The sequence below is a fragment of the Spermophilus citellus genome, assembly GCF_964194105.1.
Source record: "Spermophilus citellus genome assembly, chromosome: 2".
NCBI classification, from domain to species: Eukaryota; Metazoa; Chordata; class Mammalia; order Rodentia; family Sciuridae; genus Spermophilus; species Spermophilus citellus.
Genome location: NC_138183.1, coordinates 85,850,764 through 85,922,852, shown reverse-complemented (window position 1 = coordinate 85,922,852; position 72,089 = coordinate 85,850,764). Strand labels below are relative to the sequence as shown.

At 38.8% G+C, this 72,089-nt stretch overlaps 2 protein-coding genes across 2 annotated transcripts; one reads left to right on the top strand and one right to left on the bottom strand.

Moving 5' to 3' along the window:
• Nucleotides 1-25,099: 25,099 nt before the first annotated feature.
• Nucleotides 25,100-31,503, bottom strand: LOC308642551 (spermatogenesis-associated protein 31D1-like; the record flags this gene model as incomplete). The annotated part of the gene is made up of 4 exons (XM_081281649.1): nt 25,100-29,656; nt 29,925-29,985; nt 30,592-30,631; nt 31,360-31,503. The coding sequence occupies 4 exons, from the start codon at nt 31,501-31,503 to the stop codon at nt 25,405-25,407; spliced, it is 4,497 nt and encodes a 1,498-aa protein (XP_081137775.1). The 3' UTR covers nt 25,100-25,404.
• Nucleotides 31,504-38,281: 6,778 nt separating this feature from the next.
• On the top strand, nt 38,282-50,774 carry LOC308641544 (schwannomin-interacting protein 1-like; the record flags this gene model as incomplete). Its single annotated transcript, XM_081280218.1, has 2 exons — nt 38,282-38,405; nt 49,647-50,774. 2 exons carry the CDS (start codon nt 38,282-38,284, stop codon nt 50,330-50,332), a joined length of 810 nt encoding a protein of 269 aa, XP_081136344.1. The 3' UTR covers nt 50,333-50,774.
• Nucleotides 50,775-72,089: the final 21,315 nt, after the last annotated feature.

The following is a 72,089-nucleotide window of genomic DNA, read 5'->3' as shown; positions in this document are numbered from 1 at the left end:
ATAGAATCATGTCATCTGCAAATAGTGATAACTTAAGTTCTTCTTTTCCTATTTTTATGCCTTTAATTTCTTTCGTCTGTCTAATTGCTCTGGCCAATGTTTTGAGGACTATGTTGAACAGAAGTGGTGAGAGAGGGCATCCCTGTCTTGTACCAGATCTTAGAGGGAATGCCTTCAATTTTTCTCCATTCAGAATGATGCTGGCCTGTGGCTTATCATAGATTGCTTTTACAATGTTGAGGTATGATCCTGTTATCCCTAATTTTTCTAGAGTTTTGAACATAAAGGGATGCTGTACTTTGTCGAATGCTTTTTCTGCATCTATCGAGATGAACATATGGTTCTTATTTTTAAGTCTATTGATGTGGTGAATAACATTTATTGATTTCCGTATATTGAACCAGCCTTGCATCCCAGGGATGAAACCTACTTGATCATGGTGTATAATTTTTTTGATATGCTTTTGAATCCGATTCGCCAGAATTTTATTGAGGATTTTTGCATCTAGGTTCATTAGAGATATTGGTCTGTAGTTTTCTTTCTTTGAAGTGTCTTTGTCTGATTTAGGCATCAGGGTGATGTTGGCCTCGTAGAATGTATTTGGAAGTTCTCCCTCTTTTTCTATTTCCTGAAATAGCTTGAAAAGTATTGGTGCTAGTTCCTCTCTAAAGGTTTTGTAAAACTCTGTTGTATACACATCCAGTCCTGGGCTTTTCTTAGTTGGTAGTCTTTTGATGGTTTCTTCTATTTCCTCTATTGTTATTGGTCTGTTTAGGTTGTCTATATCCTCCTGACTCAATCTGGGCAGATCATATGACTTAAGAAATTTATCTATGCCTTCACTATCTTCTATTTTATTGGAGTATAAGGATTCAAAATAATTTCTGATTATCTTCTGTATTTCTGAAGTGTCTGTTGTGATATTGCCTTTTTCATCCCGTATGCTAGTAATTTGGGTTCTCTCTCTTCTTCTCTTCGTTAGCATGGCTAAGGGTCTGTCGATTTTATTTATTTTTTCAAAGAACCAACTTTTGGTTTTGTCAATTTTTTCAATTGTTTCTTTTGTTTCGATTTTATTAATTTCAGCTCTGATTTTAATTATTTCTTGCCTTCTACTTCTTTTGCTGTTGTTTTGCTCTTCTTTTTCTAGGATTTTGAGATGATATATGAGATCGTTTATTTGTTGTTTTTTTCTTTTTTTAAGGAATGAACTCCAAGCAATGAATTTTCCTCTTAAAACTGCTTTCAGTGTGTCCCATAGATTCCGATATATTGTGTCTGTGTTTTCATTTAACTCGAAGAAGTTATTCATTTCCTCCTTAATGTCTTCTAAAACCCATTGATCATTCAGTAACCTATTGTTCATTCTCCAAGTGATGCATGATTTTTCCTTCCTTCTTTTATCGTTGATTTTCAGTTTCATTCCATTATGATCAGATAAGTTGCATGGTATTATCTCTACTCTTTTATATTGTCTAAGAGTTGCCCTGTGACATAATATATGATCTATTTTTGAGAAGGATCCATGTGCTGCTGAGAAAAAAGTGTAACTACTAGATGTTGGGTGGTATATTCTATATATGTCAATTAAGTCTAGGTTGTTAATTGTGTTATTGAGTTCTATAGTTTCCTTATTTAACTTTTGTTTGGAAGATCTGTCCAGTGGTGAGAGAGGTGTGTTGAAGTCTCCCATGATTATTGTATGGTGGTCTATTAGACTCTTGAACTTGAGAAGAGTTTGCTTGATGAACATAGCTGCACCATTGTTTGGGGCATATATATTTATGATTGTTATGTCTTGTTGGTATATGGTTCCCTTGAGCAGTATGTAGTGTCCCTCTTTATCCCTTTTGATTAACTTTGGCTTGAAATCTATTTTATTAGATGTGAGTATGGACACTCCTGCTTGTTTCCGTAGTCCATATGAGTGGTATGATTTTTCCCAACCTTTCACCTTCAGTCTATGTATATCTTTTCCTATCAAATGCGTCTCCTGTAGGCAGCATATTGTTGGGTCTTGTTTTGTGATCCATTCAATTAGCCTGTGTCTCTTAATTGGTGAGTTTAAGCCATTAACATTTAGGGTTATTATTGAGATATGGTTTGTTCTTCCAGCCATATTTGTTTATTAATGTTACTAAACCTGATTTGTTTTCCTCTTTGATTACTTTCCCCCCTTTACTGTCCTACCTCCTACTGTTGGTTTTCAATGTTATTTTCCATTTCCTCTTCCTGTAATGTTTTGCCAAGGATTTTTTGAAGAGATGGTTTTCTAGCTGCGAATTCTTTTAACTTTTGTTTATCGTGGAAGGTTTTAATTTCATCTTCCATCCTGAAGCTTAATTTCACCGGATACACGATTCTTGGTTGGAACCCATTTTCTTTCAGTGTTTGAAATATGTTATTCCAGGATCTTCTAGCTTTCAGAGTCTGTGTTGAGAGATCAGCTGTTATCCTGATTGGTTTACCCCTAAATGTAATCTGCTTCCTTTCTCTTGTAGCTTTTAAAATTCTCTCCTTATTCTATATGTTGGGCATCTTCATTATAATGTGTCTAGGTGTGGATCTCTTATGATTTTGCACATTCGGTGTCCTGTAGGCTTCTAGGATTTGGGATTCTGTCTCATTCTTCAAGTCTGGGAAGTTTTCTCGTATTATTTCATTGAATAGATTGCTTATTCCTTTGGTTTGTTGCTCTGTGCCTTCCTGTATCCCAATGACTCTTAAGTTTGGTTTTTTAATGTTATCCCATATTTCTTGGATGTTCTGCTCATGGTTTCTTAGCAGACTTGCTGAGCTGTCTATGTTCTTTTCAAGTTGAAATACTTTGTCTTCATTGTCTGATGTTCTATCTTCTAAGTGATCTACTCTGCTAGTAGTATTCTCAATTGAGTTTTTAAGTTGGTTTATTGCTTCCTGCATTTCTAGGATTTCTATTTGTTTGTTTTTTATTACCTCTATCTCCCTGTGAAATTGATCTTTTACTTCCTGGATTTGTTTATGTAGTTCCTTGTCAAAGTGATCTTTCATTGTCTGGTTTTGCTGTCTCATGTCTTCCTTGAGACTCCAGATCATCTGAAGCATGTATATCCTGAACTCTTTATCTGACATTCCATCTGTTGCAGCTATAACCTCTTCTAAAGTTGAGTTGACCTGCATTGCTTGTGGTCCTTTCTTTCCTTGTCTTTTCATACTGCTCGCATTTCTTTCTGTTTGGTGAAACTGTTGTGTTTTTGAAATTTTCCCTCTATTTATTTATATTGCTCTTGTATAGTTGGAAAATCTCCCTTGCAGGATGGGTAGTGGCTGTGCTCCTCCTCTAATTAGGGTGATCTGTCTACCACGCTGGTCGGTCACAGGTCTGCCCACCCTGCGGGTGCGGGTAGCGGCTCTGCTCTGCCCCCACTCCAATTGTGGTGACGTAACTACCACGCCCTCGGGTCGTTGGTCCTGATTCGGATGTGGGCGGTGGCTCTGCTCGGCCCCTACTCCAATTGGTGTGATGTGTCTACCACACTGGCAGGCCTCTAGGCCTGTTCCGCCGGTGGGTCGCAGGTCTGCCTACCTTGCGGGCTCGGGCAGCAGTTCTGCTCAGCCCCCACTCCCAATGAGGGTACCTGACTGCCTCTCCAATGGGTCGCTGGGCCTTTTCCAGACACGGGCGGCGGCTCTGCTCCACCCCCACTCCAACCAGTGTGACGTGACTGCCTCGGTGCTACGTGTCCACCACGCTGGCAGGCTACTGGGCCTGTCCTGCCAGTGGGTCCCAGGTCTGCCTACCTTGCAGGCTCAGACGGCGGCTCTGCACAGCCCCTACTCCAAAGGGGGTGACTTGGCTACAGTGCCTTCGGGTCGCTGGACCTGTTCTAGGCGTGGGCGGCTACTCTCTTCGGCCCCAGCTGCAGTTGGGGTGTCGTGATACCACGCCGGTGGGTCACTTGGCCTGCTCTGGGCGCAGGTGGCAGCTCCACTCTGCCCCCCTGGCCCCCACAGCACCCAGCAGGACCCGGACCGAGAAGCAGTCACCACAGGTTCCCCAACCCTGGGCCAAAGCAGCCAGAACCCGGTAGCCAGAACCCGGCCTCTCCGATCCCGGCGCACACTCTGCTAGGAGCAGATTCCAAGGAGCGACCCCCGCGGGTTCCCTAGCCCCAGGCCAAGGCAGCTCTGGAAGCCAGAGCCCGACCACTCCAAGCTCTCTGAGCTCAGTGCACGCTCCGCTGGGGGCAGGCTCAAAGACACAGTCCCCGCGGGCTCTCCAGCCCCGGGCCAAAACTGTTCAGGGAGTCAGAACCCAGCCGCCCTGAGCTCAGCGCACACTCCACTTGGAGCTGGCCTCACCCGCAGTCTCCGCAGGTTCCCCAGCCCTGGGCCAAAGCAGCCCTGGGAACCAGAATCCAGCCGCTCAGAGCCCGGCGCACGCCTTGCCAGTAGCGAGCCCCAAGGAGTATTCTCCACAGGTTCTCCAGCCCTGAGCCTGAGCAATCTGTCTGCGAGACGCAGGCAAATACCAGCCTGAAATCACCTGTTCCGTAGCTGAATGAGCTGAGATCAGTAGAAAACAGGGATGATTACATCAGCTCTCCAAGATGGTGGCTGCTGTCCTCCTCCGTGGTCTGACCGGTGTCGAGAACCGAACTGGACCACTTCTCTCCTCTGTCTCTAAGCCGGAACTCAGCACTAAGCACGGCCATTGCACCACTGGCAGGAGCCCCCAGAATCTGCATCGCTGTACTCCCGCTCCGGCACCTCACCGCTTCCCAGCGCATGCCGCAGACTCCAGCTCACGTGATGGAAATCCATCCACTAGATTCTGGAGCACCTCAATTTCACTGGAAATTCCCAACAAGATAGCCTTCAGCTGTTTCACCTCGTCTTTCTCCTGCACAGTGACGTGGCACACTGGGGTGATGCACTCCCTTCGCCGTCATCTTCCCTTCATTTATCTTTATGGCTGAGAAAAACTCCATTGTGTATAGATACTACATTTTCTTTATCTGTTCATTGGTTGATGGACACCTAGATTTTTGGTTCAATATTTTTATTATTGTGACTTGGGCTGCCATGAACTTGTGTATGAACGTAATGCTGTACTACGATGACTTAAATTCTTTAGGATAAATACCAGGGAGTAATATAGCTGGGTCACATGGTGGTTCCCTTCCTAGTCTTTTGAGAAAACTTCATACTAACTTCCAGAGTCATTGTGTTATTTTACAATCCCACCAACAGTGTGAAAATGTTTCATTTTCTTCATATTCTCTCTAGCATTTATTATTTTTTGTATTCTTGATGGTTGCCATTCTCTTGGAGTGAGATGAAATCTCAGTGTAATTTTTATTTGCACTTCCCTAATTGCTAATAATGTTAAACATTTGTTTGTATATTTTTGGCTATTTGTATTTCTTCTTTCGAGAAACGAACATTTAGTTCATTTCCCCATTTATTATTTGGATTATTTGCTTTTGCAGGGCAAACATTTTTAGTTCTTTAGTTTTCTTAGAACAAGCTTCAAAGTATGTAACATATTTTGTAATTTGTACACCAGAAGGAGAAGAAAGTTTCAAGCTAAAGAAATATTTGAAGGAATAATTGATAAAATTCTAGATATAATCCTCTGGATATAATTCTCTATCTGAAGAGTAGCTAGCAACAATTGTCTTCCATTCTCTACATTCTATCTTCACATTCTTAATTGTTTTATTTGCTGTGAAGAAACTTTTTAATTTGATGCCATTTGGTTTATTAAATTCTGGCCTTATTTCCTGAGCCTTTAGGGATACTATTGAGAAAATCATTGTCTGTAAGTTGCATGGTTGAACCTATATTTTCTTCAAGGAGTTGCATAGTTTCTGGTCTAGTTGTGAGGTCTTTCATCTATTTTGAGTTAACTTCTGTGCAGGGCAAGAGATAAGGATCTAATCTCATTCATCCATATGTATATAACCAGTTTTCCCAGCACTATTTGTTTAAAAAGCTGTCTTTCCTTCAATGAATGTTTTTGGCACCATTGTCAAGGATCAGATGACTGTAGATTGTGGATTTGTCTCTGTGTCTTCTATTCTGTCCCATTGGTTTGTGTATCTATTTTTATGCCAGTACCATGAAGTTTTGGTTACTATAACTCTGTAGTATAATTTGAAATCAGGCATTGTAATGCATTCAGCATTGCTTTTTCTGGCTTAGAGTTGCTTTGGATATTCTGGGTCTTTTATTCTTCCACATGAATTTTAGGACTACTTTTCCTAGTTCTGTGAAGAATGTCATTTATATTTTGATGGGGATTGCATTGAACCTGGATATTTATTTGGGTTGCATGCCCATGTTAACAGTACTAATTCTGCCTATCCACTAATGTGGGAGATCTTTCTATCTTCTGTGTCTTCTTCAATTTCTTTTTTCAATGTTTTATAGTTTGCATTATAGTGATCTGTCACCTCCTCGGTTATATTAATTCCTGGGACTTTGTGTGAGGAGGTATGGGGGTTATTTTTATAGGACTAGTTTCATAATTTCTTTCTCAACAGGTTTTTTTTTTTGGGGGGGGCAGGTAGGGGAGGTAACAGGGATTGAACTCAGGGGCACTTAACCACTGATCCACATCCCCAGCACCTTTTTTATTTTTATTCTTTTGTATCTGTATTTTAGAGACAGATTCTCACTGAGTTGCTTAGGGCATCACTAAGTTGCTGAGGCTGGGTTTGAATTTGCAATCCTCCTGCCTGAGCATTTGAGCATCCTGACCTTCTGGGATTACAGGCATGAACCACTGCATCTAGCTAGCAGATTCATTATTGGTGTATAAGAAGGCTATTAACTTTTGTATATTGATTTTGGAGCCTGTTGCTTTGTGAAATTTGTTTATTAGCTCTAAAAGTCTTCTGTTGGAGCTTTATAGATCTTGTAAGTATAGGATCATATCTTCAAACAGTGATAATTTGAGTTCTTCCTTTCCTATTTTTAGCCCTCTTATTTCCTTCCCTTGCCTAATTGCTCTGAACAGAACTTAGCACTATAATGAATAGGAGTAGTGAGATATCTTTAAGGAAATCCTTTCAGTTTTTCCCCATTCACTATGACATTGACTTTGATTTTTCATATATAGCCTTTATAATGTTGAGGTGAGTTCCTTCCAGCTTCATTTCTTCAGTGTTTTTATCATGAATGGGTGCTGAATTTTGTCAAAAGCTCTCTCTGTGTTGACATCTTACTTAGCTACTCTCAATAACTAGAGCTATTGAGATGACTTTTGCTTTAATTCTATTTAGGTGAGGAATTACAATGATCAATTTGCATATGTTAAGCCATCCTTGCAACCCTGGAATAAAACCAAGTTTGTCATTATGTACAATCTTTCTAATATGTTTTTGAGTGCTATTTAAAATATATAAAATATATACAATATATAAAATACATAACTATATAAAATATTTGCTAATATTTTATTGAGGATTTTTGCATATAATATCATCAGTGATATTAGTCTGTGGTTTTCTTTACTTGATGCATCTGCCTCTGGTTTTGGTATAAGTGTGAACTGGCTTTTTAGAATAAATTTGAAAGTATTTCATCATTTCCTATTTCATGGAATAATTTCAGGACCATGGGCACTAGTTTTTCTTTAAAAGTCCGGTAAAATTCAGTTAAGAATCCATATGGTCCTGGACTTTCTTTATTGGAAGGTTTTTATTAATGCTTCTATCTCATTTCTAGTTGTAGGTTGGAATAGGTTTTCTATGTCTTCTTGATTCAATTCTGGCAGGCCATATGTATCTAGAAATGTATCCATTTCTTACAGGTTTTTCAATTTATTGAAATAAAAGTTTTCAAAGTAGTCTCTAATAATCCTCCAAATTTCTGTAATGTCTGTAGTGATTTCTCCTTTTTCATCTCTCATTTGTTTTCTTTTGGATCTTCTGTTTTTTTTTTTTTTTCTTTTGGTTAGTTTGGCTAAGGGATTATCAATGTTGCTTATCTTTTTTTTAAGAGAGAGAGAGAGAGAGAGAAGAGAGAGAGAATTTTTAATATTTATTTTTCAGTTTTGGTGGACACAGCATCTCTATTTTATTTTATGTGGTGCTGAGGATCGAACCCAGCACCCTGCACATGTCAGGCAAGCGCATTAGCGCTTGAGCCACATCCCCAGCCCAATGTTGCTTATTTTCACAGAACAAGCTCTTCATTTCATTGATCCTTTATATTTTTTTAATTCTCAATTTCATTGATTTTTGGCTCTGATTTTAATTATTTACTTTCTTCTACTGGCTTTAGAATTTGTTTTAGTCAGCTTATTTTTGTTTAGTCACCACTGTGACCAAAAGACCTGTAAAGAACAATTTTAGAACTTCAGAAAAACTTTATTTGGCATCCATGATTTCAAGGTCTCAGTCCATAGATGGTCAACTCCATAATTCTAGACCCAAGGTGAGGCAGAAAATTATGATTGTGGCAGAGGAAAGCAGCTTATACAGGGCACCAGGAAATAGAGAGAGCTTCACTAACCAGGAACAAAATATATACCCCAAAGGCATGACCCAAGGACCTACCTATTCCAATTACACTTTACCTGCCAAAATTTACCACCCAGTCAATCCATCCAAGAGGATTAATGCACTGATTAGATTAAGACTCTCATAACCCATTTCAGCTCTAAAATTTCTTGCATTGTCTCACACATGAGCTTTTGGGGTAACTTCTCATAGTAGAATTTGGTTTTTCTACATTTTTCAAGCGTTTTGTGATGCATCATTAGTCATACATTTAGGGTCTTCCTGATTTTCTTATGTAGGCACTCATAGTTATAAACTCTCTTTTTACAACTGCCTTCACGGTGCCCCAAGCGTTCTTGTATTTTGTATAATTATTCTCATTTGAACTTAAGAATTTTTAAATTTCTCCCCTGAATTCTTCTTTCACCCATTCATCATTCAAAAGTGTGTCATTCAATCTCCATGAGTTTATATAGTTTCTGAAATTTTTTTGGTGTTGATTTCTAATTTAATTCCATTATGATCTAAATAGGTGCAAGGAATTATAACAATTGTTTTTGTATTCACTAAGAGTTGTTTTGCAGCCTAAAATATGGTCTTTTGGAGAAGGTTTCATGAGCCATTGAGAAAAAAACTATATTCAAGTGATGTTGGATGAAATATTCTAAAGATGTATGTTGATTCCATTTGATTTATAATATTTTAGGTCTAAAATGTCTTTACTGAGTTTATATCTGGATGAACTATCTATTGATGAGAGTGGAATATAGAAATCACCCAGCATTATTGTATTGGGAGCTGTCTTTAATTTAAATAGTGTTAATTTTATATAATTAGATGCACCCACATTGGGGGCATAACTATTTACTATCATTATATATTCTTGTTGAATAGTTCCCTTTATCACTAGGACATGATCTTTCCTCTTTTTATTAATTTTGTTTTGAATTCTGCTTTGTTAGAATATGAGAGTAGCTACTCCTGCTTGTTTTCAGGCTACATTGGCATGGTATATCAATTTTATTCTTTTACTGTGGTTGCCTTTTCCTGTAAGGTGAGTCTCTTGCAAGAAACATGAAGTTGGGTCTTGTTTTTTGTTTTTTTCATTCTGCCAGCCTGTCTTTTAATTAGAGAGTTAAGATCATTCACATTAACTGTTGTTTTAGAGAGAGAGATGTTTATTAAATCTTACCATTTTGATTTACAATATGTAATTTAGTTCTTGTTCTCATTTACTTAGCTGCTCTTCAAATGGGATTTGTTCACTTTTTATTTCATCTGTAGGCAGTATTTCTTTTTAAATAAGTTCTGTAGTGTCAGCTTTGTAGTCATGAATTCATTTAGCTTCTGCTTACCTTGAAAGGTTTTTATTTCTTTTTCAATTTTGAAGGATGCTTTGTTAGATATAGCAATACTGGTTGATGTGGACAGTGATGACTCAGATTGGGGGTCCATGATTGATTCATGGCTGTGGTGTGCCTGCTATCTGGGAATGTTTCTGTGCAAGGGATGCCAACTTGCTATGGTGATGGCCAGCCTGAAGAGGCTCTGTGAAAGAGTCTTATCAGTTTTGTCCTTTATCTCAGACACAAAGCTCCAGAGAATAGAGGATTGCCAAGTATGTCAAGAAAACCACAATGTTTCACCAGTGCTGCTACTTCCAACCCTGCCTGCTTAACATTAACTTTAGACAATGGGCTTCATAAGTGCTGCAGGAAGCTCCAAGCATTGTAACAGTGAAATAGCTCCAAGAATGTTTGTAGCCCGGTAACTTTCTAGTGCACAAAAAACAATGCCTCTATAGTCTTTAACTTCTTGATGATGAGAACCTATAAAATAAACAAATTTGCTGGGCCAGCTCTTCAATCAGTCTTTCTCCGTCAGACAGCAGTGTTCTATCTGATCCCAGCTTTCTCTCAATATCTGTGTGTTTTTCTTAGTTCCCTATCACCCCTTTTTGGTTTCTAAAGGTTCAGCCATGCAAGTCACAGCAAGTTGACATTATTTTCTTTCAGGACTTGGAACACATCATTCCAAAACCTTTCAGAATTTTTGCTGAGAAATCAGAAGTAATTCTGGTTAGCTTGCCTCTTTATGTGACCTGATGTTTTTTCCCTTGAAGCTTTTAAAATTCTATCCTTGTTCTGTATGTTAAACATTTTAATTATGATGTATTGTTGAGAAGTTCTTTTTTTTTTCCTTGTCTATTTAAGGTTCTAAATGCCTCCTTGTATCTGAATGTCCATTCATTCTCAAAGCTTGGAAATTTTTCTGTTACTTCTCTAAAGAGGTTATCCATGACATGAGTCTTCATCTCACACCCCCTTCAATTCCTCTGATTCTTAAATTTAGTGTCAATGTTGTTCCAGAGTTCTTGTACATTATGGTTAAGGATACTTATTTTCTTTAATACTCTCTAAATGTTCAAGGCCAGTCACTTTGTCTTCCATCTCTGAGATTCTGTCTTCAGCATGGTCTACTCTATTAAAGAGACTTTTAACTGAATATTGTACTTGATTTATTCTGTCATTCATTTCCAAGATTTTTAATTGGTTCATTTTTTCTTTAATATTTATTTAATTGTAGATGAACACACAGTATCTTTATTTATTTTTATGTGGTGCTGAGGATCAAACCCAGTGCCTTACACACGCAAGGCAAGTGCTTTACCACTGAGCTACAGCCCCAGCCCTGTCTAATTGGTTCTTTTTAAAATCTCTTTCTCCTTACTGAATTTCTCATTCATATTGACTTCCTTAAATCATTCAGTCATTTTTCTGTGTTCTTTTGGAATTCTTTATTTTTATAATCATTCTTTTGACATCTTAATCTGATATTTCATCCATTTCAATATCTTTGGGGTAAGTTGCCAGTTAACTATCCCTTGTTTTTTCACATTTCTTGTATTCCTGTGTTGGAGTTTATGCATTTGTTGGGATGTATATATCTTTCATGCTTATGATTGGGCCACAGCTTTTCCTTGCCAAATTGTGCTAGAGTAATCTAGATTGAGACCCCCCTCACAGGTGTGGTATTCTCAGGCTTTGTGGTAATTCTGTGTCATTGTTGTTGTTATTTGTTGTAGAAGTGGATGTCCATAGTGAGACTGAAAACCCACCCATAGAGATTTCTATTTGGAGCTTTGGGTTTTAGTCTTTTCTCTTCTTCGTAGAAAAGTATAGCTGTAGTTTGAGTTTGGTTAATTTATGTGTGGAGCAATGTGTGTTTTCTTTTGGCTGAGTGTAATTCAGTATCAAAATCTCTTCCATGTGAACTTTCAGTGTCCCTGTGTATTACCTGAACCTCACAGAAAAAAAAGGGAAACAAGTAATAGCACACAGAGAAGCAAACAATATACAGCATTAAAATAAATGCCTTGTGAGGAGCTGAGGTTGTGGCTCAGTGGTAGAGCACTTGCCTTGCATGTGAAGCACTAGGTTCGATCCTTAACATCACATAAATAAATAGATAAATAAATAGATAGATAAAGGTGTTGTGTACAACTAAAGAAAAACTTTTAAAAAAGAAACTGAAATCTGAAAAAATAAATGAATACCTGGTGCCTACTATGATATCTACAACACTACAACAGAAACAAGAATGATGGGTTCAACAATTGTCAACAGCCAAAACAGTAAATAACCATGAACTATATCTGGAATTAATATAAACAGCAGGTGTCAACTCTGTCATCCATAGTAGTAAGAATCTCAACAACATAAATATTGGGGGCAGGAGTTATACAAACCATATAGTTCTAAAAGATGTTAAAAATACAGTTCATTAAGAGAAAAGAAAATGTGATAGAATTAAGAGAGTTTAGAATGTTCAAATTGTGAACAGAGAATGCAGATAAGATGTATCCAGTGATGGTTATAAAGAAGGAGGAGAAGAAAAAGTAGAGAGAGAACAAGAAAATTTTGTTGTTAGCAGGACAAGAATGGACAGAAAAAGAAACAAGAGAAACAAAACCAAAACAAAAAATAGATAGATCAAAAGCCCTAACCCTCAAAAAAGAAAAACCACTACATCTTAAAAATGCTAAATATGAGAAATGAGAAATATATATGTGTGTGTGAATGTGTACATACACATATATAGATATCTACAAGCCAATCAACACAGCAAGAACAAAAAATGGAAAAGATTCACACTGAAAAATGAAAAGATTTTCTCCATTGAGATGAATAAAACAGTTAAAGAGAATGAATGGATGGTCACTACCTATGCTCAACTATCCTTGCTTCTGTTTCTTCTTGGGCTGTGTACTGACAGAGAGAGAGAGTAGCTGGCAGAGCAAGGGCTGGGGTTGTTAACCTCTTATCCTTTTTGTGTTGCTCACCAATCTGCTAGTTGGAGTGGCCTAAATCTGACTTTCAACATTCCCTTCTCACCTATATAAGGTAGGATTTAATGGGAAGTACTCTTTGAAATTTTGCCTGGACAGCCCAGATGGATGCACTCCCAGGACAGGGCTACTGAAGAGTTCTGTGTGCAGAGTTCCAATGACTAGATCCTAGGTCTTATGGGTTTTTACAGGCTTCATTAGGTGGTATCTGCTCTGGAGGGATTAGATCAACATGCCTCTAGGTTCTGGCAGATGCCAATCTTGATTGGGAGTCTGGATCCCAGGAGCGTCCCAAGAATTCTACTTGCAGAGCATGGGAACCAATCCTCCACACACTCTGCTACTCATAATCTCAACGCTCCCACATTTAGTCACTGAGTGTGTTTGCGCCACTCTGTTCAGCTTTCTGGCCCTCTTCAGCTGGTTGTATGAGCTTCCAGACCCCAAAGAAAAACAAGTTGGCTCCCCTTTATTTTTTCTGACTTGAATCTCCCTGACTACAGTCTTTTTTGTGCCTTTTTCAAACATATTGTGCTAGGAACACCATAGGCCACATGTTATGTGCTTGCCAGGGCAGTATAGCAATGTTTGCCATGAGTTCCAACAGCAGCAAGATGAAGTGCAACCTCCTCAAGATGGCTCTCCATTTTCCAGTTGAAAAATACAAAACATTTTTTAAACACAGTTCACTGTGCAGCCTCTGCATCAGTTAAGTTCTATTTGCTTTTCTGATGTACAGGTTTTTCTGTGCCAAATCTGTCAGTTGTGTTTCTCTGTTTGTATTATCCCTCCCCTCTCTGAGGTAAACCAGCACTGCTGCTGCTGCTGCTGCTGCTGCTGCTGCTGCTACTGCTATGGGTTTGGCTCTAACATACTCTTTCTTATTCCTTGTCCAATGCACCCAAATTTCTGAGTTTCTAAGAAACTCTGACTGCCTGATCCTGAATTTCAGTGAATTCCCCCTTTCATCCACCTCACTGAGAAACTATTCCCATTGCCGTGGAGCATTTGGAAATGGAACATCCCTCTATCTGCCATTCTAATGTTTGTTTTTAAAATGGGTAAATGGGGGCAGGGGATATTGCTCTATAGTAGTGCTTGCCTGTCACAAGGAAGGCTGTGGGTTCCTGCAATCCCCAGGACAACCTAATTAATTAATTAAGGTATAAGGGGCTTCAAACAAAGTCTTTAGAAACTAGGTAAAGTTAGGCAATGTATTCCTAGAATACCCAGAAACAAATGTGGCTATTCTTTTATTTGTAATTGGCATAAAAATAACAATAACACCCCCACCACACTGAGTAATTATGATTTATGGAATAGTGAAAAGATGAATGACAAAAATGTTATAGTCAAAAGAGAAAGGAAATGGGTAGTCTTTAGTGTTGGGTACCTATACTACTTGTGAAGCAGTAGAGCATTATGTGAAAGTAGCATAAACTTGTTGTAAATGTATATTACAAACTCTAGGGTGACCACTAATTTTTTAAAAGAAATAAACTAAGAGATAGCTGAGTCAGATAAAATGTTTGTTTAAAAAAATTGTCAGGCCATAAGAACAGGATCAAAAGAACTACAAGACAAAAAAACAAAATGGCAATAGTAAGTCCTTACATATCAATAATTATTTTAAATATAAATAGATTAAATTTGTCCATAGTGAGATGTAGAGTAGCTGAATTAATTTTGAAAATTAAGATCCATCTGATGCTATATAAAAGAAGCTCATTTAGCCTTAAGGACACAGATAAGCTGAAAATGAAGAGCTTGAAAGATATTCCATGCAGTGGAAACCAATAGGGAGAAATGGTGGCTGAACTTATGTCAAACAAAATGGACTTTATGTTTATCTGGTAGAGATATTTGTGAAACCATGTTTACTGCAGCATTATTCACAAGAGTTAAGATATGGAAACAACATAAGCAGCCCTAAGAGATGAATATTGTGATGCGCACATACATTAGGCATGCTTTAAAAAGGAAGATTTTGTTGTTTTTTAAATGACACAGATGAAACTGGAGGATATTATGCTAAAACAAGTGAAACAAGTCAAACACAGAAAAAAAAATACTGTGTGATCTCATATGTAAAATCTGGAGGAAAAAATTGTGTACATTGAAACAAAGAGTAAAATGAATGTTGGTAGAATGGTAAGAGGTAGGTAAAAGGATACAAAGCTGGATTTACATAAAATGAATAAGTCTAGAGATCTAATGTACATCATGGGTAATATAGTTAATAATATTGGATTTATGTTGACAACTTGCTAAGAAAGTATATTTTAGGTGCTCTTACCACACATACCCACACACAAAGGTAACTGTATGAGATGATGGCTGTTAATTAGCTTGACTATAGAAACCATTTCACTAGGTATATAAAAACCTCATGCTATAATTGTAAATATACATGAAACTGAAAATGAAATAGAATGTCAAAATAAAAAAAAATAAATATATCTTTTAAAAAGTCTTGTTTAAAATCAATTCAAAAAATGGGAAGAAAAATAAAGACTAGATACAATGAATAATAAACTGTTGAAGATATAATGGCTACAATCCAAATATATAACTTTATTTTAAAAATCACTTTTAAAGTGATTTAAATAAATTCACTAATTAAAAGACAGACTATGAGAATGGATCAAATAAAATAAAAAACAAGACTGCTAGCTGGATATGATGACATACACCTTCAGTCCAAACTACTCAAGAGATGGAGGCAGGAAGATCACTTGAGTCCAGGAGTTGGAGGTCAGCCTGAGCAACATAGTAAGACCCCATTTCAAAAAAGTTCAAAAATTTCTTTAAATGTCACCTACAAGATACATTAAATATAATGATACAAATAAACTAAAAAATAAAGGGATGTATAAAATGTATTATTCTAACACTAATCAAAGGAAAACAGAAAACAGACGTAGTTTTATTAGTTTCAGACAAATCAGCCTTCAGAATAAGAAAAATTATCAGGGATTAAAAAGGGAATTCCATAATAACAAAGGGAAGGGTCAATTCTCCCAGAAGACACAATAATCTTTAAGATGTATATATTTTAAATGAGTATCAAAATATATAAGGCAAAAACTGCAATGAGAAACAGCTGAATTCACTAGTAACGTTGAAGACTTCAACACCTCCCTTTCATTAATTGACAGATTTAGCAGGTAGGAAAATCATCAAGAATATCTTTGACTTGAGCAACACCATCATTTAACTTGATCCAACTAACATTGAAATAATTTACCCAGCAATGGAATGAATACACATTTCTCTCAAAGTTCCCATGGAATATTTAGCAAGATAGATCATATTCTGATCCATAAAACACACCTTAACAACTATAAAATAATAGAAATTCCCCATAACTGAAAAAAATAGAAACAATACAATATCTGCTCTCAGATCTCAATGGAATAAAAACAGAAATCAAAAACAGAAAAAGAGCTGTGAAATCCCAAAATATTTGGAGACTAAACAACATACTTTTAGCACATGGATCAAAAAAGAATTATCAAGTGAGGGGAAAAAAAAAAGAAGTGGTTCACATTAGATTGGGTAGAGAGAAGTGATGGGAGGGAAGTGGAGGGGAAGGGGGGAAAGGAAGGACAGTAGAATGAAATAGACATTATTATTGCTGTGGGTATATACGTGACTGCATGATCAATGTGATTCTGCAACCTGTACACTCAGAAAAATGAGAAATTATATCCCATCTGATTCAAATGTATGATATGTCAAGATCATTGTACTGTCATGTGTAACTAATTAAAACAAATAAAAAATGTTAAAAAAAAGAATTATCAAGATAAATATTTTAAATAAAATAAAATAAAAATACAGCATTAGGGGCTGAGGCTGTGGCTCAGTGGTAGAGCGCTCGCCTAGCACATGTGAGGCGCTGGGTTCCATGCTCCGTACCACATAAAAATAAAAACAAATAAAAATAAAGGTATTGTGTTCAATTACAATTAAAAAATTTTAATACAGCATTTATATGTGGCATGCAGAAAATGCAGTGTTTAAAGGGAAACTTATAGCATTAAATGTACATATTAAAAAGAAAAAAAGACGGTGGAATGAGATGGACATCATTACCCCCAAGTACATGTATGGTGTGACTCTACTTTGTGTATAACCAGAGATATGAAAAATTGTGCTTTATATGTGAAATATGAATTTGTAATGCATTCTGCTGTCATATATAACAAATTAGAATAAACTTTTTAAAAGTTAAAAAAAGAAAAAAACATCTAAAATCTGTGCAGTTGTGCTTTGCTTACCTTATTAATATCTGTTTCCAAAACATGGAGAAACATAGATTCTTCCACAGGTAGCATAAGGACAGATGGATGAAAGCCAGCCAACACAAGAATAGGAATATTCAGAAAGTAAACTAGCCCCTAGGCTTGATCCCCAGCTCCAAAAAGAGAAAAGAAAGGAAAATAAAAGGACAAGCTAGAGCTTAGCAAATCTCCCTGGACAAAGAAGTAGCCCGCCACCAGAAACTGGGGACTGAGGGTATGTGCCCTTTCTAGACCCCAGGTCCAGGCCTACATCCCAGAACTTCAACACAATACTAGAGGCTTTGGGGAGAGGTGGCCAAAACCTATGGGAGAAGAGCCCATATTTCTTGACCACCCCATCACCAAGCACAATTGATCTGTCTACCCTCAGGTGCCCTTTGGATCCCTCTGCCCGTACTTTCCAACCACATCTTTCACTATACCATATATTTACCTCAACAACATTTTATATTTATTGCACCTGCTACCTAGATATTACAAGAGACCCTTTTTCTGCTTGATGATCTCTCTCTGAACCACATATAACCTTTGAAAACCTCACATGCCCACAAAATCTACTGTGTCTTCAACTATAGTTTCCTCCAAAACACAATGCTTTTTCCCCCTTTTTTGAAATGTATGAAGCTAAATATATACTCAGCAGCATATATATTCTAAGAGATCCATGTTTACCAAACCAAAAAAAAAAAAAAGTGTTATAGTCCACAGTCACCCGAACTAAGAAATAGAAAGCAAGATAGGAGGAAGACACAGGTATGGCACACCCATAGCAAACAACTTGAACACTGTTTAGTAATTCTTTCTGCCCAAATCCCTAGTAAGCTATTCTGCTTTTAAAAGCTATCACTACAGCTCCTTCTATCCATACAATGTCCACCATGCTACTCTTTCACTGTTGTACCAAATCCCCTCTGTCCTTTCCTCAACATTTTAAAATCTGCATCAATTTCACAGAACAATTGTGCTGGACAACAACCTGCACACCAAACCCATCCTGATTTAGGAAGTAGGCTTCTTTTTATCATTATATGACCTCTGGTGAGAATAACTGAAATTATACTTAGCAAAGTCTTTGTTTTGAAGCACACCTATAGTTACTTCCTCCATAAAAGGCTTTATGATAAGTTTTTCCATCCATTTTCTTCTAACAGGCCTATTGGTTCTTTTATATTTTTTTTGTTTTGGGGTTCAGTTTTTTATTTTGTTTTGTGCTGGGAATCAAATCTGGGACCTCAAACATGCTAGGCAAGTGCTCTATCACTGAGCAATGCCCCCAGACCTCTTCTATATTTTTAAAACAAGATGTCGCTTATGCTGATGTTGTTTATATGTTTGTGTTATCTTCCTGTGTTAGATGTTTAACATTTATAACCCCCAAAGCTCTGTTCTTTAGATTATAAACAGCTGAAAATAAGCCAAGTGTCACTTCCTTCCATTTCTTGCCTGTTTCCCAACTGAGTCTGATATATCTGCCTTGGTCCCATGACACCCTCGCCTTTCCTTTCCTGTTTGATGAGGGTTTTCCAGTAATGACAGCCCCTTTCTCTGCTTGTCTTCTGTATCCACAGCTTCTCCATTGTCTCTGCTTCAAGACTGCCTCCTCTTATCTACCCTCCCTTGACCACAGGAAATCTGTGCTCTTCAGGAAAATGCCTGGACAGAGCCTTTGGGACTGTTGTTGGTTGTTGTTTTTCTATACAAATCTAGCGCTGACGCCCTGAGGTCCCAGGACTGAGAAATGTAAAAACATCCTTTAATATCTGAGCAAGATAACCTTCACCAAATATTTCCAGATGTGAAGGGGTTATTAAAAAATGGCACATAGAATGTATTCTTCAGAAATGGTGTATAAAAATAAAGGCTAAGAAAGTTTTCCAGATTAAAGGAGACTAAAGACACACAGCAACTAAATGCAATGCATGCTTATACACAAGATTTTGTAATATAGATTTAAAATAAAAATAAAGCTAGATACTAATGGATAAAATGACACAAACAAATGAAATATGGATGAGAAATCAGCTTAAAATTTTATGCCAGTTAAATTTGCCAAAGGGGAAAATTCTTAATATGTGATGAAATATTAAGAAAAACTACACAATATATGACCTATATGCTCAAATATTCTGGAATAAATGTGTATTTTTTGTGGATATATGTCATACATAAAATGAGAGATTGCTAATGGATCAAAATATTAACAATAGGTAAATCTGTATAACAGGTACACTATTTTTCCCATTTGTGCAACCTTTCTGCAAGTTTAATTACTTTCATAGAGATATTTTTCAAATGGACTACCAACTATGTTGTTCTCATATTTAACCTTTGAGATTTTAAATTCCCTCAACTATTCCCACTGCACACGACCCTCAGTAATGCTCAGTACCCGATTTAAAATACTTGTATCAGGTTCTACCAGGGACCTAGGATTCTTTCTCTCATGTAAAGCAACTAATATTTCAGTAGAGTTTTACAAAATACTAGGGAAGAGAACAAAACATATATATTTTTTAATGATATACAACGTAAAACCAAAGAGCCAAAATTTTAAGAAACTATGTTTACAGCATATAACTCCTATTTTCTTTCCAATTTGGTGCCACCTGGTCACATGTCTTCTGGGTTTTTGTGGTAATTGGTTTTCAGATTTTTTTTTCTGCTTACTAAGTCACTTACCTCTTCTTCAAAAGATTCTCATTTTCAAAAAATGCATTGACTCCCTTTGTAACTTCCTCTCCTTATTATACTCAAGCAATTTTTCTTTTTAAATACTTTACTTTTTAAACAGTTTTTTAAAAGATATATTATGTTATATTATGGATCTATAATGTTGCCCTAAGCCAGCAATAATCAGAGGTAGAACTTTTGGGAAGTATTTAGGTCATAAGGGCTCTGGCTTCATCAGTCCATAAATCCACTAATGGGTTCATAATTGAATACACCATTGGGAGGTGTTGGAAATTGTAGAAGGTGGGGCATAGTGGGAGGAAGGAAAGCACTGGAGGCATGCGCTGGCAGGGTGTATCTTGTCCCTGACCCCTTCCCTCATCTCTCTACTTTCTGGCCACTATGAGGCAAGCAGCTCTGCTGTGCCACATACTCCGCATCATGATGTTCTGCCTTACCAAAGGCCCATAGAAATGGGGCCAAGTGACCATGGACTAAAACATCTAAAACCATAGCCAAAGTAAGTCTTTTTTCCTTTATGCTTATTTTCTCAGTTTTTTTGTCATAGTAATGGAAAGCTAATCAACACATTCACATACATAAAATTCAAGTGTATAATCAATGATTTTAATGTATTTACAGAGTTGTGCATCTATCATGAGTGAATTTTAAAATATTTTTGTGATTTCCTGCCACAGTCTGGCTGGGCACAAAATAACTGAGCCACCACACACCTTGTAGATTCAAACAGCAACTCTTTATTCCCTAACTCTCACCGACACTCTGCCCACACTTCCCGTGAACACACTGCCTCTACCCGGCTCCAATTCTCTCAGAAGCCCGTGAGAACTCAACGGGAACTCCAAAGAGTGAGCGCCTGAGGCACCAGGATATGCCCTAATCCTGGAGCCACCCTATTCACAGCAGGATCCACCCTAATCCTGGAGCTGCCCTATTCCCAGCAGGATTCACCCTAAATCTGGAGCCGCCCTATTCCCAGCAGGATCCACCCTAAACCCGGAGCCACCCTAATCCCTGAGCAGGGTCACCTTTCAACCCAAAATGCCATGCATCATTCCTACTTGGCTACGGCTCTCAGCATCTTCCAAAGTAAACTCTGTACACTTTAGTTAGCATTCCTCTTACCCCTGATTCTCCCAGCCCTAAACAACTACTGCTCTATGTTCTATCATTGTATATTTTCCTTTTCCTAGATGTTTCATGAGACTGATATCATATGTGGTGATTTGTAATTGATTTCTTTCATTTAACAAAGATTTGAAGTTTCATTTATTTTGTAGCCTACTTCATTATTTTATTCCTTTTATGGATAAATTAGATTCTACTGTATGCACATACACCAATTGTCCATTCATTGTTTGGTTATGTTGGTTGGTTTCACATTTTGAATATTATGAATAGTACTGCTATGAGCATTAGTGTACAAGTTTCTGGATGGATTTGTTTTCACTTCTCTTATGTATATACCTAAGAGTGGAATTGATGGGTCATATGACAATTCTGTGTTTAAATTTTGAGGAAATGGAAAATAGCCACACAATTTTATAGTCCCATAGGAGTGTATGAGTCTTCCAATTTCTCCATATCCTCTTAAACACTTATTATCTGATTTTTTTATTCTAGCCATCCTAGTGTGTAAAGTAATATCTTGGTGGTTTTAAATTATAGTTCCCCGAAGATTAATGAGTTCAACTATTTTTTTTTCTTAAAATCCTTTATTTCTAATGGCATTTAGGGAAGGATGGGGGGAAACAACTGTTTGACATAATTAACTAGAAACAATTCATTTTAATTATGTGAAAGGAAAAATTTATTTTCTTCTAAATACTTGTAAGCAATTTATATGTTTACAATCTCAGGTTTTTATCTACACTGTCATGGTTTAGATATCAGTTGTCCCCAAAAAGTTCCTATGTTAATGAAGGAATATTCAAAAATGAATGTTTAGATTATGATAGCTGTAACCTAATTGGAACATTTTAGTTTGAATGGACTGAGTGGTAACTATAGGCAGGAGAGCCATGACTGAAGGAAGTAGGTACTGGAGATGTGCCCCACAAGGATTTGCCTTTGCTGCAGCAGCCCACCCTCCTTCCCTGCTCCCCTGCTTTCCCCCTCCCTCCCTACTTCCTTCCTTCCTGACTGCCATGAATGGGTGAATGGATCAATGGATCAGTGCTCCTCCACCTCCTCCACCATACCCTTCTGCCATGATGTTCTGCTTCACCTTATACCCAGAGTCATGAACTTAGCTGACCATGTACTAAACCTCTTGAACTATGGCCAAAATAAGTTTTTTATCCTCTAAATTTTTTCTGTTAAGTATTTGCATCACAAATATGCAAATTTGACTAACATACACATGTACAGTTTACTACTTTTTTTTTCATTTGTATTTTCTATGTAGTTACAAGAAGACAATACTGTGCACTGAATTTTGTAAGGTTACTTCTTGAATGAAGTTGGGGAAGGAATTGAATGACTCCTCAGTGTTAAAAGGCAGAGCAGAACAGATTGTCAAATTATGCTCACCGTTTCTAATCGCCAATGCTATATACCTGTGTTCTGCATGTGTTTCTTGTATGATAAATATCATGGGAATATGATTGACACAGCCTACATAGCATATCACCTGAGAGATGGACTTTTAATCATAATATAAAAGATAGGGGACACCACACATATGTCAAATGATAATTATGAAAGTTGAGTATAGGGTGCATGGGGAGTTTTATTGTTCAATCCATCCCTATATGTTTAAACATTTTTGTAATAATCTTTCTAAAAAAGAAAATGTTGACTGCCTCATGAGAAGAGGGAAAGACCAAAAAGAATGGTTGACAAGGTTGGGACAATCTGTCAAAACTAGATTTGAGCTCTCAGTAAAGACACTTTGGGAGTGTAATTCCTTTGAGGTTGGGACCTTGGAAGGAAAACATTATATATAACGGGGAAAAAAGGGAGGAAAAGAGGAATTGATAGTGAAGTGTTTTTCATGCCAAGTTCCCATATGAATGGCTTCAGTTCCTTTGTGATTTATGAGTCCAATACATCTGGCTAGGTGGAGATGGCCTCATTTTGAAGAAAGTGCAGAAGGTTTGAAAACAATGTGAGTAGTATAGAAGAGTGGATAAGGAATCAGTGACCTAAGCTCCATAAGGCTTGTTAACTGAAAGTAAGCATAGAATAATAACTTGGGGGAATGAATGAGTGAATTATTTCTATTTAGTGCTAGTGTGTATCATGAAGTTAGGGTGGTTCTAGTAGATTTATAAGATTTAAATCCAATAGCAATCAGTCCCTTATAGGAAGACATTCCTGGAAAAGGTAGGGAGAAAGGGTTTGGCCAGAGAGTAAGGATTAAATGGGATTGAATTAGGCCCATTTGGAGCAGTGCCAAATGTAGGCTGCCTGAGAGATCTTGAGGCCTACCTTGAAGAGGGAAGAAATAAATTAGTAGATAAATAAGTACAAAAAATAAAGACTGGGATTTGGAAAGCTGACAAATTGAGGGCCTATACTGGAAGGATAGAGGGTGAGGTCAGAGGGTAGAAAGTCAGGCTATATTACTCCAGTGGCAGAGGTGTTCCTGGACATGGCTGTAAGTGAACTGGAATAGAAGGACCCTAAGATGGGTTAAAAGGAACTAAGAGGTAAGTTATTGGCAGGTCTCTCCAGATGGATGTTGGTGACTGATTCCTTACCCCTGCAAGTCCCTTGCCCATGGAACCCCTGCCACTTCTTGTTCTTCCCAGAGCCTCTAGAGAGTCTACTGTCTGAAACACTAAGCTTTAGATACTGCAAATCAATGGCATAACTCTGGAGTAAAAGAAATATAGTAGAATGCAGTGGCTTTGGTACATATATCTTTTTCATTTCTATTTTTACATCCAGTATTCATAAATGTTTCTGGGAAAAAAAACAATTCAAGAGTACTCTGAGACAATGAAACCCATTATTTCGTATAATTAAAATGCACTAATTAAAGAAAAAAAAGTAAAATCCTCTGGGAAACTCAACCCATTTTTGAGTCCCAATCTGTGCAAGTGCAGTTGCCTTCCCAACAGACCCCTATTTTAACAATAAATGTGTGCTGAATCTTGGTGAAAAGGAGCATTTTGTGCAGGTCTGTGATAAACCCTCAAATATCTGTGACTCTGATGCATGGTCCAGGACTCAATTCTGGACTGTGAGCTGCAGGTGATGGAGGGAGATCTACCATGTCCCCAAGAAGTCCATGAAAGTCAAAAATGACTCCTCCATCCTGGAAAGTGAACTGTACACACAAAGGGCAAGATCTTGCATGTTGACACCAAGGTTACCCCCTTAACCCCACCCAAAAACAGGTATGCCATGTTTGACAACAGCCACACAACCTCATGTACACTTCTGCCAGTATGACTTCAGTAACCACTGTAGCACCTGATGAGCCTCAGGGAAGTGCTGACAGGATCACACTGGGAAAGAGTAGTTGTTCACATGTGGAGGTGATGAGACATAATCCTTTCTTCCACCAGAAAGGTCATTTTCCCCTCGTTTTTTGTTTTGTTGTTTCTTTTAAAAATTTTTTTAGTTGTTGATAGTGCTGAGAATTAAACCCAGTGTCTCACACATAAGAGGCAAGCACTTTGTCACTGAAGCAGAAGCCCAGCCTCCTTTCTCTTTTTCTTTAAAGCATCTTTTACTTCATCTCAGCTTTATCTTACCTGAGAGTAAGGTAACTGCCGGGTTAAAATTCCTAGCATCAACAGCTGGCTAACCTTTTGCTTTGCAAAAATACCAAGTCCAGGCAGCATGAAAGAGTAACCAGCAAGGGGAAACTCTTCCCTTAAGTGATTTTCCAGTAAGGAACCCCAATGGCAAGTTCAAAGTTTGGTTCTTTGTAAGATATGCCTTATTAAAAACTTCTTAAGCAGCACCTACCCTGCTCCTAAAACCTACCCTAATCACCCAGAATCCACTGCAGCAGTACCCCCCAAACATTGTCAAGCAAGTTTCACCCTTCTGTATGAACTTCTGATAACTGACATGTTTGTAAAAAATGACTAAGCAACTCTATTAACCATTCTCAAAATGGTTCCTGTCCTTGACTCTCTCCCCTGCCCCTCCCTCTCATTGTAATTGGACACAATACCTTTATTTTTATGTGGTGCTGAGGATCAAACCCAGCGCCTAGAGGCGAGCGCTTTACCACTGAGCCAAAACCTAGGCCCTTGACTCTCTTTAGGTATAGAAGACCTATCTTCCTCACTGCAGGGGGAAGGTGTGGGATGCCATATATAATGCCACTAAGGATAAGCTAAGGGGTAGGAAGCAGTGCCACCTCCTCAGGTTTCAGCAGGAAGAGGAAAGGTGTTTCTTGAAAACTTGATCTCTTTTCCTTAAGGAGAGGTCCAGGAGATTTGGTCACCTTTTTAGAAGTCCAGAGAGGCAATCAATAAAAGCTGAACTACTTTCTCCCCTTCCCTAAACACAAGGACAGGTTGCCCAAAACCCAGACCCCCAACACAAGACACCATATTGTTAGAAAATGTATTGGGGAAAATCAGTATTCTCAAAAAGGGATAAATTATTTGGGGGGAAGAAAATTTTCTTTCTGAAAATCCTGGAGAAGCATTTTCTGTTTGAACAACAGGGACAACTCTCCCAACACAGTGCCTTTAGCAAAAGGAGCATCAGCTGGAGCCACCTGACCAACTCTATGTTTGCATGTAGTATTCAGATGGAGCAAGGGTTCCTTGTGCGGCATGGATGGGTGATGCTTCTGACATATCATCTTTTCCTGTACTGTCACACTTTTCTGGGGCTGTTTGCCCCTGTCCATGACCCATCTATTATTCCCTGTAGGATACCTCTGACCAGCAAAGCCAACTTCTTGGCTGCAAGATTTGGCACTTGGTGCCTTAGCACAGGGAGTCTTGACATTGAAGGCATGTTTCTGGACGGGTTCTGCCTGAACCGGCAATCCAGTCTTCTGCTCAATTTTCCCAGGCCTCATGGGGGTGGAAAGAGGCTTTTGCGGGGCGGTGGCCTCTACTCCATGCCGACCTGCTAGTTTCTCCTCTAGGATCTTCCCAACGTCTGTCATGATTTTCTGAGCTTCAGTATTCCCAGTAAAGGCAGCTCTCTTAGCTGGGTTTCTGCCTTGCACAGATGATGAAGAGCTGCCCTTTTTCAGAGAACCTTCTTGCCCTTTGGTTTTTATACCAAAATAAAGCCTTTGAAAAAAGTGCTTGAACTGGCTTTTAAAGTTGTTTTCAGGAGAAGGCTGTCCCTTCAGTGATGGGGCTGAGGAGGACTTGCTCCCAAGTGCCTCCTTTAATGTTCTGTCTTGAGGGTGGGGGAGCTTCCCTCTAGGTTGGCGTGTCACCACCCCTGCATCCCCTCCACCAAACTCGCCTGTTTGGGGTACCAGAGGGCATACCCTTTTTGATGCTAATGGTACCTTCTTGTCCTGACACTTACATAAGACATGTGTCGGGATCCAGGGCTCTTGCCCCTGCTCTATGTTGATCCCTCTGTTGTCACAGTGGGCTTGTAGCACCTGAGGAGCTGCCATGTCCCCACTAGAGGCACTATGAAAATGAGTGAAAGTCTTAGAAGTCAAGGTCTTTGAAGTCAAGGTCTTGCACGTCAAGGTCTGTGAAGCTAAGTTCTTAGATGCCAAGGTCTTGGAAGTCAACTTATCTAAGGCCAGTGTCAACTCAGTAGAAAAGGCTGGAACCAGGCCCTGCTCCCTGCTCTCCATTTTCATCTTCAACTCATTAAGCAACTGATTTTTAAGATCTAATGATTTGGAATCTTTGAGAACTGATATTCCTTCTGGGGGCCTTTCAACGGTCAGGGTTGATTCAACTTTACTCATATTCATATCTGTCCCGGAGGAGCTTTCTGACTCTGTGGTCGTCAGGCTGTTTGTAGACTGTGATCGAATAGCACAGAGCTCCTTTGCCTTGAATATCTCCCTTGATTTGTTAGACATGGGAAAATATTCTAAATTCTTAATCGTTTTTCTCTGAATCTTTTCTATACTATTGCTGGGACTCACTCCCTTATTCCATGATTTGGGTCTGGCCCCAGCCTGCTTTGTGGGCAACTTTGGGCTGCATTTATTGGCTATTACAGTCTGTTTCTGACTGTCTTTATCTTTGTCACTGCGTGGGAAGGGCAGCGAAGCCCGTCTGTCACCCTCAATTGCCTTGACATTCTCTGTAAGCTCAGGGTTGGTGTGAGAGGGTGAATGTGTTAGGGCCCTCTTATTTTCCTTGCTCACAGGTGAAGTGGCAGAAAGAGGATGATCTAGAGTAGGGCCTGAAATTGTTGTTCCCACCTTGACTACATGAAAAGTACTAATGCTTTCTTTAAGGGGCTTGGAGACCCCAATTTTAGAATCCTTGCCAGAAGTCAGACTGGATGAGGAGGAAATGTTGGAGCGAACTGAGGACCAGGATGGGGTTCCTTTCATTTTGAAGATGTCTATGGATTCCTGAACCTTTTGGGGAAGCCCACACATCATCCTCTTATGAAAGAGTTTAATATGGTCTTCCAACATCTTTTGTTTGTTGGAACCAAGGAAGGAAATATCCTGGGCGGTATTGAGGCCCTTCTTGTCCTCATACACCAGTGGTGCCAAATCACTGTGTTTTGTTTGGCTAGGGGATTTCTCAGGACTAGTCAATACCGGCTCCATAGAATGCAATGATCTATTCACAGTGCCAGGCGTCTGACACACATGGATTTCCTCAAATTTCTTGCTCAAGTGTGCTTCCAGGGCTTCTGTCAGTTGTTTCTGAACTGAGCTCTCCTCTGAGATCTTTGATTTTTTTCCAAAAAGACTATTCAATTCGTTTTTTAGGTTTGTCTTAAAGTCAGAGTCCAGGTCATTATCTGGAGCCCCCTCTGAGTCACTGAATGGATCATCTTTTGTGCCAATCTCTGGACTATTTACTTTCTTCACTCTCTCCCCTAGTGGAAGTAATTCTGAGCTCTTCTCATGGAAACTTCTGGGATGGCTCAATTGTAAATCTTTGCTACTTTGACCCTTAAACAAAGAGATCCATGAAAGTCCATAAGTGGACTTTGACTCAGATATCTCGGAAATTTCTGTTTCAGGACTCATCCTTGACAGACACTCATGGACTCTGCGGGGCAGACCCCACCGGTGTTGAATAAGCCTTTTCTGAAGGTGGTGTTCTAGCTTCTTCCGAAGCTCTTTTTTGAGGGGAAAATCTCCCGGAATGATGGTTGTTGGAGCATAAGCCTTGGAGGACCGTCTATCAGATAAAACACTGGGAGCTGGAGGACAAAACTCTTCCTTGGATTTTTGAACCACAAAGGGTAAACCCCACAAACTTTCCTGTCCTTTCTGTAATACATTATATTCCAAGTCATGAATTTTGGATGGCATGAGAGATTGTACCTCATCCTGGAATCTATGAATCCTCACTCCACCATCACTAACCTGAGATGAAATAGGTGGTGACAAGGTAGGGACCGAGAATTGAAGCTGCTCTTGGGGTGGAACAGGAGATTGGCACTGAAGCTGGTCCTGGGATGGGACAGGAGATTGGCCTGGTGCTTGGGTCAAGGGTTGAGATTGGATCTCAGCCAAGGACAGAGTTGGGGGAGGGGTTAGAACTAGAGATTCAGGGGCTTCAATGGAAGTGGGCATTGAATTGAAGCAGACATAGGTTGAACAGTCACCTGAGACAGGTACTATAGATTTCAAGGACTCACTGTGCAAAGATGGGAGACCCCAGAAGAATTGGGTACATTTTTTAGGTAAGTTATCCTCAAAGGTCTTAGGGTCTGAGGACTGGTGGTCTACCTGCAATTCCTCTGATTTGCCTTTACTGCTCTGTGAAGGAAGGGAGACAGGTGAGTCCTGTTGCTCAGCAACTGACTCTAACCTTTTCCCTGAAGAATTCAATTGGCCGTCTGGCTTAAGTTCTTTTGGAAAGGATTTTGTTTCCTTTTCCTTTTTGTTCTGCATCAGGAAATCACCCTTCTTTTTTATATGTCTCTCCAGAAGGGCCAAGACATCAGGGCATAGAAATGAGAGGTTTCCGGGCTCTACAAGGATGGCTGCAGTATCCCTCTCAGAAGAGGCCTCAGGAGGATGGAGGTCGAGGAGGTTTTTGTCATCATCAGAGGGCTCCAATTGAGAGGGAGACAAGTGTTCGGCATGAGACTGGTTTCCAGAGAACTCTGCCACTGGAAGGCTTGCACTGTCAGTGCATGAGGTTGTTGGGACATTAGTAGACAACCCATCAGGGCTATCCACCAGAGACAAAGTAGCTTCAGGTTGGGCAACAGGTTTTGCTTCTTGACTGTCAGTTGGTGGGGGAAGGGTTGGAACAGGTGGGGGAGGGGTTGTAACAGGTGGGGGAGGGGTTGGAACAGGTGGGGAAGGGGTTGGAACAGATGGTTGAGGTGGGATATGATCCACTGGCAATTTGGAACTCAAGGGAGAAGACTCTGGTGGCAGAGAGTCACCCCGTAATGAGGGTCCAGGTAGGTCAATTAAAGGGTTAATTTGGTCAGGTGAACCAATAGAGGAAGGAAATAGAGTTGGCTCAGTTAAAGGAGTTGAAACTGAAGCTCCCGGAGGGATTGCAGAAAGAACAGCGGACAGAAAAACTGATGACTCTCTCAAGGACGTCACGGAAGACACACGGGACACAGAATTAACAGCATCTTCCAAGGACGCCTTATAGATCAGTTGACTGACCTTAGCTGTTGTTCTATTACACACCCGACAGAGCGGGTCTGGACATAACAGTTGCCGAAAGTGGAGGAAATCATTATTCTGGCTCATGGAACTGCAAGAGACAGAAAGCCAAAGCTGTAACCAGAACCACTACAAGGGAAGCAAGATCTGCAGTTCTATGGGTGGGGGGGAACCCGCTACCTGCTCTACATTCCACACATCTATGACCTCACAATACCCTCCCCTCCCAAGTTCTTTATTCACATACCCATGGCTATGGCTACCCCTCCTGTGATTAGGGCATATTGCAAAGAATTCCTGGGGGACTGAGTAAAACATGCCAGGAAAGGAATCAGTAAAGAAGGGAAATGACTGATCACCTTCTCAGAATAGAAAGCAGCTTCCTCCCCTCCTCTGCTTCTCTCTGGCAAGTTCTCCGACCTGGAAAACCAGGACAGTTGGTTATATATAGTAAAGGTAAAAAACACAGGTTATCATTCAGGAGTTTTTACAGGAAACAGGATATTAAAGTCAGAAAGCCCTAAAAACCTGCAGATAAGGTCATAAGTGTCAGGGATAATAGTAAGAAGGTTCACAGGTATATGTGGTTCCATTTAGAAAGTACTTTCACCTGTACCATCCTACATGCTGCTCAAAACCACCACCTGAAGCACAAGAGTCAGTAGCTAACTCAGAGATGAATCTAATCAGCCAAGAATTAAAGTAGTTTACACCATGTCTCCAGACAGAAATTCTGACTCCAAGGCAATCAGGGGTCTTTGGACCTCTCACAGGGCCACCTACTTGGCAGTAAATGTCCAAGGCCCAGGTCCATCACTACTTGATTCACACCCAAGGAAGGGTGGGCAGGGCAGGGACTCTGAGGAATCTCTCAGGTCTCACTGCCTTCTCCTGAGCCTCTCCTCTGAGACCCTGTTTCCTGAGAGAGACTGCACCTAGAAACTGACATCCTCCAAGATCATGGAGCTGTAGAGAGATAGGAAAGTTCACCCTTATAGAGCTCAGGTTGAACAGGCAGAACCTTACCTTTAAATGCTCCATTTTTCCTTCTCTTTGTTCCCTGACGCTGAAAACAAAAAAAGAAAAGAATGAGGGGCTGGGGCCCATTTCTTTTACTCCTTTCGTTAACAAGCTTAGACATTCATTAGGCAAGAATCGGACAACTCTTCATTTTTAATTAGTAGAAATTGTATTCCTTCCTTTTATTAATCTTGAAGGGCAATGAAATATTTTCAATTTTTTACTTCTTTGATAATTTCAAAGGACATTTTTGTCTGTGAGATTCCACATTTGATGGTCTTAAACCCTCTGCTGAAGGAGGGCATAGAATCTGAGGCCAACCGTCTCATCTGTGCTCCCCCAGGGAACCCTGCGTCCTGGGGCAGAGCTCAGGCTACAGGCTCTACTCAGAGGTCAGCACTGCTCTCCTGACCAGCCCAATATGAAGGCTGGGTGAAGAGCATCTGACATGGGAATGAGACTCAGAATCCAGTCAGAAGAGACCCGTCTCCTTCACTCTGTATCCAGACCAATCTGGAACCCTCCACCACACCCCAAAAGATAGTCTGTGAGCTTCAGATGGAAACCTTAGTCCTTCCTGAACCTCTGACTTCTTTCCCTAAAGAGTGAAGTTCTATCTTGTCCTCAGACTTCCCAAGTCACATCTTTTCTGAGCCAACCAAACATTTAGTAATGTGAGCATGGAAATAACAAATCCCATCTGACATTTCACAAAACATTTCACATTTGACAAAAATCAAGAAACTCCCAAGGGAGTTCTCTCTGCTTCCTTACCTTTTGGGTGGCTTTATTTTTCTTGAGTGTTGGTGAAAATAGTTTCAATACCTGAAAGGACAGGTATAGAAAAAGCAATACCAACCCACTCAAAATGGTACTTTGGGGATCAATAGCCCAAAGAATTGAACCAAGATCAACCATGGTTCGGTATGGCTATTCAGCAAAGAGAACATTCTTCATTGTCTGAATCGCTCGGTTGCCTAAGGCAAATGAGTTCTGAGGGTGCCCGGGCTTGCATCACACACCATTGAGGAGTCACAAAGGGAAAGGGTTCTGAGGGCGGGGAGAGAAGACTTGAGGAGGTTGTTCCCCTCCTCCACCTGCCCACCAGCCAGCAGATCCCTTTGCTCAGGTCTGTTGCTCCATTTCCCAGTCCACTCTTTCCTCATGTCATGCCTTCATTACCTCAGGGAGCATTCCTGTTTGTTTCATGTGTAACCAAGATGTTTTACATGAGTCCCCTTTTCACTGTTTGGATCCCTTGACTTACACCCCACCAATTCCACTGCCTTGAAAATCTGACATACACTGCCTGGAATTTTTGCTTCTACCAAGACATTTACACTCTTGGGTCACCTACATCCTTAAATCTATCTTATCTACAGAAAGCTTTTGCTTTACTCTAACTCACATGTAAAACTTAACGTTCTTTCATAGTTTTATAAGTTTCAATAGCAGATTTTTGTTTCAATCAGCCTGTAGTATCTTTGATCACAGTGGCTGACTCTCATTAAAACTAATAATTTGTTAGTCAACACTCTTGAAACAAAAATAAACATAAAAAGAATCTAAATAAAATTGAAACTTCAAGTGATCTTGGAGATAAGTTTATAACGTTTGTTTTTTTCAGAAGTAGTGAAGATTAAACATAACAAAGACTATTGGATGTGCTCTATTTCCCGCCCCCTGACAAATTGATCCAGTGTTTTCAAATCTGATAATCAACCATCTCATTTTTTTTCAATTCTTCATTCATTATTTTGATCTAACTTGCTTCTAGCTACCTAAAATTCAAATGGTCCCTGCCTCCACATCAATTTCATAATGCTTATATGACTTTCTCAAACCAGGAAGAGGTTATGGTGTGCTAAGGAATTGAACCCTCAGTCCTTGGTGGCAGGAAGCCACCTAAAATGTCAGAACCTTAGGGCAGATTCTAGTCTTGAAGAGCATTACCCTTGTGGGACACATAATTTTGATATTTTCCTAAGAAAATACGAGTGTCTTGCCATGAAAAAAGCTATTAAGATCTGGGCTATATAAGCACCCTACTACTAATGGAAAATCAACTGCCTATCATACATGATTCAAGCAAAACTTTTGATTTTTAAATAGCCCCAATATTGCCCCAGCCTTCTTCTTACACCTGCTTTTTAAAACCCTTTATCATCATGTCAGCTATCCTCCTAACTGTCCCCTAACTTGTCATGACTTTTTTAAACCCTGAAACCTCTTCTCTGATGCCCATAACCCAGCAGCATTATTGATCTCTTTGACAGGATAAGGCAGCCTCCAAGACAACCAGTCTCTATTCAGTTAGGCAGGAGCAGGTACCCTGCCTTGAAGATCCCCCATCCTTTTGATATGCAGCCTCAGTCAGGTTTCCATTTAACAAATATTTACTAGTGAAGACTAGGAGACATGGACAGCTGTAAGTCACAGGCTCTGCCCTTATCCTTAAGGAGCTCATGTTGACACTGTAGAGATAAATCCTACACAGTTGAAAAGCTGTACAAAGGCAGAGCAAAGGTCCAGAACCCCTTAGCATTTGTTAATTCCCAAGAGATTTGTGGAGTAGATCAGAGACTGTGGGTGTTAACAGCTAGAACACATCATGCTCTGTACCAAGGCTTCCCTGCCTGTCTCCCCAGTTTTCTGAAACAAAATCACAATCCTTTGGCAAGATAAAGAAAATCTTTCCTCTCTCTCTCTCTCTCTCTCTCTCTCTCTCTCTCTCTCTCTCTCGGCAGGGGGTGGGTACTGGGGATTGAACTCAGGGGCACTCGACCACTAAGCCCCATCCCCAGACTTATTTTGTATTTGAGATAGGATCTCATTGAGTTTCTTAGCACCTCCCCATTGCTGAGGCTGACTTAGAACTCATGATCCTCCTGTCTCAGCCTCCCAAGCTGCTGGGGATCACAAGCATGTGCCATAGTGCCCAGCACCTGTTCTCTTTAAAATGGCATTGTTGGCTATGTATTCTTTTTTTTTTTCAGAAGAAGATATATTTAATTTTATTTTTCCATATTTTATTGTTACAATATAGTTATACATAATTCATTGTTACATATTCATACATGCACGCAATATAACAATATAACTTGGTCAATATCATTCCCCAAGATTTCCCCTTTTCCTCACTTTCTCTTTCCACTGGTCCCTTTCCTCTACTCTTCTGATCTTCCTTCGATTTTCATGAGGTTCTCCTCAATCATTCTTTTCCTCTTTCCTCTATAGTTTCTACATGAGAGGAAAAAAGCACACAACCCTTGACTTTCTGAGTTTGGCTTATTTTAGTTAACATAATATTCTCAAGTTCCATCCATTTTCCTGAAAATGACATAATTTAAAACTCCTCTGTGTATGTACGCCACAGATTCCTTTCACAGATTCACAGATCCATTCATCCATGTTGGACACCTAGGCTGGGTCAATAGTTTGACTATTGTGAATTGTGCTGCTATAGTATATTTCTTAGGATAAATGCCAAGGAGTGGTATAGCTGGATCATAAGGTGTTCCCATGCCTAGTCTTTAGAGGAACCTCCATACTGATTTTCATAAAGGTTGTACTAATTTACAAGCCTACAAGCAGGATAAAATTATTTCTTTTAAAAAATAAATGTTGGCAAGGATGTGAGGGGAAAATATGTAATCATCCATTGTTGGCGGAACCAACCTAGGTGTACTTCAACAAATGAATGGATAAAGAAAATGTGGTACATATACACAATGTAATTTTACTCAGCCATAAAGAAGAATTATGGCATTGTAGAGGTCTTTCACCTCCTTGGTTAGATTTATTCCTAAGGTCATTGGGTTTTGAGATTTTTTGGTTTATTTTTTGTTTGTTTGAGGGGTTTTTTAGCTATATTGGATAAGATTTCTCAGATTCATTATTGATATAGAAGAAAATTATTTCTTTTGTATGTTGATTTTTTTAACCTGTTACTTAGTTGAATTTATTAATTCTAGCAGTCTTCTGGTAAATATTTGTGGATCTTGTAAGTATAGGTTCATATCTGCAAACATATAAAGTATCTGATAATTTGACTTCTTCCTCTCTTATTTTTATCCTTTTTTTCCTTCTCTTGCCTAATTGCTCTGACTAAAATTCCTAGCACTATATTGGATTAAAGTGGTAAGAGCAGTCACCCTTGTCCCAAATCTTAAAGGAAATACTTTCAACTTTCCTCTATTCACAAAGATGTTGGTTTTAGATTTGTCATGCATAGCCTTTATGATGTCAACATAAGATCATTCTATCCTAGGCTAAAGAAAAATTAAAGGGACATGAATAGGAAAAGAAGAGTTCAAACTATCCCTATTTGCCAATGACATGACTCATGATTCTCTATTTAGGAAAAAAAAAAAACTCTACCAAAAACTTTTAGAACTCATAAACAAATTCAACAAATTGTGTTCCTATACACCAATGATAAATTAGTTAAAAAATAATTAGGAAAGCTGTCCCATTCATAATAGCCTCAAAAAAAAAAGAAGTACTTGGAAATCAATCTAACAGTAGAGGTGTTAATTAATTTTGCTTATCCCCCATGTTCGTGGATAAGCAAAATTAATATCAAAATGGTCATGCTCCCAAAGCACTATACAGATTTAATATAATTACAATGATGTTCTTCATAGAAATGGAGAAAGCAGTTATGAAATTTATTTGGAGAAACAAGAAGCCCAGAATAGCCAAAGCAATCCTTAGTGAGAAAAGTGATGCAGGAGGCATCACAACACCAGATTTTACATTATACTGCAGAGCCATAGTAACAGAAATGGCATGGTACTGGCACCAAAACAGACATGAAGACCAATGGTACACAGACAAACCCACATAAAAACAGTCTCCTCACACTAGACAAAGGCACTATAAGCATACATTGGAGAAAAGATAGCCTCTCCAACAAATGGTGCTGGGAAAACTGAAAGTCCGTGCATATCAAAATGAAATTAAACCCCTATCTCTCACCCTGCACAAAACTTAACCTGAAGTAGATCAAGGACCTAGGCATTAGACCTGAGACCCTGAACCTACTAGAAGAAAAAGCAGGTCCAAATCTCCATCATTCAGCTTAGGAACCAACTTCCTCAATAAGACTCCTAAAACACAAGAAGTAAAATTAAGAATCAATAAATAGGATGGTATCAAACTAAATACTTTTTCACAGCAAAGGAAATAAGAATGTGAAGAGAGAGCCTATGGAATGAGAGAAAAATCTTTGCCTCCTGCAACATACACACACACACACACACACACACACACACACACACACCTCCAGGATATATAAAGAACTCAAAAACTTAACACCAAAACCACAAATAACCCATCAATAAATGGGCAAAAAAAAATTTTCAACATCTCTAGCATTTAAAGAAATGCAAATTAAGACTACATTAAGATTTTCATCTCACTCCAGTCAATTATCAACAATCAAGTAACAAATGTTGGGGAGGATGTGGGGGGAAAGGTACTGCAAATTGTTGCAACCACTCTGGAAAGCAGTATGGAGATTCCTCAGAAAACTTGGAATGGAACCACCATTTGACCCACTCATCCCACCAAAAGGACTTAAAATCAGAATGCTACAGTGACACAGCCACATCAATGTTTATAGAAGCTTATTTCACAATAGCTAAGCTATGGAACCAACCTAGGTACCCTTCAACAAATGAAAGGATAAAGAAAATGTGGTAAGGGTGAGGATGTGGCTGAGTGGCAGAGCACTTGCCTTGCATGTGTGAAGCACTGGGTTTGATCCTTAGCACCACATAAACACTAAATAAATAAATGAAGGAATGCTGTCCATGTAAAACTATAAAAAAGAAAAGAAAAATGTGGTATATATACACAATGGAATATTACTCAGTCATGAAGAAAACTAATGGCATTTTCCAGCAAATGGATGGAACTGGAAACTATCATGCTAAGTGAAATAAGCCAATTCCCAAAATACAAAAGCCGAATGTTCTCTCTGATATGTGGATGCCAGCACACAATAAGGGGTGGGGGGTTGGTAGGAAGAATAGAAGTTCATTGGATTAAACAAAGAGGAATGAAGGGAAGGGAGGGGGAATGGGAATAGGAAAGACCATAGAATGAATCAGACATAACTTTTCTATGTTCAAATATGAATACACAATGTAACTCCACATTGTGTATAACCACAAGAATGGGAAGTCATACCCCATGTATGTATAATATATATATATATATATACATACAGATAGATAGATAGATGCACACACACACACACACATATATATACATATGACAATACAACAGGTACACAGACACCACACACACATACGCGTGCACACACACACACACATACACACATGGGAGGAAAACAGATTCATAATGAAAAATGAAAGAATTATCTTCACTGAGGTGGTCAAAACTGTTGATGAGCATGAATGGTCACTACTGGTGCTGGACTGTCCTCATTTCCATTTTTCTTGAGTTGTGTGCCAAGAGAAAGAGAAAGAGCAAGGTTTGGATGTTTCTGACCCCTTTCTTTTTCTGTGTTGCTCACTAAGCTTCCAGTTGGAAGCCTTAAACCGAAACTGGTTGGAATAGCTCTCGCCTTCCCTCCTCAGCAGTATAAGGCAGGATGGCACGGGTGGTACTGTCGATCGAGGTTCAGTCTGAACAGACCAGAAGGATGCACTGTCAGGGAAGGGCTGCAGCAAAGTTTTAAAAGGGAAGTTACAGTGGCTGGGGTTTAGCTCTACTCAGGCCTGAAGGATTTTGTTGGTGGATACCTGTTCTGGAAAGATTAGACCAACTCATTCCTTAGGCCAGGCAGATGCTGGTCTCTGCTGGGAGTCTGGATCTCAGGAGCCTCCCAAGAATTCTATTCACAGGGCAGGGGAGCCAACCCTGCGCTGGTCTTACACATTCCTCTGCACACTAATACAGCCTTCCCAGGCTCAGTCCCTGAGAGCAGGCTCACTCCCAGCCTGCTCAGCACCACCAGCTGCAGCATGGCCTCCTCAAGGTGGCTCTCACCTCAGCTCTGCGCTGGCCAGTTGAGAATCACAGAGCGCTTTTCAAACACTGCTTCGTGGTGCAGCCTTGGGATCTGCATATCTTTATTTTATTTTTATGTAGTACTGAGGATCGAACCCAGTGCCGCGCACATGCCAGAGGAGCTCGCTACCGCTTAAGCCACAACCCCAGTCCCTGATCTGCACGGTTTTTAGGCAAAATTTGTTCATTGTGTTTCTTTCTCTGTCTCTGTGAACCCTCTTCTCTGAGGTGAACCAGTACCCCTAATGCTAACACCAAGGTCCTCTTTCTTGTTCTTAATTCAATGCACCCAAATCTCTGAGACTCTAAGAGATTCTGACTGTCTCATCTTGAACTCCAGTGAATTCTGTCTTTTACCGAGTTCACTGAGAAGCAGTTCTGCTGCTGCTTAAATCCTGAGTCATAAAGCAACTGAAAATGCAGGCTTCCTCTAATCTGCCATCTTGAATCCTATGGCCAGTATGGCTACATATTCCTAAATACACATATGTGCCTAGAGTTAAAACCTGCAAGAAGTTTTTATAATAATGCTTTTCCCAAATGCTAATAAGATTCTTTCCAGAATATGATAGAAGGTCCTTCACAACTTAAAAGAGTCAGAGACTAAATGCATCAATTGTTTGGTGCCACCAATAAACTCCATTGATATTAAGCGATGCAGCTTCTTAACACTTACCCTTCCTATACTAACATCAACTGTACAGAATCATTTGTTTGTCCAATTCACATAACCTTTACTTCCAGCAATCTCAGTGGATTTTTCACAACTATTCTGCAAGGTAAGCAGGACAGGTATTAGTGAGCCCATTTTCTCAGTGAATAAAACCAAGATCAAAGAGGGTAAGACACTGAGAGTGGTGACTTCTATAGATTACACAGCAAAGGAGGAGCAGAGCCCTGACTAATAAATCCCCTACAGTCTCAATGCTTCTATTTAAAACAATATTAATAAGTGATTTCTTAGAAAAAGACATAGGCCCTAGTCCCAAAAGTAAAGAAGTTGTGTGGCTAAAAATGTGCATCTGTCCATTAAATGCTGGCAAATTTGGGAAGTTAAGAAAGCTATTTTGGGTGCCCTGTCACCTCTCAGGTAACTTCCTTTCTGCCCTGAGCAGTGTCTCTAGTTTGTTTTCTCAATTGTCTTCTTAAAGTCTAGGGTATTTTATTAAATCATATTAAATTATATAAAAAAACATGTATTTATGGGTGCATTATAGTTGTACATAATGATGGAATTTGTTGTTACATATTCATAAATACACACGATGTAACAATAGAACTTGGCCAATATCAATCCCCAACACTTTCTCCCTTCCTCCCCACCTCCTATTCTTTGGTCTCTTTCCTCTACTAATCTCCCTTTGCTTTTTATGATGTCGTCCCCCATCTTTCTTTTCCTTTTTCCCCTCTAACTTCTGCATCTAAGAGAGAACATATGAACCCTGACATTCTGAGTTTGGCTTATTTCACTTAACATAATAGTCTCTGGTTCCATCCATTTTCCTGAAAATTACATAATTTCATTTTTCTTTATGTAAAGTCTGTTTTTAAGAAATATTAACTACATACCATGATCCCCACTGAGCTAAAAATGAATAACAGTAAAGCTTCATCCCTCCTGGGGATATATTCTCAGGAAAAACACTCACACATTTACATTTATCTAAACTGTAAGACTTCTATATGAGCACTTCAGGGAGACATTGGGTGGTGGCTGAGATAGCTTCCTCTACAATGAAGTCATCCCTTTGTTGTCCCCTAACATCTCCCCATTTACCTACAAAGGTACATAAGATACAGAAAGGTACAAAGATACAGAAGTCTTATCCCAAATTTCTCAATTGCTTATATTGTCTCCAAGGAGGAGTACTTTCCCAAAGCTCTACTAGAGTAATATGCTACTCTGTGAGGATTCTTAGTATGGATAAGTTCTTAGTTTAGGACTTTTCTATATTCTCAATTTCCTAGGAACTTTCCTCGATTCTCTCTCATTGTCGTCCTGACCACTGTCCCTTGGAGAAACCTCTTAAAGGCGCCTGTTTTCAGGATACCCCAAAGCCTGAAGAGAATCATTTGTTGCAGTTTATTTTAAAACTGCATTGAAAAAAGAGTCATTATAGGAGGTTCTTCATACATTCACACAATGTACATCTATCTCTACTATGTGATGCTTCCAGTACTGTATAAATGTCAACAAAATATGACATTGCCTCTGCCCTCAAGTAGATTGTAGTTCAAGAAGTGAGATCCCAAAACAAGTATAAAACAATGTGATGCAAACTATAAAAGAAGTAGGAATAATACACAGTGGGAACTTATATAAAGGAACAAGTAGTTTTTCTGCCAGGATTGAGTGGGGAGAGATGGGTCAGGGAATCAGGGAATACTCCCTCAAGTTGGGCCTTATGAGATAGTCATGCTTCCTCCCTCATCCTTGTCTTCTTCTTCCTCCTCCTCCTCCTCTTTCTTCTATACTTGAGATTGAATGTGCTAAGAAAGTTCTCTTTGAGACAGGATCTCAGTAAGTTGTCCATGAACTTGTGATCCTCCTGTTTCACCCTCCTGAAGAGTCAGAATTACAAGAATGTGCCACCATGCTTGTTTTCTTCTTTTTTTAATAGACTCTATTTTTAGAGCAGTTTTAGATTCCTAGAAAAATTAAGTGGAAAGTACAGATGATTCTCATAGCCCTCTATTCCCATGCAGTCACAGCCTCCCCAACTATCAGCATCCCAAATTAGAGTGTACATTTGTTGCAAATTGATGCACCTACACTGACACATTATAATCACCTCAAGCCATAGTTCACATTAAGCCTCAATTTTTATATTGTACAACCTATAGGTTTTGACAAATGTATGATATGTATCCACTACTCTATTTTCATAAAATATGGTTTAACTGCCCTAAAAATTCTGTGCTCCACCTATTCATCCCTCTCTCCCTTCCCACTAGTCCTGAAAGCCACTGATGTTTTCACTGTCTCCACAGTTTTGCCTTTTCTAGAATGTCACATAGTTGGAATTTTGTGTTCTATAGCTTTTTCAAATTGCAATATTTTACTTGGTAATGATCATTAAATTTCCTACATATTTTTTTCATGGTTTAATAGCTCATTTCTTCTTAGTATTAAATAATAACCATACAATTTACACATTAAAATTATACAATTTAATAACATTTATCCACAACCACAGTCAATTTTAAAATATTTCATCACTTCTACTTAATTTTCTTTTTTTATTAGTTGCTCAAGACAATACAATGATCTTGACATCTCATATATTTGATTCAAATAGGGTATGAATTCTCATTTTTCCACGTGTACAGATTGCAGGATCACATTGGTGATACAGCCATGTATACACATACTGCAATACTAGAGTCAGAATACAACTGACTCTACTTAATTTTCACTCTTCAATATTTGCACTCTAACCCCCGCCCTTATCAACTTTCTTACTCTACATATTCTTGCTTTGAATATCACTGTTTTTTTTAAGAGAGAGAGAGAGAGAGAGGGAGGGAGAGAGAGAAAATTTTTTTATATTTATTTTTTAGTTTTCAGTGGACACAACATCTTTATTTTTTTATTTTTATGTGGTGCTGAGGATCAAACTCAGCGCCCTGTGCATGCCAGGCAACCGTGCTACCACTTGAGCCACATCCCCAGCCCGAATATTTTAATAGGCTAAACATTACATGGGCATTCACTCCAGACATTTCACATACATGGAATCATACACTTTATGCCCTTTGTGTCTGGCTTCTTTTACTTCGTAGGTTCACCTGGCTTCTTTTACTTTGTATGTTCTTATGTTTAAATAATATTTCATTGTGTGGATGTACCACATTTATAGTTCATTTTGGTTGTATTTCACACAAGCGTCAGTACCCAGTGGTTGGGGAGGAGGCAACTTTTGTTCACCACAGATAGTTTGAGAAACTATAGTTAAACAAACATGCTCTGAGAAGCATTGGTATGAGGGTTAATTTTATGTGTAAACTTGACTGGACCATGGAGCATCCAGATATTTTTCAAACATTACTTCTAGTTGTGTGTGTGCATGTGTTTCTAAATGAGGTAAGCATTTGAATTATTTGGCTCAGGAAAGCAGATGGCCTTTCCCAATACTGATGGGCTGACTAGAACAAGAAAATAAGGAAGGGAGACTTTGTCCCTTTTTTCTACCTGCCTGCATGAGCAGTCTGAGTCTGCCATCAGACTGAGACTTACACCAGTGGCTTCCCTTTTTCTCAGGCCTCTGGACTTGGATTGAATGACACCACCAGCTTTCTGGGTCTCCAGGTTGCAGTCCATGGGACTTCCATATCTCCATAATTGGGTGAGCCAATTCTTCTTAATGAATCTCTTCATATATATAATGTGTGTGTGTGTGTGTGTGTGTGTGTGTGTGTGTGTGTGTGTGTGTGTCCTATTGGTTCTGTTTCTCTGGGGAAGCCTAACTAATATGCTTGGGATGAAATCAGCAGATTACTGGGGAGAATCTTCCCTCTTCCAATAAGAAGGGAGAAAAATAAATTCCCTTATATTGTGGGCCCTATTTTGAAGAAGGAAAAGACTCTCCCGATTGACTTTGACTTTCTTATTTTTTTTCTTGCTTTCCTTACAACTGACCTGTCCTTATTCATAGTCCCTGGTAAGAATTTTATCTGCAAAAGCTTTGAATATCACTGTTTTAATAGGCTAAACATTACATGGGCATTCACCTACTTTCCCCATTAGAACTTTTATTACAAGAATCAAAGTATTCAAATGGCTCTCCTAAGCCATTAAGAGCAAAACAACTTTGAGCTAGAGTAATACAAGTAATTACTAAACTGAGCTGGATTCCTTTGCTATGCTCTTGGCACTAAGGTATGGAAACTCTAGAGTCCTATAAGAGGTTTGAAGAAAAAAAAATGTTTAAGACAAATTTCAGGGATCAAATTTTCTCATTAAAAATACATTTTAGAAAATCATTTTAGGTTAACTTGCTAGGGCAACTACCCAGCAAGGAAACATGTACAGCAATTTGGCAAATTGAAGTTTTCGTTTCTCTTTTAAAAGAAAATGGAGACAAAACACAATTAAAAATACAATTTAAAAAAAACATAACCTAAGTGTGTATTTTGATTCTTTTTGTAATTAAAGCTTTGCAATTAAAGTTTTGCTGGGGAGCAACCTGTGTTTCTAATCTTATTCTCTATGAAGGGCTAGTGCAGGTACTAGGAGATGAGACTTCCACTACACTCAGAGCTAGAAATAGTCTTGGAAAACCTTCCAGTCTGAGAAAGCTACCCTGACTTTCTCTTTTCCCAATTTGGAAATTGAGGCCCAGGCAGGTTATTTCTTTTCTCCTTAATCCTTTGGTTTATGTGTATGTATGCGTGTGCACGCTTTGTTTTGTCTCAGGGAGCTGGGAAACTGGATGTTTGCAAAATTTTAACATAAATTACACAAACAATATAAGACTTCCTTTCCAAAATCCTAAATCACCTTCTGGTACTAAGGCAGAGGCTCAATGAGTGCCAAATTTCATCTAGTGTTGCCTTGAAATGTTTAGTTTTTACCTAAATGAATGAATTTCACAAACAATTGAGAAAGTAATGCTTTTTTGTGAAAATCTAACTGAAATATAGTATGTGCCTTCTGAAATAAAATAAGATGAATGTAACTTCAACATTCCTTGAGAACCCAAGGTTTTTGTAACATGCAAGAGTGGTGTTCCAGAGGGGAAAGGGCAGATAGTCTGGGACAAAGAAACAAATGTGCATGGACTCCAGTAATGACCCCTAAAATCTGCCATTGTTGTTAAAAAAAATCTGTCACTTGTGGTTTGATAATTTATCTCTTCTTCATATAGACACAGTGATTGTTGATCAAATATACTCATGCACAAAGTCCATTGACCTGTGACAAAACTGCCTTTAGTAGGTCATAGGACTAGTTTTAGGAAATAAAAGGCTTTAGATAACTATATGTCCCCTCAAGATAAAAGGAACTGTAGGGAGGATATGAAGTAGAACTACTGTTTGGTGTGTACTTCATATAGCCCTAAACCTTCACGCACATAATGTCTTAACTATATTGAGTGAGGAGAAATATTTGTCTCATTTTAAAACTAAAAAGAAAGACTGAAACTCAGAAATAGCAAATAATACCATAGAGATAAAAATTGACAAATTGAGGATATGACCCAATTTTGCTGTGGTCTCAAGCCTTCTTCTCCACTTAACACCACAATATGCCAGAGAAGAAAGAGACATACTTGACTTGTCAATTATCATACTAACAGTTATCTTTTGCTATATTACAAACTACCTCCAGTACTTAGTGGCTTAACACAATGACCACATCATTTGCTTACAGCTATCATCTGGTTGGGGCTTAGCTGGGTAATTCCTCTGTTGATTTGCCAATGGTCATTCATGTGAATTCATCCATTTGAGAGGTCCCCAAGGTCCTAGACTTGACTAGGACATTGAGATGGTCTGGTTCTCTTCTCTTTCTGTCACCTCAGGGGCTCTTCTCCTTATGTTGCTTCACCGATGGCCTCTTCATAAAGCCCCTCCTGCAAGAAAACAAAGTTCTTATATGGACCAATGGGGCCACAATGCAACAATTGCTACAATAATTTTCTTCCACATTAGCACCACCAACTCCTGCTATTTCTTCTACTGCCTATGCTTACGTCCAGCTCTTCTCTACTAATCATTACTCTACCTTCTCCTACCATGTCTCAGCTTCTCTGAATCATAACTGGTCTTCCATAGCCAGACATAAACATTGGACTCCCTTTTTTCAGACTAATCACAGCATATTAATTTTATTCTTTAGGTTGTCGATCTTTATAGTTATGACATTTTATTTATAGAAATTCTTTTATTTCGGTTGTTATTTTTTCCTTCATTTAAATCCAGGAGTCTGATTGAAAGGAAAACAAGACAGTACTGCATCAAAGAGCAACTCATATGAATACACTCAAATGCCTTGTCCCTATAAATAAAACCTAAAATCTATTATTTCCCTCCTTTAATTTTAAATGCAATAAAATAAGATACCCAGTTCAGGAGCTGAAGTAACAAATCTACATTTACCATGTTGTACATGCTTTAAATTCCCATAGAAGTCATTTACCAGGCAGAGAAATGGGAGAAATCTGCAGGAATCAGGTAATACCTGGCATTACAATTACAAGCCACATCAGGTTTCTTCTTGCACAAGGCCAAATAAAATAAGACCAGATTAAATTGCCATTGAATCATTCAACCTCCTCATCACTGTTTTCTGCTGTCAGAAGAGATTCAATAGTGCCAAGAATTATCCAGGTCCAGGAGAACGAGGAGTACAGATACCTCTATCAGGAAAGGAGGGGAAAAAAAGAAATTATGAAAGTCCTGGTAAAGATCCTTGCAGAAAGGTATCATGGTCTTCCGTTTTGAATACTACAGAATTAAAATGAAAGTTAAAAATTGAAATGCCACTTACCCTTCAAGAGTTTCTAAGTCTATTCACTGGTTATGGATGTCATTGTATCTTTTATTCTGTTCCCTGAGGCCAATCATTTGATCCTAGATTACTGAATTACATCTTTACCAGACATTTAGGTGATAAAATGGAAAAGAATTATAATCAGTTTGACTGTTTATACATCTAAATTGCTTAAGTGAAAGGCACCTAAGAATGTTTCCATTATTATTTAGATGAATTAATTGACTTTGCTGCTGTCTCTGTGCTACAGTCAGAAAATTTGCTGAATGCACAGTGTATACGTAAATTCAATCTTGTGATAGTTGGACAACAGGGTGCCCAGATATCTGGTTAAACCTATATCTGGGTGTGTCTGTGAGCTCATTCCTGGAAGAGATTAACATTTGAATTGGTGGGTTGCTTAAAGCAGAAGATCTCTGTTGAGGGTGGACATCATCCAATCCATTAAGGATCTGAATAGAACAAAAAGGTAGAGGAAGCTTAAATGAGCTCTACCTGACTGCTGGAACTGAGACACTGGTCTTCTGCTCTTAGCACTCCTGGTTGTTGGATCTTCAGACTCAAAGGAGAATCTATACCATGGTCCCTCTAGCTCTCAAGCCTTCGAACTACACCACTGGCTTCCCTGGGTCTCCAGTACAGACGATGGATTCTAGAGCTTTTCAGCCCCTTTCAATTGTGAGCCAATGTCTGATAATAGCTCTCTCTCTCACACACACACACAGGTGCTAGAAATATATAAATATGTATAGCATATGTGTGTGTAAAGATTTTAAATGTCCTTTCTAAAGATTTTAAATGTCCTTTCTAAATCCTCACTCAAACAAGACATTTCATATTTGAATTAAAAAACAAGATGAGTTTCTGAGCTTAAAATCTATCTAAAACATCATATAGCAAAGGACTAATTGCTCAAAGAACATAAAATTTAAATATTTCTATTTTTTAAGTAACATACACAATATTTTTGAAAAAAAAGGAAAAGTGGATTGCAAAAATGATAGTCAGAAAATATGGTAAAAGGGCTGGGATGTAGCTCAGTGGCAAAGCAGCTGCCTTGCATTCTCAAAGCCTTAGGTTTAACCCCCAGTTCCAAAAAAGCCAAACAAAAAAAAAATAAATAAATAAAAAATAAGATTAAAAAGAAAATACAGTAAAAGGTTAATATCTTTATAAAATGCATACTTTATAATTATAGCAATACCAAATTCATTTCCTGTGACTTTCCAAGCCTGCTCTAAACTATTCAGTTCTACATCTTTGCCTGTGCTCTGCATTCTCCTAAGAAAGCCTTGGTCTGTCTGACTTCCCCGGTTCCTGCCTTAAAGGTCTAGATCACTCATCATAGGAGGAGAAAAGGAAAAAATAAAAGGTGGAATAAGATTCTCACAATTAGAAATATGCAAGGCTCTTCCAGCTTTGGAAGATATTATGGCATCTCATGTGCCAATTAGTCAGCTAATTGGGAATGGCTACGCAAAATATTTTAAGGATTCTGAGGTTCTGACTGAAAGAATTAAAGAATATATTAGTGGTGACTGACAGAAGAGGGGAGGTAGAGTGATAATAAACTTGCTATATATTTGTTACCTCTGGCTTGGATACTTAGGAAATAAGCCAAGATTGTGTTTTCTGAGCCTTTTCCAATAGCAACTCAAACAAGGTATATGGATATATGTATGTATGTATAAAAAACAAGTGTATACGTGTGTGTATAAAACAAATATGCACAAAAACAAATTTACATTTTAGTCATTTCACAGATTATGTAGTTCCCTACATAATCTCAACCAAAAGCATGCAAATGAGGGTAGAAAGAGCACCGAATACAGGCTACAGGCTACATTTGCTTCCCAAATGCTTCCCTTTTTCATGTAATATCAAATTGCAAAACAAAATTTGCCTGCTGGGATGAGTGAGTAAAGTATGAGAACATCCCCAGCATGCTGGCTTAGCCATTTATTGGTTGTGCCTCCCAGATCCTGACAATAGGCAGCTACAGATAGCACTTAAATGGCCTGGTAAAGCTCCAATAAAAACCTGTTTACAGAAAGGCTTGCTGGACAGATTTGGCCTATAGTTTGCCGACCCCTGACATAGACTCTGTGAGACAGATCATAGGATATCAGATAAGCATCTCTGAGAAAGGGGTAAATCGTGAGCAGTCAGTCTTTGGCTTGTGTCATGACTTGAATAATCAATCAGGTCCTTATCATCCAGGTGCAATTTTTTAATTTGTTGAAATTCTGAAGAAAAGCTATGATATCACTTTGAAGATATAAGGAAATAAAGCATTTTCAATTCCAACAGAATGGTTTTATTTCTTTTAAAAAAAAATTGTAATACGAAATTCGCCACAATCACCAATTCATTCAGTAAGAAAATTGCTACATCTGAAAATGATGTTGTAGAAATCCACAGGAAAGAGTGGAGAAATCTCTAGAAGTAACTATAAAGTCTTAGAAAATATGCTGTGGAAATGTGCCCTTAGAGTTCATAATGTTTCACATCATCATGGAATACTCTAGAAAAACCACTATCACAACAAAACCTCAACCAGGACTCTACTTCCTGTTCATCTGCCCTCCAACAATTAGCAATTTTTTAGGCAGCAGGACAAAAAAAGAATTCTGGAAATTCTGATGGCATTTCCTGTAGAGGACTTTATTTCTCTATTTTTGTATAGACTAGTTATTAAATTAGAAGTCTGGAATATTTGCTTTTGTTTTTGTTTTTGTGCTGGAGATTGAACTCATGCATGCTAGACATATGCTCTATCACTTAGCTACAGCCCTAGCCCCAGAAAGCACAATTTTAATATCAGCTCTACTGGTGTTCTAATGAAATCAGGGTCTTTCAAAACAGAATTCGTTTCTGAGAAGTTGATTTGAGAAATCCAATGAAACCCAAATGCTTTGATCAGGCACAGTGGCGCATGCCTATAATCCCAGCACTCGGGAGCCTGAGGCAGGAGGATCACAAGTTTAAAGCCAGCCTGGGCAACTTAGTGAGACCCTGTCTCAAAATTAAAATTTTAGAAAAGGCTGGGGAGGTAGCTGAGTGATGGAGTGCTCTGGGTTCAATCTCCAGTAATGGGGGGGGGGGGGGAATAATCTTGAAGGCTTTGGTGGACAGTACCCACAGCTTGATTTACAGGACAGAGCAACTCGTCTCCCAAAGTTCACTGCACTTTTCCCATATCACTAATTTCATAGTGTCCTAGAGGTTAGGGAGAAAAAGTACTGTCAGGTTTATTGTGAAACCAAAGTCCACACAGATTCAGTGTGAGCCGATGGCACTGTCATTGCCAATACTCACAAAGTGGTGCTCATTGCTGAGAGAGCACAGGGGGAAAACTGAGAGACTGGTCCCCTGAAACTTGCTTCCATATCACAAATGCAGAGGCTCTGACCCAAGTGTATGAATTTTCTAATAGTTGGAGCCCATCAATATATCCCAAAGGTGTCAGTGGACAAATTTAATATATCTTTTAACCTCTATTAGATATCGATATTTTCAAAGAGGACTTTTAGAGACTAAAGAGTCCTTGAAGGCCTAAGTAATGATTCTGTAAAACTTCAAACATCATGAGTAATGAAACAACTTTATTACACAAAGAAGCAGGCTTTTCGAAACTACCTCTGACAACTAACTTCCCACAGTCTTTTTCAATTCAGACAGTGTGGATAATCAGCTGCCCATTCACCTTGTATATTTCTCATAATTTTTTAATACAAATCATGAATCAATGTAAGCTCTTCCAAGAATTTGGTTAACTCAGTTTCTGTGTAAATGTCCTTACATAAAGCCTCAACCTCAAGAATCTGAAATGATAGAAGCAGCACATCTCTCTGGGTCACCCACTCTATTTATTTTCTAGGGCTAGATGCTGAGAACTCTAAGAAATATAAGACATGCTTCCTGTCTTATGAAGGTACATGCATGATCTAAACAAAAATAAACAGTAAAGCAAATTATCATTTGGCCAGTATAAATCCCCACAAAAACATAATAGCCCAACCACCAAAATCAACATTTCACCGATTTCCCATTGCATTTAGGACAAAGACAAACTTCCTAAAAGAGCCTGTGAGACTTTGTGTGCTTTGGAACACAGCCTTTTATCTGGCCCTAATTCATTTTGTTCTCCCTACACTGTCTTTCAGGTCTTTATCTGACTCTTTCCCTCCCACCCCAGGGCCTTTGAACAGTCTCTTTCCTGAGCCTTGAAGACTAGCCATCTCCGGGCTTCTTGCCCTAGATAATTCCTTTTCATCAGCAGCATCAATTGTTACCACCACCTTTATGCTTTCACTGCCCCCATATGCCTGTCATTCTTGATACTTTTCACAGTAGCAAATCTCTTATTGATTATATAATTATTTTATAAATGTTTCTGTCCAGCGGCAGCATCCATCTTCCCGGGCGCTGCCCGCGCTGCCCCGCGCCTGCCCGCAGCCTCGCCGCGCCGCGCTGCTGTGGGGCTGCGCCCTAGGATGCGCCGTACCAGGCACAGAAAAATGAGAGTCTATCAGACAGAAGCTGGCGCTCAGAAGCTGCTTCGATGACGGCCCAGGAATTTACACCAGCTGCAGCAGGAGCGGCAAGCCCAGCCTCTCCTCCCGACTCCAGAGTGGGATGAACCTGCAGATTTGCTTTGTCAATGACAACGGCAGCGATAAGGACAGTGATGCTGACGACAGCAAGACCGAGACCAGCCTGGACACACCCTCGTCCCCCGTGAGCAAACAGAGCTCTTCCTATTCCGATAGAGACACTACTGAGGAGGAGTCCGAGTCCTTGGACGACATGGACTTCCTCACAAGGCAGAAGAAACTGCAGGCTGAAGCCAAGATGGCCCTTGCCATGGCCAAGCCCATGGCCAAGATGCAAGTGGAGGTGGAGAAGCAGAACAGGAAGAAGTCTCCCGTGGCGGATCTGCTGCCTCATCTGCCCCATATCAGCGAGTGCTTGATGAAGAGGAGCCTGAAGCCAGCCGACCTGCGCGGCATGACGCTGGGCCAGCTGCAGGTTATCGTCAATGACCTCCACTCCCAGATCGAAAGCTTGAATGAAGAGCTGGTGCAGCTGCTCCTCATCCGAGACGAGCTGCACACAGAGCAAGATGCCATGTTGGTGGACATCGAGGACCTGACCAGACATGCTGAGAGTCAGCAGAAGCACATGGCAGAGAAGATGCCTGCCAAATGAGAGCCACCCGCCACAGCCCGGCGGAGCTGACTTTGCCTCTGTGGTTTGCAGTGCTGTTGCTGAAGGTGTCGCAGAGATAGACCAACAGCCTTGTCATTCATGGATGGTGTCTGAAGCTTCATGTCCAGTGATCGGCCTTTGCTTCTTAATTTATTTTAATTTTTTACTTGTGCCACTTAATATCAGGCATTTTAATAAAATGTTGTTACAAAAAAAAATGTACAGTACTTACACCATCACAAACCATGGTTGATCTGAGGGTGGTTTTAACTTTATTTTTACTTGTTTAGAGGTTTTCAGTTGGAGCAGTATTTTGCATTGACTACTTCATCCTTCGCTGTAGTTTTAAGAACTGTAAATGACGGTGCTATACAAGTCAAAATACATGCCTGCCTCCTAGTGAAGTCGTAGCTCTCCTTAACGTGTATCTTAATCAGTTCTCAACATTTTGTGAATGTTGACTACCTGAAGTTCATTTTCAGATATGCTATTAACATTCTGTTGGCTTCAGAAGGTTTCTTGGAAGTTTTATGTATAAATATGTAAAATAAAATTAAAACTTTGTTTCATAAAAAAAATAAATGTTTCTGTCCACTTATATGTTTAGTCTTTATGAAAGGAGTTCAATAGATATTTGTCTAAGTAAGTATATCAATGAATGAATGAATAAATAAATACATGGAGCTACATAAATAAACAAACCCATACCTTCATTTTGATAATTGTAATTTAATAAAATTATTAAAAGTCTGAAGCTGTCTGTGCAAATGTGTCTACAATTCACTGCTCGACACTTCAAAATAGAGTGAAGACACCGTCTCTACTATGTTGCCTACCAAGAGAGAGACAAGTTAACAAGTAATTACAACGTGACGTGCATTCTAGATAAGATAAATCCAAAGTGCTACAGGAGAAGAAGGAACAGTGTCTGGGGGAGCTGAAGCCAACTTCTGAAGGAAATGACATGTGAACTCTTGAAGAAGAAGAACTGGAAGTGCAATAGGCAAAATATTGAAAGAAAGATTTGAAGCAGAAAGTAGAATGTGAAAAAGTAAAAAGCTCTGAAGATCTTGGTAGAGCCTGCAATAGCAGATTGTTTACCACTGTGGCTCAGGGTGCGTGGAACGGGAGTAACTTGAAATAGAATGGAAATTGTAGGCTGAAGTGAAATGACGAGGAGGTGATGAATTTGAGGTAAGAACTGGGACTGAATGCAGAAAAGAGATGTGGAAGAAGTGAGAAGAAAGTAGGAAATACCCTCCAGGCAATGATGGGGGTTGTTTAGGCATCAGGGACCACCATCAAAGTCGCCCTTCATAGGGTAGTGTTTCCCTCACTTCCACATGACACCAAACACATGGCTGTCAAAAATACATATTTCAGGGACATGGTTTAACCCCACTGAATTGGTAACCCCAAAAGACGTGCCTGGATCTGTGTGTTTCACCAACACCCCAAATAAATCTTATATCAGGGGAATTTGAAAAATCTTCCCAAAGGGAACTCCCACTCCACCTTCAGATAAGACACATCATCCTTCTCCGAAGCACTGAACATTCAACCGCAAAGATGACAGTTGCCCAAGAAAACATCAGCTTCAAATAAATAGTTTACATGATGACCTTTATTTCCAATATAACAATAAAATGTGACTGGGTTAGCCCAGAGAAAGTACCAGTGTAGTCAGCAGATCACTGGAAGAACTATGTACACTACTAAAGGAAAACCCCAGCTAATTATGCTCAAAAGGTAGGGAAACTGGACTGTCTATACAGAAGGAAGAATGTCTGTATACTTCTTCCATTAGCACAGTGGCTACAGGTGATTCCTTATGTCTCTAAACTCATTGGCTTCTCCCAATTGACTATCAATCAAATTATTAGTTGAGGTCCCAAGAGCCATGTAACCAACTGTAGAACATCTAAACTTCTTTCAACACTTCTTTTGGGACTTTTGGCAGATGAAGATTAAAAAAAAAGGGATAAAAGATACATAACTCAATCCCCTCTGAGTCCATCACATCCCTGTACTGGAAAACAAAAACAATAACCCTTTCTGTGCTATTGAGTTTTCTGTGTCTAACATAGCCATACTGTGACATTTGCATAGCAACACTTCATTCAGCCCACACACTTTTCTGGAGACCATCTGGGTCAGCATATCACTATGCATGAATGCAGATATAAATTAAAATGTGGATATTGAAAGCCTGAACCATTTCTATTCGATTTTAATCTTCCTGGGAATCCAGTCCAGTAATAGTCTCCAACTGCAGAATTCAGTGAAAAAGCAATGCAGTGGAATCTCCAGTTATTTATACAATTTCAATTCATAGTTAGAGACAGTTTCACTTCTCTGTGCCTCAGGTTCCTCACCTGCAATTTACTACAAGTATCTTTTTAACCTGTTTCATATAATACAATAAAAAGAAATTTGTAAGAGCTTGCATAACAGGATATCAAATTTCTTTGTTGGTATCAAACCGTATTTAAATAGAAGGCTCTTATTCCAGTGGGAAAATAGGTATAATCTGGGATTCCCCCCCCCCATTTTAAAATCAGATGAACTCAGGCTAAATTTACAACAGGCACACAATTGAGGCGGGAGCAAATTGCTGGGAGGAGAAAGCTCCATCTGAAGTAGAACACTGGAGAGGTAAATACTACCTTGTCTGTATTTCATCTTTCTTTTCTAAAGATATTTGAATGTCAGAAAAGATGCTCTTAATAAAATATGACTTGTTTGCAAAAATGTTGGACTGATTTGGCAAAAGAGGTTTGGAAAAAGAAAAGCAGTGAAAATAGAAAGAGAAAAAGGAATGGTAACTGGCTGTTACTGAACTGCACAGAGATTTCTAAAAACACCATATATTGTAATTATTGGGCCACAGAGATTAATTTAAGTGAGGATTTCAGGAAATGCTGAGCACTGCTTTTTAAATGTCTGTTCTTACATTTGGCTGATGGTATAGCCACTCATGATTCGTGGGGTTTTCCAAGGTTTTTGTCCTTTGGTCCGCAACATAATTTCTCAAAGTGTGTTTACAACAGATGATGATAGGAATTATATGGAGAAGATAAAACCAGAGGGTTATGTCCAGAGCCCATATACATATGAACACTCAATTTATTACAAAAAAAAATGAAACTACAGACAGTGGGGAAAGAATGGTCATTCTAATAAATGATACTGGAACAGCTGGATATCCACAAGGGAGAAAAGAATATCAAATGGAAAAAAAAACATGCAAAATAATTCACACTATGTGTATGGCATTTCAACATAAAGAAGTGTTTCTTAAAATGTAGGTCATGGACCACTTGCATCCAAATTGCCTGTGTGATACTTAAAGATATAGATTTCTGAACCTACCTTAGTTTCATTAATTCTCTGTAAATGAAGAATACAAATCCATGTTTTATCAATTCCCTTAGATGTTTTTCAGTTCACTAAAACTTAAATTTCATCTGTGTAGTATTTGGCAATTAGGAAAACAACTATCTGAATTCCAGTTTTGCCACTTATGGGCAAATTAGGTAATCCACCTTTATTTTGTCTTTTCGAGAGTAAAATGGTGATGATAATAATCTCATGGATTATTTTTGATGGCTAAATGAGATATTGTATTACAGTGCTTGGTATAATTTTGGCTCATATTAGGCACTCAGTAAATATTAAAATTATCCATCATATCCAAATAAAATTATTGGAAATTATTTTTAATCACTTATAAAAATTTTTCAATTGTCAAAATATTAACTCTGTAAAGATATTGCAGTATTATTACTGTATCTAAAGGGTAGCACCTATATCAAATACATGGCCAGAGAAGCACAGAGTATTTGTTTGGAGACAATAACTATTCATTTGTACATCCTATTCAAGCCAGTCACATTCAAAGGTACAGCTTTAGGGTCTATGTGTGTGATACAGTAAGAAACATCTGCCCAATGGCATGCATAAGCTAAAAAAAAAAAAAACTTGGTAATAAGTGCAACAGCAGATTCAATAATCAGCAAACATTTCCTGGAAGACAGCAAAGTTCCAGAGAGTGTACTGGATGCTGAGCTTTGAGAAGAAAAAGATACTGCCTTTCTCTACAAGGAGCATTCGGTCTATGGGATATCGCGGCATGTCATCCTCATATCTGCATATATTATACAGCATTCCTCAACTGATTTTTTAATTTTTGTTGTTGCTAAAAAGCTGGAAAACTGGAAAAGCCAGTACAGGATATTTATTTATGGCTATTCTTTCCGAATCAGAGATAAAAGAAAGGTATGAAACAGTACGTGCACTTGACTTCCTTTCCCTTCCTGTTCTGAAAAGCCAACACTTTGGAAGTTTGCAGATATTGCTACATTGTTCCCTGGCATCCAGCACTGCTGATAATAACTGTGATACAATGAATGGAAAAATAAAAGCACTCTGGTAGGGCCCAAGCTACCTTAGTAGCTTCTCTGGTCTGAACAATGCTTGCTTTTTAGTACTAAGGAACTAAATATCTACACTGGGAAGTGAACAGCAAACTTCAGAAAGTAATGGGCAAAGGATTTAGTGCCCAACTGTGCCAAAATAGCCAAATCCAGGAGCCCTGAGATTCAAAAGTATTTTGCATACTGTCTATATTTGTTCCTAGGGCCGCCATAACCAAGTTCCACAAATAAGGTGGCTTAACATCACAAAAATTTACTCCCTCACAGTTCTGGAGGCTAGGTACAGTGGTGAACACCTGTGATCCCAGTGGCCTGGGAGGTTGAGGCAGGAGGATCACAAGTTCAAAGCCAGCCTCAGCAATTTAGCAAGATTCTGTCTCAAAATAAAACATAAAAAGGGCCGGGGATGTGGCTCAGTGGTTGAGCTCCCCTGGGTTCAATCCCTGATACTGAACCAAAAAAAAAAAAAAAAGAAAGAAAGAAAGAGAAAAATAAAGAGAAAAATCCAGTGTCAAAGGTGTCAAGAGGGCCATGCTCCATCTGAAGGTTCTAGGGAAGAACCTGTCTGTATGTCTCTCCTGGCAAACCTTGACATTCCTTGGCTAGTGGCTTCATCACTCTAATCTCTGCTTCCATAGTCACATGGATGTGACTATGTTCCATGCTCTATCCTCTTCTAAGGGCACCAGTTATTGGATTTCAGGTCCATCCTAATCCAGGATGATTACCTAAACCTTAACCAAGTACTTCAGCAAAGATTCTATTTCTAAATAAGATCACTCAATGAGGATTCTGGCGGACATAAAATTTTGCGGGCAGATCCAGCACAGTCTCAGAAGAGCACAGACTTACGAGGAGATGGTTAGTTACAAAATCCAGGTAGTCAGGGATGTAGCAAAGGGAAAGCAATTCACAGGGTTGCCTTCCCACCTGATCCTACCTTCACTAACAGGGCCAACTTCTCCACTTGGCATGGAGAAAAGATAGGGATGTACATTCTAGAAGAGAGGCACAACACAGGGGGATTGCTCATGAAAATGAAGGATAAGCTTAACAATTAGAACTGAGAAAAGATGCCTACTGTGTGCCCAGCACTGTGTAAGTCACTTTCATAGGCACCAACAAGCTAAGTTGATATTAAGCCCTCACAACTGGGAACAGGTTTCCTTCGATTCTCTCCGACTTGACTGGCCACAGAGTTCAGGTCCAGATGACTTTGAAAGCTTGAATTACAAGTTTGGTTCAAAGGAATTATGGTGAAAAATCATCTACTGATGGAAAGGCTGCCTTTGAAGACCTGACACCTTATGACAGTACCCTGGAGATCTAAAGAATACGGTCCTCTGAAGGCAGCGTTCAACAAGCTGTAAAAATTAGAGAAGATTTCATGCCATGGAATTTCTATCACAGATATGGTTCTTTGCAATTTTAGCAGTTCCTCTCAACCTTTGCAGCAGTTTGGGAGCTGAGCAGATGGCAGGCGAGGGATGAACCAAGTGGTGAAGTTTCAGCTGTAAAAGGCACTTCCTAGAATGACAATTCAGAAACTTATTTCCCCAACACGTATCGTGTTGGCAGAGAGTTAGCAAATCCTTTCAGGAAAAGAAGGAGGCAGTGAGTCGGAATGAGGAATTCAGTTTGTTTAGGGTAGGTAAAGGCAAACACTACTGAGTCCAATTCTTTCCTTGTGTTTGGTAGTACCAAGACAAAGAGGCATGGTTTGGGGATATTAAATAAAAATTCTTAAAAATCTAAAGAATAGGGTCTGCAATAAAAGGAACTTCCAGCACATGAAGCAGCTGCCCTAATGTATTCTGAAACCAGTGAATAGTAGTGTCCACTAAGCTGCTCCAACTCTGGTTGGCATTTAAGACCCCTCTAGTTCCCAGCAATATATCATAAAGACAGAGCAAGGTTGTAGAAAGGACATAATCTGGGCTCAAATCTTGCTTCTGGTACTAAATACTATTTGATCTGGAACAAATGTTTTTTTTCCTCTCTGAGCCTCTGAAGTGAGCATGGCAGGGGGGCAGGGCATAATAGCCATCTCAAAGGATATTGTAAGAATTTCCTGTGATCATGTACATGAAAGTAACTGGCAACTAGCAGATAAACTGGTATCAGTTTTTCTTCACTTCTATCCTGACTAGCTTGACAGAAGTTCATCAAAATAACTGTCAGCTATTTCAAACTGCTTTACCTTTGGTTCATCCATAAATTTTCCTTTATCTTCAACTTCAATCATAAAAGTTTATTTTCCTTGAAATTCCATAGGCTTTTTTCTGTGTGAATGAGGCAGTCAGGCTTGGCTTTTTGAGATTTTTAGATCATATATGTATACACACACACACACACACACACACACACACACACACACACAATTAGAAACTATAAAGGTAGAGGTATACCCTGACTTACCTACTTACTTACTTAATCTCCTTGGAGTTATATCCTGATAAATCCATCATAAATTGAAAGTACCATAAATAAAAAATGCATTTTATATACCTAACCTACCAAACACCAGAGCTTAGCCTAGTCTACCTCAAATGTGCTCAGAACACTTTCCTTAGCCTACTTTTAACACAAAGCCTATTTCATAATAAAATATTGAGTGTCTCGTGTAATTTATTGAATGTTATACTGAAAGTGAAAAGAGAATGGTTATATAGGTATGCTTTCAAACCATTGTAAAGTCAAAAATTATAAACCAAGCCATCCTAAGCCAAGTACCATCTGATATTCTGAAGTTACAAGTATATCATCACTTAATAAGGCCTGTTTGTTTTAACTAAATCTAAATCACTCAGGGACAATGAAGGTGTTATTGGTTGTGATTATTTCTGTAGCAAATAATAGAAGAGCTACCCAACCGGCCTAAACAATTAAGGGAATTTATAGGTTCCTGTAACTGAAAAGTCTATTAGACTTTTTATAATTGATCCAAGTATAGTTTTGTCCAGGTTCTGGCTAAATATGTCCTGCAGTTCTCTCAGTTCTGTCTGCCTCTACACATTGGGTTTGTTTTGGAGCTAGGCTCATAAAGTAAGTGCTAGCAACGTGATATTTTCTCATTCACATCAAATGGCACATTAAACATCAAGAACCACTGTTCCAAGCTTCACTCTGATTGGGCCATCCTGGATCCAATTTCTGTAGCTGGGGAAATGCCATTCTCTGATTGACTTAAATTTATATCAATCTTATAACAAGGAAATAGAATTATTTTATGTGGTTTAGAGCAATCAGGACCCTCCTCTGGTTCTGAAGAAAAGTTCCATTCATCCCAAATATCATGGTTCACTCTTTTTTTTTAAAGAGAGAGAGAAAGAGAGAGAGAATTTTTTTAATATTTATTTTTTAGTTTTCAGCAGACACAACATCTTTGTTTGTATGTGGTGCTGAGGATCGAACCTGGGCCGCACACATGCCAGGTGAGCGCGCTACTGCTTGAGCCACATCCCCAGCCCCTCATGGTTCACTCTTAATGAACCTGAAGTGGATGTGAAAGACACAATTTGAATGTCTACAAAATTTTAAAAAATAATTTTAGCAAGTTAGTGCAGTTTCTTAAATGCTTCTTTTTATTTTTAAATTATCACTTATTTTGCTACATTAGATTCTTTCCAAATAAAATATCACACACTCACACTTCATCATCCAAGGGCAACAACAGACTGAGAGTCAACTAATATAAGGCAGGACAATAGCAAGAATTTCAGAACATCTTGTTCCCCTCCCCCCCTCCCCCCACCCCAGTTCCTCTCATTTTTTTTCTTGCTCAATTTTCCCAATAAACTTTTCTTTTTTTCTCACTTTCTTATTCCCATATATAGTCCTGTTTTTCTTTTCTCAGTATAGTTTTTAATGCATGCAAACATAAAGGATGTTAGGTTACACACTTCTGACATCTCCCAATTTTAGCTAAAGCCTCAAAACTGTTGGCACAGGTGATAGTTCTCTCCTATGATGGCAGAAATTTATCCTCTCAGGATAGTAAGAGGTAGCCAGCGCTCATCCATTGCTCATTTCCCTAGTAGACAATAAAGCTACAATTCCAGGTACCTGTGAAGCTGAGGCAGGAGGATCATAAGTTCAAGGCCAGCCTTGGCATCTTCTCAAGACCTTCTTAGAATAGAAAAGGCTGGGAATGTAGTTCAGTGGATAGAGTACTCCTAGATTCAATTCCTAGTACTAACAACAAAAAAAAAAGGAACATTTGTTGAACAGAAAGTTCTCCAATGGTGAATTTATGTGTAGAGATGACAGCAATGTTCTCACCCACTCAGAGTCACTGGGGAAGGCTTCCAAATGACTGACTCAGAAATCCACTTGGCAGAAGGGGAAGCTGGTATCTTATTTCCATGCTGAATAGTTACCAAGGTCCACAACCTTGGAGCTTGGGAAGTACATGGAGGAAAGGAAAGAGTGAACAAATAAATATTGCCTAACTTTGCACTGATGAACCCAAATTTGGGGTCAGAATCAAGCTGTCCATTAGGGAGGGATTAGAGTAAACTTTTAATGTGTATACAGCATGAAAAGATTTTTAGATTGAACTGTGCCTCCTAATACATGGAAACAATTTTTAGTACTACCCAAAAATGAACACTCGTGTAAGCCATTTTCAAGAAGTGAAGAACAAATCATCAGTGCAGAAAGAAAAAAAAAAAGATCTTCATTTGAAATTAGTCATGGAATCATTTTTTGAAAGCTTTACATTTTTAATGTGAATTTAAGAAGCAATTTCCTAATTATAGGCTATTTCATTGTTTCATAAATTCAGTGTGCATTTTAATTTCCTAATTATAGGCTATTTCATTGTTTCATAAATTCAGTGTGCAAATGCAAACAATCATATGTATCATATATGTAACATGCTTTCTGTGAACATGCCTACGTATGCCTCAGTTGGGTCTACAATAATCTCAGTGCTCCAAGGGAACAGTTGAGAGCTAAATGAAGAGACTGTCTACAAAGATGTGGACAGCGCTAAGGGATATTCATACAACCAGAGATGGCTGAACTAGCAACACCTGGGACCCCTAAGCATGCTGTTTAAGTCAGCTTTTTTTGTGGCTGTGACCAAAAGATCTGACAAGAGCAATTAGAGGAGGAAAAATTTATTTGGTACATGGTCTCAGAAGTTTCAGTCCGTAGATGGCCAACTCCATAACTCTGGTCCCAAGGTGAAGCAGAACATTATGGCAGAAGCATGGGGAGGAGAAAAGAAATTCAAGATATGGTGATATAGGAAGTAGAGAGAGAGCTCTACTCACCAGAGACAAAATGTAAACCCCAAAGGCACACTCCCAGTGACCTACTTCCTCCAACCACACCCTACCTGCCTACCACTGGTTACCACCCAGTTAATCCCTATCAGTGATTAGGTTACAACTCTCATAATCTAATCATTTCACCTCTGAACAGTCTTTCATTGACTTACAAATGAGCCTTCTGGGGACACCACATATTCACTGTGACATTCCTTAGGCCTTCAGACAGAAAGGGAGGAAGCAGTTGCAAACCACCTAGAAAGGACAGACGTGAATTTCTCTTGTGTGTGCTTTATACACTGGCAGACAGGGAGCCCAGGCAGTGCTGAGCACAGAGCAGGACAGAGACCCAAGAAGCTCCAACTGGAGTTGGCAAATGGCAAATATTCAGAAAGTACAACATATTCCAAAGTTCTGAATTCTGGCAAATGTAATTACAATTGGGACATATGATACCCAAATCACTTAAATCGGGTAGAATTTTATAAAATAAATTTATAAAAAATAAATAAAATGAAGTGGGTTCATAACCCACTTCAGTCCAATGTATGAAGTATGTTATGTCAAGAGCTTTGTAATGTTGTGAACAACCAATAAAAAAAAAATAAAAAAATAAATAAAATAAAATAAAGCAGAATTTTCCCATTGAGTCTCTTGACAAACCTGGAATTCTATTCCTAAAAGAAAAAAAAAAAAAAAACCTCAGGTCAATGAAATAAACCTTAAGAGTGTAGAAAATGTATTGTAACACAAACATTATTCATCTAAAATGACTATGTCTGAACATGTGCTAGAAAAGAATCACTAAAACAAATCTCAAAACAAAAATGCCGAAAATGGGAACTGAAAAATAGCAATCCTGTGTAAGACCACAAAAGGAGGCCACAACCCCAGGCCCATTTCATCCACATCAACACGTCAGTGTCTCCCATTAAAGTCCCACTTTTTTCAACATTTTTGCAATGACAGGCCCTCATTCATATATTTTCTGACACCTGCAGGCTAAAATCATTCATACTCCCAGGAAACATGAAGTTTTGTCCTTCTTTGTACCCCCTAAAATCATTTTCTCCCTTTGCATACTTTTCTTTTTTTTTTTTTTACTTTATCTTCTTTTTTTGTAATCGTTTTTTTTTTTTTTATTGGTTGTTCACAACATTACAAAGCTCTTGACATATCATATTTCATACATTAGATTGAAGTGGGTTATGAACCCCCAATTTTACCCCAAATGCAGATTGCAGAATCACGTCAGTTACACATCCACATTTTTACATAATGCCCTATTAGTAATTGTTGTATTCTGCTACCTTTCCTATCCCCTACTATCCCCCCTCCCCTCCCCTCCCATCTTCTCTCTCTATCCCATCTACTGTAATTCATTTCTCTCCTTGTTTATTTTCCCATTCCCCTCACAACCTCTTATATGTAATTTTGTATAGCAATGAGGGTCTCCCTTCATTTCCATGCAATTTCCCTTTTCTCTCCCTTTCCCTCCCATCTCATGTCTCTGTTTAATGTTAATCTTTTCTTCCTGCTCTTCCTCCCTGCTCTGTTCATAGTTGCTCTCATTATATCAAAGAAGACATTTGGTATTTGTTTTTTAGGGATTGGCTAGCTTCACTAAGCATAATCTGCTCTAGTGCCATCCATTTCCCTGCAAATTCTATGATTTTGTCATTTTTTATTGCTGCATAGCACTCCATTGTGTATAGATGCCACTTTTTTTATCCATTCATCTATTGAAGGGCATCTGGGTTGGTTCCACAGTCTAGCTATTGTGAATTGTGCTGCTATGAACATCGATGTGGCAGTATCCCTGTAGCATGCTCTTTTAAGGTCTTCAGGGAATAGTCCGAGAAGGGCAATAGCAGGGTCAGATGGTGGTTCCATTCCCAGCTTTCCCAGGAATCTCCAAACTGCTTTCCAAATTGGCCGCACCAATTTGCAGTCCCACCAGCAATGTACAAGTGTACCCTTTTCTCCACATCCTCGCCAGCACTTGTTGTTGTTTGACTTCATACTGGCTGCCAATCTTAATGGAGTGAGATGGTATCTTAGGTGGTTTTGATTTGCATTTCTCTGACTGCTAGAGATGGTGAGCATTTTTTCATGTACTTGTTGATTGATTGTATATCCTCCTCTGAGAAGTGTCTGTTCAGGTCCTTGGCCCATTTGTTGATTGGGTTATTTGTTATCTTATTGTCTAATTTTTTGAGTTCTTTGTATACTCTGGATATTAGGGCTCTATCTGAAGTGTGAGGAGTAAAAATTTGTTCCCAGGATGTAGGCTCCCTATTTACCTCTCTTATTGTTTCTCTTGCTGAGAAAAAACTTTTTAGTTTAAGTAAGTCCCATTTGTTGATTCTTGTTATTAACTCTTGTGCTATGGGTGTCCTATTAAGGAATTTGGAGCCCGACCCCACAATATGTAGATCGGAGCCAACATTTTCTTCTATCAGACGCAGAGTCTCTGATTTGATATCAAGCTCCTTGATCCATTTTGAGTTAACTTTTGTGCATGGCGAGAGAAAGGGATTCAGTTTCATTTTGTTGCATATGGATTTCCAGTTTTCCCAACACCATTTGTTGAAGATGCTATCCTTCCTCCATTGCATGCTTTTAGCCCCTTTATCAAATACAAGATAGTTGTAACTTTGTGGATTAGTCTCTGTGTCCTCTATTCTATACCATTGGTCCACCCGCCTGTTTTGGTACCAGTACCATGCTGTTTTTGTCACTATTGCTCTGTAATATAGTTTGAAATCTGGCATCGCTATACCACCTGATTCACACTTCCTGCTTAGAATTGCTTTTGCTATTCTGGGTCTTTTATTTTTCCATATGAATTTCATGATTGCTTTATCTATTTCTACAAGAAATGCCATTGGGATTTTGATTGGCATTGCATTAAACCTATAGAGAACTTTTGGTAATATCGCCATTTTGATGATGTTAGTTCTGCCTATCCATGAACAGGGTATATTTTTCCATCTTCTAAGATCTTCTTCTACTTCTCTCTTTAGGGTTCTGTAGTTTTCATTGTATAAATCTTTCACCTCTTTTGTTAGGTTGATTCCCAAGTATTTTATTTTCTTTTTGAGGATATTGTGAATGGAGTGTTTTTCCTCATTTCCGTTTCAGAAGTTTTGTCACTGATATACAGAAATGCCTTTGATTTATGCGTGTTGATTTTATATCCTGCCACTTTGCTGAATTCACTTATTAGTTCGAGTAGTTTCTTTGTAGACCCTTTTGGGTCTTCTAGGTATAGAATCATGTCATCTGCAAATAGTGATAATTTAAGTTCTTCTTTTCCTATTTTTATGCCTTTAATTTCTTTCGTCTAATTGCTCTGGCCAGTGTTTCGAGAACTATATTGAATAGAAGTGGTGATAGAGGGCATCCCTGTCTTGTTCCAGATTTTAGAGGGAATGCCTTTAACTTTTGTCCATTCAGAATGATGCTAGCCTGAGGCTTAGCATAGATAGCTTTTACAATGTCAAGGTAAGTTCCTGTTATCCCTAGTTTTTCTAATGTTTTGAACATAAAGGGATGCTGTACTTTGTCGAATGCTTTCTCTGCGTCTATCGAGATGATCATATGGTTCTTATCTTTAAGTCTATTGATGTGGTGAATAACATTTATTGATTTCCGTATATTGAACCATCCTTGCATCCCAGGGATGAATCCTACTTGATCATGGTGCACAATTTTTTTGATGTGTTTTTATATTCGATTCACCAAAATTTTATTGAGGATTTTTGCATCTAGGTTCATTAGAGATATTGGTCTGTAGTTTTCTTTCTTTGAGGTGTCTTTGTCTGGTTTTGGAATCAGGGTGATGTTGGCCTCATAGAATGAATTCGGAAGAGCTCCCTCTTTTTCTATTTCCTGAAATAACTTGAAAAGTATTGGTATTAATTCTTCTTTAAAGGTTTTGTAAAACTCCGCTGTATACCCATCCGGTCCTGGGCTTTTCTTGGTTGGTAGTCTTTTGATGGCTTCTTCAATTTCATCCATTGATATTGGTCTGTTCAAATTGTGTGTATCCTCCTGACTCAGTCTGGGCAAATCATATGACTTAAGAAATTTATCTATCTTCTATTTTATTGGAATATAGGTTTTCAAAATAATTTCTAATTGTCTTCTGTATTTCTGCAGCATCTGTTGTGATATTGCCTTTGTCATCCCGTATGTTAGTAATTTGAGTTCTCTCTCTTCTTCTCTTCGTTAGCATGGCTAAATGTCTGTCGATCTTATTTATTTTTTCGAAGAACCAACTTTTAGTTTTGTTAATTTTTTCAATAGTTTCTTTTGTTTCAATTTCATTGATTTCCACTCTGATTTTAATTATTTTTTGCCTTCTGCTACATTTGCTGTTGTTTTGCTCTTCCTTTTCTAGGGCTTTGAGATGAAGTGTGAGCTCATTTATTTGTTGGTTTTTTTTTTTTTTTTTTGAGGAATGACCACCAGGCGATGAATTTTCCTCTTAAAACTGCTTTCATTGTGTCCCATAGATTCCGATATGTTGTGTCTGTATTTTCATTTATCTCTAAGAATTTTTTGATTTCCTCCTTTATGTCTTCTGTAACCCATTGATCATTCAGTAACATATTGTTCATTTTCCATGTGATGTAGGATTTTTCCTTCCTTCTTTTATCATTGATTTCCAGTTTCATTCCATTATGATCAGATAAAATGCAAGGTATTATCTCCACCCCTTTATATTTACTGAGGGTTGCCCTATGGCATAATATATGGTCTATTTTTGAGAAGGATCCATGTGCTGCTGAGAAAAAAGTATATCCATTTGATGATGGTTGATATATTCTATATATGTCAGTTAAGTCTAGGTTATTGATTGTGATATTGAGTTCTATAGTTTCTTTATTCAACTTTGGTTTGGAGGGTCTGTCCAATGGTGAGAGAGGTGTGTTGAAGTCACCCATAATTATTGTGTTGTGGTCTATTTGATTCTTGAACTTGAGGAGAATTTGTTTTATGAATGTCGCAGCACCATTATTTGGTGCATAAATATTGATAATTGTTATGTCTTGTTGGTGAATGGTTCCTTTTAACAGTATATAATGTCCTTATTTATCCCTTTTGATTAACTTAGTCTTGAAGTCGATTTTATTCGATATGAGGATGGCCACCCCTGCTTGCTTACGAGGACCCGTGTGTGTGTGGTATATTTTTTCCCATCCTTTCACCTTCAGGCTGTGTATGACTTTTTCAATCAGATGTGTCTCCTGGAGGCAGCATATTGTTGGATTTGTTTTTTTTAATCCATGATACCAGCCTATGTCGCTTTATTGGAGAGTTTAAGACATTAACATTCAGAGTTACAATTGATATATGGTTTGTACTTCCATCCATGTTTGATTATTTATCCTTTTTTAAAAAAATTTAGTTTGTTTCTCCATGATTATCTTTCCCCTCTCCCTCTGTCTTTACTGAGGCACTTCCCACTGATGGTTTTGGTTATTGCTTTTCATTTCTTCCTCGTGTAGTGTTTTGCTCAAAATGCTTTGCAATGCTGGTTTTCTGGCTGCAAATTCTTTTAACTTTTGTTTATCATGAAAGATTTTTATTTCGTTGTCATACCTGAAGCTTAATTTTGCTGGATACAGAATTCTTGGTTGGCATCCCTTGTCTTTCAGTGTTTGAAATACATTGTTCCATGACCTTCTTGCTTTCAGTGTCTGTGATGAAAAATCTGTTGTTAACCTTATTGGTTTACCCCTGAATGTAATCTGTCTCCTTTCTCTTGTAGCTTTTAATATTTTCTCTTTGTTCTGTATATTGGATATCTTCATAACAATGTGTCTTGGCATTGGTCTACTGTGATTTTGTGTGCTCGGTGTCCTGTATGCATCTTCAATTTGTATATCTGTTTCCTTTTTTATTTCTGGAAAGTTTTCTGTAATTATTTCATTCAGCAAGTTACTCATTCCCTTGGTTTGAATCTCTGTACCTTCTTCTATCCCGATGACTCGTAAGTTTGGTTTTTTTATGTTATCCCATAACTCTTGGATGTTTTTCTCGTGATTTTTTACCAGCCTTTCTGAGTTGGCTAGACTCTTTTCAAGATGATATATTTTGTCTTCATTATCTGACGTTCTGGCTTCTACTTGCTCCACTCTGTTAGTGATACTCTCAATTGAGTTTTTAATTTGGTTTATCGTTTCCTTCATTTCTAGAATTATTGTTTGATTGTTTTTTATAATCTCTATCTCCTGATAAAGATGCTTAACTTCTTCTTTTATCTGTTTATGTAATTCATTCTCAATGTGTTCTTTCGCTGCTTGAATTTGCTGTCTTGTATCCTCTTTAAGGTTCCATTCCATCTGTCTAAGGTGTTCCTTGAGTTCTTTATATGACCATTTTTCTGATGACTCTAGGTCCTCCTGAATATTTAGGCTGTCCTGCATTGTTTGTACTCCTTTTCTCCCTTGCTTTTTGAAGCTGCTCATGTTACTTCTTGTTCTGTTTGACTGATGAGTTACTGTTTACTCCTATAAATTTATTTGATGCTGTAGCCATAGGTTTCAATTAAGTTATCTCCTCCACCGCAGTCTGATGACATCAGTTCTCTGCCATGGTGGTGTCTCTTGCAAATGGCGACAGTTCGTTTCCCTTTGCCGGGCGACCAATGCAACGGGTGGGTCCTTACTGTCTCTCCTAAGCCCCATTTCAAACCTGTGGCCACTACCTATGAAGGCTCGGTAGGCATTTACCTCCGTAGGATCAGAAGGGCTGACCAGTTGTTTCAGTTGGATGGATTAGTGCTGAGTCACAGCTGTTTGTCTGCGGGATTCAGGCGAACGGGAGCTTGAATTCAGCCGATCTGGGCTCAGTGTGTCTATTCTTGCTTGTTGATGAGAAAATAGCATTACTGCCAACCTTTCGGGCTTTGAAGGGATTTCAAACTTTATCTTGATTTGATGGTTAAAAAAAAATTAACCAAAGGCACGTTTTCTAAGCCCGTGTCTGGCCTTACCCATTAGAAAAGTGTGAGCTACTGTTCTATCGAAACTAATTAAACCTTAAATGTATAACCAACTCTCAATTACCAAGGTTAATGGGACTACATGCATACATAATTAAATCTTACATTTATACAGTGCTTTTAACTTCTTCAAAGCACTTTTCACTGTATTGCATATATGAAACAGAATTTTTTTTTGAAACCCACAAGTAAGGTAAAAAAGGAATTTTGGAATCAATAATTTTAGCTTTGTAATTTTCCAAAGCTATTAGAGCTATTATAGCCCAGTAGGATATTTATCACTTTACTCTGTTTCTAATCCCTCTCAAGCAAAGACAAGAAATGACTGAAAGGTCTAGATCAAGAAAAAGAGAAGTCAAGAACCTGGACCTTCCACAAACAAGATCATTAGCTGTGGGTCATTAAAAATAATTGTCTGTATGTGGTGACTCTATCTGGGAAGGCCAGAAAGAGATGACAAGCCATAGGAAATGATGTGTAACAGTATTTACAGGGCTCTCATCATTGTCATTCATTCAGTAAGTACCTACTGTGTGCCAGGCATCATTTCCAACAGAGGACAGGTACATCACTGAGCAATTCAGGCAAGGCCACTACTACCATGGAGATAACCTTGAACTAGGCAGACAGCAAATGAGCAAGTACACAAATAAGGTGATTCCAGGTAGTGTGAAGCACTGTAAATTCCAGAAAACACAGGGATGTGTGAGAGAGTGCCTTGGAGAGGGACTGCTATTTTAGATAGGGGGGCCCAAGAAGGCTTCTGTAAGTAGTTGATATCTAAGATGCAACCTGCAAAAGGAGAAAGAGCCCACCTGAGAAGTTCTGATAGCCAGAATGATGGAATTAATACAATGGGCAAGTCTGCTGGAGACCCTGGATTTGTGGTTTCTCATTTTGTGTCCCTTTGTTAATATTCCAAACATCTCTTCAGGACTCTTGATTTATTTGCTTCTATGATGGGCATTGCTAATACCAATCCCTTGACAGGGATACTCAGGGTAATAATAAGTAAATAAATGTAAAGAGTGATATAAATGCTGAATGATGATTACAGTAATAACCTTTTATTCAAGTCGGCACTGTGATGGGCAGCTCACACTCGGATGCCTTAGCAAATGTGGAAATCGATACCGCAGCTCCTGCATACATCAGCACCATCCTTTAAAATAGAAAAAAATAAATGAGCCGATCATCAAGATATTCAAAGTGGTTAGTGATCAAATAGCTGTCTTGAGCGAAAGCCGGTGTGCGAAGTGTAAAATGGGAGTTGCAAGGTAATGGCACAGTGCAGAATGGAGCACATAGAGGACAACTGGTAAGCATAGCTGGATGCTTGCTGGTACACATACCCCTGCCACAGGGCAGGAATTCTGTGGGCTTGGGGACCAGGCACTGCCACCACCAAAAGCACTGACAGACGGAAAGTGGGATGAGAAAGAGCTGGATAAGCAACATCTCTGCCAGCAGCCCCATCTGGCCCTCTTGGCCTTGGTAAGCCTCCCCTGAGGGTGAGGAGGACTGAGAAGCCAGTACCAAGAGCCCTTCCTTGGAAGGGCACCAAGGAAGTGGGGAGGGAGGGAAGGAGAAAAGAGGGAAATGAGCACTTGAGCACTACACATTTTTCCTTTCTGGAATAAATTATTCCAGTGCCTCGAGAGACTTCATAACTGAGCCTTCCTACAGGATTGGACCAAATAATCATCCCCACTAGTTGTTTCTCTTCCTGCCCTCAAAATGCTCCACCCAAATATTACACTAACAAAATTACAAATTATTTTTTTGTGGGTCCTGCCATTACTTTGAGATTAAAATTCATGTGCCCAAACATTCCTTCCTTCCTGTCTCCCATTCCATGCTGGCAATCACATGGTATGGCCATATAGACAGACAGTCAGACACCCCTTCACACCCCCCCCCCAACACACAGTCAGTCATGTGTTAAGCCCTAGCTCAGCTACTGCAAAGTGCCTATACAGTGTGGGCCAGATAGCAGAAAATTTTAAGTTATTGTTCCATCTTCTCTGAAAAAGAGAAAGGAAGAGGAGAATTAAAAAAAAAAAAAACACGCATATCTTAAGGTTGATTCCTGACACTTGACACTTGGCTCCATATTGACTGAGCAAATCACTTTCCTGTGTAGGATGGGTAAAATAGAGATGTTCTCTGAATTGCTCAGATCCCCTAGGGCATACTTCACATCTTGAAGTTTGGCTAAAAATTAGAGAGGGGGTTTAAAAAGAATATGGCTAGATAATCCTAGCCTTTAGGAAATTATGGTTTAAATTGGAGTAGGGGAGGATTAAGATCCTAAAAAAATATGTAGTTGATTTTAACCAAATGAAATAATTCAAATATTTTTAATATTTATGATAACTGTATTTAAAATTCTTTGGGCTATCCCAGAACACAGGGAGTGCTCAGTAAGCCTTCTGCTGGTAAGTCAGGCATGGTATTAATGTCAGTCTCCCAGCATCTCAGGCTATTTGTTCCTGAACTTATTGGTTCAAGTGTACCATTTATTCAGGTGTTTTGTTCCCCATGTAGTTAAAGGAGGAATCTGAGGAAAATTGTTGTCAGGAGACAGAATTATGTTTGAGACCAAATCAGTCTGAAATAGGTTGGTTCTTAGCAGGCATGCCAAAATGGCCTTCAGATTTTTGTCTGGTGTTTTTAATGCTCTGAACTGCCAATAAAGCAGAAGAAAAACCTATAAAGAGAGAATGTATCGGCTTATATTGCATGCTTTTAAATTAAGATAACCAATACCCAACAAAATATAGTATTGAAGCCCAAGCAATTATTCCCAGTTATTGTTTCAGATCATTGATTTCATCTTGATTTTTCCTCTTCTCTTTTCCCTCTCACTCCTCCTGTCTCTGTGTCTGTTCTTACCTGACTCCCTTTCTTTCCTTAGTGTCTAGCTCTGTTGCTGACTGCTTTGGAATTGTTTTTGACCTTTCTTCTTTTCATTTTTGACATTCTCTTGAAAATGGCTCCTGGTTATCTTCTAGCTCTCTCTAGTTCTGGTTGCATAGAGATGTGACCATACCCAGACAAGTTTTTATCCCCAAATCCTTGTGGCTTTGACCTGCCTCAGTGGCACACAGTGTGAGGCTTGACTCCCCCAGATTGGGGAGGGTTGGGAAAGGGACAGCAGAAGAATCAAGGGAGGAGCAGGAAGGGTATCTGGTTCCACTTAAATTATTCAGGGAACTGAGACTTTGTCTGTTGCACATTCTATGTCTCCTCATTTCTTGTTCTTTTTCTTACCCTTTTGTTTCTGACTCTTCCTCTCCCCAATTTTTGAGTCTCGGTCTTCTAATTAGTCTGTCTTCTTTAAGCATCCTTTGTACGACTTAAGTAGGAGTGAGAGTTAGTGCATTAGCCAAAGTAGCTGGAAGTTACTGTTGAATAGCTACCATTTATTGCACTTATCAAATGCCATTTAGTCATCTTAGTTGGCAAACTGGGCTGCCTTGCCAGAGTCTGTTGATAGGAAAGTCAATAAATGTTTGTCAAATGAATAAATGAATGAATGCACTCTTAAATGTGTTCTAGTTCTGTAGGATTGTATCAGGTACTTTAAATAATACGGAATGCAAGGCTTAGTTCTTGGCATCTTTTTGTACCTATCCACCAAAGACTGTTTTGAAGTGGCACAGAGCATTAGACCATTTTCACTATTTCTTATGGAAAATAAGATGTCATCTCTTAAAATAGAATATCAGCAAAGCAATGATTAGCAGTAACAAACACAAGCTAATGCATTATGGGAGTTGAACACTTGATTGCTATCCAAGGGTTTTCTACCTAACATCTCCATAAATAGCAAAATGTACAAAACAAAATGAATAGCATGCAGTAAACACCCTAGACTCTCCATCCATGGCGAAATACAATTTTGACATCTTCTCAGAAGACTCCACTCTCCTGTCTGTTATAATAATATTTGTATCAGCCCATCTTTATACTATAATGAAGTGCTTGAGGCTTTAACTATAAAGAAAAGCTTATTTAGTTTTCAGTTCTGGTAGTTTAGGAACATGTTACAGATGTTGGGTAGAGTTCGATGAGGACTTCATGGTGGGAGACATGGCAATGGCTGGAGCCCATGTGAGAGGAAAAGATCAAATCATTAAACAGGAAGCCAGGTAGAGTGGACAGGCAGTCTTAAGACCTCCCATTAGGTGCCTCCACCTTGTAAAAGCCCCACCACTTCTTAGCATCACCACCCTGAGGACTAAACTCCATGAGCCCTTGGGGGACATCCAAACCAACCTGACCATAGCAATCCTTTATTTACTTTTGCCACATTTATGAAATCCCCTACATAATTACTTCTACCCAATTTTAAATGTAATAAGTGGGGGGGGGGCAACCACGTGCACTTTTCATTTTGGTCTTGAAAAAGGAAACTAGTTGTTGTGTTTTACTAAGATATTTTGAATTGTACTGATTTCTGTTGAAGATCAAGACATTTATTCTCTAGTCTACTTTTATGTTTGCTGACTGCTAGTCTCCTTAATACTTCAAAGGTATCCTTCCCCAAACTGCCTTTGGTCTTATACTAATGCTTTTCCAGATTCAGTGGAACTTTGAAGGATACTGAGCTCATCATGATGAAATGAATGTTTACATTCCATGATCATCATTATAATTATTCCTAATTTGTACTTTGCTTCAAAAAGTCTCTTCCCCTACCTCCTAAAGTCTGTACTTTCCAAATGGTATCTACAGCTTTAATTATACCTGACAATAAACTGCTCTAACCACAAAATCTGTTTGATCATGTACCACACCCAGATTACAGAATCTGACATCACCTTTAAATATTTTATTTTTAAATATCCCACTAATATTAGGCTCTTAATGAGTTAATCTTAGCAATGCTGTTCTTAACTGTTCCTGTAATTATTTTTATAATAAAACTTGTGACAAATGATTGAATAGTTGTTGTATTATTTATTAAACTGGGGTAAGATGAACTTTTCAACTACTATATACCAAATGAGTCTACCAAGTAAAGT